Consider the following 71842-nt stretch of genomic DNA (forward strand, 5'->3'; position numbering starts at 1 on the left):
AGGTGTGGATACAACATCCACACATCTGCATATACTCATTATAAATGTTTGGCCTTTCTCTTCCTCTTTCTTGAAAGTCCTGGCTGGCTTGGCTGGTTTGTATCACCAGTGACATGATGTTTAACTACATTTAGCTGCTTCTCTGCTTAGATGAGATGTTAGGAAGAAATTCTTCCCTGTGAGGGTGGAGAGGCCCTGGCCCTGGTTGCCCAGAGAAGCTGTGGCTGCCCCATCCCTGGAAGTGTCCAAGGCCAGGTTAGACAGGGATTGGAGGCGTCCCTGCCCATGTCCTTCCAAGCCAAACCATTCTGTGATTCTGTAACTCTACAGTTCTTTCCCATTTGCCTGAGTGAGCCCAGGACTGGGCTGGCAGTCGATGAAGGATGAGCTGGCTGCTCTGTGCTCCCCTGGCATGACTTTGTTCCCAGAAAACAACCCCAGCAGCTTGGTTTGGCCACCCCGCAGCGCTCAGGGCCGTGCCCGTACCCGTGTGCTTCTGGAGTGGTTTTGCACTTGAGTGCCCCAAATCACCTCATGTGATCTGTACTTTGTACTTGCCAGCCCACAGGAGACCTGGAATAACAACCGTGATGCGCTGCCTTATTGCTTAAATACCCTCATGAATATACTCCAAGCTGATCTACAGTTCAAACAAATTCAATAAGGCAGAGCAGGATTTAAAGACGTTTTAAATAAATTAACTTCTGGATGGATGTTTATTAAGTTTTATGAAGACATTTACTGAAATGAAACATTTGTTTCGAAAGGTGCCTGAAATTTTCCCCCTGTGAACTATGGAAATTACTTTTATAATTGAAATGAGAAATAAGGGCCAAATGGAAAGCATTCCTCATCGCTGGAGGCACAGTCCTTGTGCCTTTCTCAAAGAAAAAAAAAAAAACCAAGAATTATCTGACTCTCCCCAGCTTTTGTTTTCCTTTGCACTGGTGGGGCCTGATGTGGTGCAGGTGTGGGGGTGGCTTGGGAGGAGTGAGGATCTCTGCCCAAACTTCCCAGGAGTTTGGCTTTTTCAAGGAAGTCAGCCCTGAGTTAGAGAAGTCATGAGCAGAAGGCAACATTGTTCATCCAGCTCAAACACGGTCTGGATTTCTGCATAAGCTGTGGAGGCTCCACTGGGAGCACCATGCCCAGCACAGAAATCTCCTGCAGCCAGAAAACAAGGACGCTGCCATGTGCTGGGGGTTTTCACTGCTGAAGACACGAGCTGCAGCTCCTTAGGCAGCTAACTGAAAAATAAACCTTTTAGCATAGCAGACCAAATAAAAGGATCCATAAAATAAATGATTAGATTTTTTTAGTACTTGATCATGTGGGGACAATAGAGGCTTCTGTTCTTCTCATCTGGATGCAGCACCAAAAAGCCTTCAGAGAGGCAGTGCATTTGAGCTAGGTTTTAGAAGATGAATTTTCCAGGCATGAACGATTCCAAATATTTAAATTTTATTTTGTTGCTGCTCTCCAAGAAAACTTTGCCTCCACCAGAAATCAAAACACAAGGGTTGAATGGCTAAAACCTATGAAGATTTTACAGCTCAGCTGAGCTATTTCTCAGCAGAACATTAACCAGGAGCTGCAGGGAGGATGGAGGTGACTGATTTTTGCTCATTTAGTGTAAGGGCACTTTAATATTGTGGGCAATACCCAAGTATTCTGTTCAGACAGAATTACTTCTGCGTCAGAAAAATAAGTGCCGAGGAGGAAGCAGATCATGCTAAAGATGGGAAGGTAGGAAGGGAAATTTTACTGTTAAGACAGAATAAACCTACTTCTTGTTGCTGTGCCCATCAGCTGAGCAGGGCAGAACAGATCCTTTGCTTTTTCCAGATCTCAGGAAGGATTTTTTCAGGGCAAACATCACCGATGGGATTCTCCTTCAAACCTAGCTATTTTCCCTCATTTGTTTGCCAGCCTGAAGACACTGATGTTTGGATGCTGTTTGGGCTGGATAGTCAGTGTGTGAAGGGGTAGGAGCACTCAAGGCCTTTCTGTAGTGGAGATGCAAAGTCCAATTCAAGGCCTGGGGGATTTCACCAGTTTAAACCCCAGCCAGGGTGCCTGTAGTGGCAAACAGGATGTATGATAAAGGCACATCTGTCCCTTTAAGTATAAGCAGTCCAAGCCTTAAATTTGGATATTTATTTCATAGGATCAATGAATAACAAAATAAAATAAAATACCATACAGTACAAAGGCTATATCAGGAATTAACCATTTCATTACACTTTGATCAGTAAATACAGTATCAACAACAGCATGTTACATTGAAAGAGTGTTTCCCATTGCTACACAAAAGGATTTCACACCCTCTTCCTTCCCTTTGTCACAGAAAACATTACAAAGGAGACACTGACACACTTTAACATTCATTTATTCTCCATTGAGCAACAGGCCACAGAAAATAAAGCATATCAACATTTTGTATCTCAGAAGAAAAAAAAAAAAGGTGCACTTTAAAAAATATTTGCCATAAATACAATATGTGCAGGACTATCAGGTGGCATGGCTGGGGGAGGACTCTGGATCACAAAGCCGGGACACAGCATCATGAAATTTTGGATTAGCAATTTCTGTTTTCATACTGAACGAATCCAGACCAAGAACAGAAGAACTGATTGAGCTGGAATGTGAAAAAAAAACCAGACAGAGCTCTAGCAGATACAGCTTTGGTTAAACAGCTACCAAACGACACAGCCAGGAGGACACCAGACTGACACTCATGGCATTGCACAGGGAAGCACCAGTGCTCCCACGCCCTGTGGGCAGGAGCGATGCAGCTGCACAGATGATGGGTTCAAATCTGCAACAGGAGCTGTCTGCAGCAGTAGCAGCACATCTTGGAGCTTATTTCACTGAATGCTGGATGCTACAAATGCAAAGACCCTGCTATTGTCACGTCTACAGCATGTGTCCTGCTAACCCTCCTCACCCATTTTCCATTCAGTTCTCTCCTGAAACACTCGCTGAAGTGAGGTCTCACACACTTTACAAGAAAAGACAAGCTCAGCAGAGCATTCCAACACTGATGTACTGGGCCTGTGGTGAGAAAGTCCTGTCTGGGGGAAATTTCTGAGTAGCAAAATGACTTTATAAACCTGATTTCACACTCTGCCAAATGGATGGCCCCGGCAAGAGCACTGTGAAGAGAAACAAAACCTCAAAATAACATCTGAAGAGGTCACTTGATAGACTCTCTTCGGAGGAGAATTTCTCAAGATCCATCTGGCAGCATTTCACATCTGTGGGTTCAACAGATTTTATTCTTTTTTTTTAGTCAAAAGAACCCAGTTCAAAACCCTTACAGGAAATTTGCATAGATGAACAGTGTGCCACCCCAATGCTCTCCTCTCTGCCCTGGTGAAGAGTTCAGCCCAGACAAGAACACAGTGGATGTGAGTTGGTGTTCTGACTAATGGCAAAAGCCACTCCCATCCCAGTAGGTTTAAAGCTAAACCTTGCTGGGTTAGTAGTTCAGTCACTGTTAAAAGGCATGTAAAGAACCATTTTTCTGGTACACATTGGGCAGTTTGTGCTGCTTTCTTCTCTACAATACCGTGCTTTCCTTTACAAGGAAATGGATGGGGCTCTGAGCAACCTGGTCTAGTGGAAGGTGTCCCTGCTCACGGCAGGGGGTTGGAACTGGATGGTCTTTAAGGTCCCTTCTAACCCAAACCACTCTGTGGTTCTGTGAAAACCATGGGGGTTTGCAGTGAGTTATCCTCACTTCTTTGAGCTCAAGGGAACCACAGCTCTAAGTAAGAGATACCAAAACTAGATGAGGAGGGGAGGGAGAATGAAATCAGCTGTGACTTACACTTCTCAGCTCAAGGTGGTCAGATTTGGCCAGTGGAAGAGGTAGCTTTGAGCTGCAATCTCAGATTAAGGCCTTGGACCCAGGTCTGCTTTCCTGTTAAACTGAGGGAACAGAGCTGTGGAAGTCAGCAAACCACTTGGATAAATCCCCTAAATTCCCCCAGATCTTCAACACTTGAGTGGCCCAACAACAGTTAAAGAGTTTATCATAAGCACATTTTTAATCCAGCTTTTTCCCACTGTCTTGTCAAACCAAAAATAAACTTACCAGTTTCTCTGAGCTGTGATCAAATATTCTGTAAGCTGCCAGTGTATCTTAGTAATGAAAATCTATGTGAAACAACAACTTTTGTACAGTGCTTTCTAAGATAATCAAGCACATCAGCAGGTTGGTGTTGAACAAGTCTAGTAAATAATATTTAACATTTCAAAAGCAACTGAGGCATGCAGGGTGTTAAACTGTAATGAAAGTCAAAGCAACACACAGTTCCAGCTTCTGTGGGAGGTTTCAGAAACCACCTCCCAGACGTTGACTCTATTTAGAGGTGAAGTTAAAAAATTTGGGTTCTGTCCAGAAACATTTGAAGTGTCTTGCCTGGAAGGCCAATGTTAAGGGTGTGACATTGACTCCTCTTCCTCTCAAGGAAGACTCCTCCCCTTTTTTAGTAATTTATTTATTTGTGTCCCACTACCTGTTCTCCTTGTCAAAGAGGAGTCAATAGTCCATAAGCAACAAAAGTGCTTTGTCATATATAATCTCTGCCCTCTGTTTGGTACAACCAGTGCAAGAAATCAACTGAAGGCATGACAAAACAGAGCTTGCAGTTTGATTGAATCAGAAGAAACTAAAGCCCCACTGATTTTTATTTTGAGCCCTTTCTTTTGGAGTGATTCTGTACTAGGCATTAAAATCATCTCCCATCCCTGGCTGGTGTGGTTGGAGGTCAGTTGACGGTCTACCATGGTAGCTCTGTACAACTGCCAGGTTATAAATGCCTCAGAAGTAGTCAGTCATCACCAATAACTCACAGCGAATGCCCCATGGGTGTTTTCTCCCTGTCCTGAGCCCAACAGGACCTAAACCACAGCTCCAGGGAGCTGGGCTCAATGGTCCTTGTGAGTCCCTTCCCACTTAGCAAGGTTTATGATTCTGTGATACGACATCTGTAGGAGAAGTCCCCAGCAGTGTTTGAACTGTACTGAACCAGTGGTTCAGTAACTGGTCTCCATCATTTTGTGGCAGTTCATGGGGCCAGATCCACAACTCCAACACTGAGATTTCTGTTAGGTACCAGAGGTGATAGTTAGCAGAAGAGTGAAATGGGATGGGCAAAGCCCAGAAAGCAGAATATGACTCTTCTACTTTGTCATCATAAAGAGACAAGCCCTGCTCTCCTAATGGAATGTGGTGTGAAAGGGGACATGGGGTCACCAACAGCAAAGGTTGCACAGGATGATTGGTTGGTTCTGGGTTTGTGCACATCTGGTGATGTGACAGCAGGGAAAGCCTTGTCCAGAGTCCCGTGATTTCTGGTACTAAAGACTCTGGAGCAATTTGCTGTATCACACAGTTAGAGGGCTGTTAGAGGTGGAAATATATGGGAGAAAAGCTCACGCCACCTATCCTGAACTGAGAAATTTCTTGTTCTTCAGGTTTGTTAAAAGAAAGTTGATTTAGAGCTAAGACTCCTCAGTTTAGACTGTCCTGTGTTTGCCATTTGCACTACCTGAAGATTTGGGGCACAGATCAGTGTACCAACAGGTCTGGCAGTAAAAAGAAAAAAACAGAAAAGGTAGAACAACAAGCCCTGCTGCCTACAGCTTCTACAACCTATGAGACATCAGTCTTTCAAAAATGGTGAGGAAACAGGCAAAACTGGAATAAGAATGGGAAAAATCTGAAGGTCTCAGAATTGGAGCAGATTACTCTTACCTCAGCAGCCCGGAGCCCTCATGAAGTTTTCTCATCTCTTAATGCAGACCAGCAAACTGTTCTCTATAGTAAAAAACAGGATTTAACTGTATGAAAAGAATAAGATTTTCCATTTCTATTCATTTTCAGCACTCCAGCTGGGCACAGGCTCTGCATTTTTGATCTTGCCAGAGACTCTGCTATTTATTGGTGTTGTGGTACCAAAACCAGCAAGAGAGGGGGTGTGCTGTGCCAGGCACTATGGATGCCCTAAAGTCAAAGGTGCCACCCATTCCCCCAGGCCACAGCCACCCTAGCCTAGGTAAGGCATCATCTGTTCTTATTTGATTTCAAGGAGCCAGAGTGGCTCTCCTGAGCACCTTAGTCATGTTACTCATAATGTAGATATATTTCTAAAATAACCACCTGGCTCCCTGAGCTTTCACTCCTTGTCCACTGAACATCCCATAGATGAGCATGTCCATTCTCCAAAAACATCCCTTTCTGTTCAAAACTGCTTTCTCCTCATCGGGTTCTCCGCTCGGTGCCACCAAGAGATGTGATCTCAAACCCTTGGCTGTGAACACGGCATCTCTGCACTGAGAAAAGGATGAAATGCAGTACGGTTTTGCCTAAGTTTAACATATTTTGGCTTCCCAGTTAACACCACATCTGGATTTATGCCAGACTGAAGTTACAATATGTGTAGACATCACTCACAAGAGGCAAGGCCAATGCTTTAAAATAACCTCAAAGTTACTGGCAGAACAAAGCCTATTTTTTCCAACAGAAATGACTTTGCTAAACACATTTGTGTTACGTGAATTTGGAGACCATGCACGAGAGTCACAGAGGCCTCTCTCCAGTTTTGACTCCACGATGAGTTGCATTTCCCTTCCTCCCCAGGCTTCAATATGTGGTCTCCCTTGTGACCTGGCTGGAAAATGTGTGGTTGCTGGAGATACTGTTGGATTTCCTGGTGAAGGCCAGTCGTTTCTTCTTCTTCCTCCATGGCAGGCACACAAGTGTGAGCGTAGAGAGGAAGATCTGACGGAAGTTTGCCGACACCAGGTTGTAGAGGATGGGGTTGATTGCTGAGCTGACGTAGAAGAGGACGTTTGTCAGCATGTAGAAGTAGTGGTAGAAGTTGAAAAGGAAACTGGAAGAACAGATGAAAGATAAATTCTGAGTGTGGAGAACTGAAAAAATTCAAAGGTACAAGGGTGAGAAAAACATAAGTTGCTTTTCAACCAACCTTTCTAGGCTGGGCACGTGAGCTTACCAGTGGTGCATAAGCCACCAAAAAGAATCTATATCTTGAACTGGAACTGGCCAAACATAGATCAAATGTCCCTATGAAGATATTACCCCAATCACTACTAGTTAGAAAATAACTGCCCTGGGGGGCAAAGATAACATTTACCTCAAGTGTTCATTTTGTCTTTGAAAATAGACATTCTGGAAACTGAGAAGCCAGATGGAAATTTGTTTCTGTGTCATACATATACATTAACTTGACTTTTTTGGCTGCAGTTCTGGTCTACAGAGCTTGTAGAAGAGCCAAACCCTGGTGACAGATGCAGCTCTCTCCTCCCCCTGGCAATGAAAGCAACATCAGCACATTCGGTGGGTCCCTGGGTTGGGATTTGTCTGTAATCTGGGATAGCATTCCCTGTTCTGGGGGCAAGTTGATGATAGCATCCTTTTGAAACACATCCTGACCACCACAGTTTGATGTTTTCAACTAGAACGGATTGAAAATGCTTTATTACCTTTTTTTTTTTGCTTTTGGAAATATCTTTCCTAGGAGATCTCACTTTCCAAGTGAGATCAACAGCCCTGAGCTGGCAAAGCATTTACAAACAGCGTGGGTCTCATTTTCAGGAAGATGTTCCTCAGAATCATTTATCTTGGTGGAAATTGCAGACCTTTGAGCTAGCCTGAGCAGTGTCTACCAGAAGATAAATAGACATGTGCTGGACTTCATCACCCATCCCTCCACACCCCCTTGGCACTGCCAAGGACCACATGGCTCATCCAGCTCTTACAAGCAGAGCTTCTCTATGTAGTTGTGAAGAATTAATATAGGAAAAATTCCTTTTTTTCAGGGGCAAGGCACATCCATTTATAAATGAATATGTCAAGCTGCTGCAAACTCTCAATTAGCCACCAGACTGATAGTTCACCGTTCATAACATGCCTGGAAATTCAACGTTTTCCTAAAATTGCCCTTGGCTTTTTAAAAAGAGAAAGAAAATAATATGGGGATGCAACCATGATGCATAAATTCACACTAACTGCAGACAGACTTCTCTACCCCTCTTGCTCAAAGCAAATGCAGTCATTACATAATTGAACGCTGCTTTAAGTGCTTTTCATATAGGAAAGCAAAGGAGAAACAACAGTTTGTCCCAGTAAGTGCCTAGAGCTCTGTTTTCATGACTGAAGATAGATTTTGGGTTTTACTACGGATGGATGTGCAGTTCCATTCAGTAGACTGTTGTATCCTCAACAAATATTTTTTGTAGTGGGAGTTTGTGAAATTTTGATATCTCATAGTTGCTCTGCTTTTAACATTGCAGATTATTTTTCCTTTTCCTGTTCATTGAAGGAAACAGACCCGGTCCCAGGGAGAATAGTGATGTAACATCATGGCAGGAGACACACGAGTGCATCCCATGGCACCTCAGCCTACCTGGGTGTGTGGCCTGAGACAGTATTAAAGTGCATATTTTAAAAGAATAACCAGTTTGGTGGTTGCTTTGCTGAGGAACTTGGCCTGGTGTTGCAGGAAGGGAGCTCCTGGGGTGCCCTTTGCACACGTGAGCAGCACACATGTGTTCAGCACAGGCGTGCAAATATCCCAGAATTCTCTGACAATCTGTGCATTTCCTAATCAGAGGCATCTGCTGGTATTTAATTCTGATCCACTCCCTGCAAAACGCAGTAAATAACCTGCCCCAGCCTCAGCAAGCAGCGCAGTTATTCCCCCACCTCTGTGATCTCTCCCGTCACTGAGGAAACGTGGCTTCATGGAGTTAAATCATGTGTTGATGGGAGATGATCCATCTTAGGGCCGGGGATCGATATCTCCAGCACGGAGACAGAAATCCACTCGGGATGTGCAAACCCCCCTGTCCAAATGCCATTTCATCAAGGGCTGTCAGGGGTGAACACCCCTCGCTGTGTCCAGCAGGGGTGAGCCTGTGGTTGCAGCCCACAGGAGGAGGAGGAGGGGCTGTTGATGCGTTTTGGTTCAAGCTAGTGATTCCTTCACCCATGTCTGGGGGGATTGACATGGTAAGACTAAGAGTCTTAATCTGGCTGGTAAACACTGAGAGATGCAAAATTAAAACAACAAAACAGCAGTGAGGGGTTTGAGGCTTCAACCCCTGGCACAGAGAACGCCTTTGCTCCCAGATCTCCTCCTCCACCTCCACGTCTGTGGGTGCCCCAAAAGCTCCAGCGTGACCCCCCTACCCCATCCTGGCGTGTGGGGACCTTGTCCCCCACATTGTCACTCACTCTGTCCAGTGGCTGGAGGGCACGTAGCAGAACATGAGGCGCCGTACGTGGTAAGGGAGCCAGCAGACCACGAAGGCGATCACCACAGCACCTGCAAGGCATGGAAAAAAAGGCCCTTATTTTGTGAGCAATTTATCATCAGGATGAAAAAGGGACCTGTCTGTGTGGGGTTTATTGCTGTAAACTGCTTTCCTAAAGCCCCGGTTGTTCTCCTGTTGCCGTTGTGCAAAGAATTTAATAACCCTGAGGGACAACCAGCCTGCAAAAACAAACATAACAGAAGTAATAGAAAACAGCAAAGGCACCAGGGCAGCGACGTTGTGAACAGTGGAAGGTGCAGATGAAGGACTGCCGATGCCTGGTTCAGACACCAGCTTAAATGAAACCATTCACATCTGTCCCCTGTGTTTCATGCCCTTGTGACACCGGGTATCTTGTCCAAAGTACTCTCAGAGACAGTTAGTGTGTGTTTTTCATCCAGGTAGACAGGGAGCCAGGGACATGATAATCCCATTAGCCTGTTTCATGGAGCCACTGGCTGCAGTCCCCACGGTGCTGAGGATCATTAAACAGCCTCTGGAGCTCTTTCTGGTGGCAGGGCTCGTCCTTTTGTTCTACGTTTGTGCAATACCTGAGATTACAACATGTTTTGGGTCTGGACTTTGCCATAATAAAAATGATTCATGAAAGGGTAAGCAGAGAAAGACACTGTGTTTTTTTAACTTTCCAGATTCTAGCTGAGGGATGTCAAAGAATGCAAACAAAATGCAACAAATCTGAAGGGTAGAAGTGCTGCTGATAGAGTGCATTTGTCAGTCTGAATTAAAAAGGAGATATATCAGGCAATCAAGAGAAAGATTTGTTTCTCTTTTTAATATACATTTCAACCTCTGTATGGAACAGCAGGATTCTGGCACAATCCTAGCAGGAAATAAAGAAATTTCAGTTAAAACATAACACAATAAAAGGCAAGAAGAAAATAAAATAATTAAGGCAATTTTTTGTCCCAAATTTGCTCTGCAGACAGCAAGGGCTGCATAACTCTTGTCCTCTTTGTGACCTGTAATGTCCTGGGAAGCAGCAAAGCTCTCCTAGAGAGTGAGGAACCAGAAGTGCAACGTAGATATGGAATGTGGAGCCAAAGGCTGCTTTTCATTCTACCTTGGGATTGAAAATATTTATGTGGATATGTCACCAATCCAGATGCTGTCATCCCCCAGGGACTGTGCCATAGTTCATGGAGGAGATGTGCAGAAACTGTGCTTCCCTCGAAGAGTGTGGTCCAGGAGGAACGAGTCTGGTTGTGGTCACATCTCCCCATCAGCCAAGAGATACAGGGAAGGCTTTAGCAGTGGAGTGAGGAGGGAAGAGTCTGTGCCCCATTTTTGTGGGTGTCATCATTAGTCGAGTCACTGCTTAATTTGTACAGAAATTAAATAATTCCTGGTGCCTGGCTCCATAATCACAGCCCTACTTCAATGCCATGTGCTCCCTCTCTTATTAAACACATAACTTACAATGGAGAGGGTTCTATTCCTTTAGCACCAGCCTGCAGGATGTGTGACAGCATCTTCCAGGAATGCTGCAAAAGCCATTTATTCAATAAAGATTTAGGCAAGTGAAGGGACGTGTTTTGGAAAGAAGGGTCTGTTTTTATTTCCTTGTCCAAGAGAATTAATTTTTTCAAACTGAGTGTTTTTGGCTGCTCTATGGTCACAGTGATCACAGATGTAATTCATCATTAGACAGCCTGCAGCTCCTCAGATGCCATCAAGTGAATGAATTTGACCTGTGTCTGATCCTTCCCTGAGGAGCCTTGATGGGACTGATGGGTGAGGCCCTACATGATGTGTGGCACAGGAGAGCTGAGGAGGTCCACTGGGAAGCTCGATTGGGAGCATGGATACTTGCCTTGCTCTTCCACACTTCTGAGCACCTGCTTTTGACCAGCTCCAGGAATTAATTTCTCTGTTGAATGGACCTTTGGTTTGCCCTGGATGGAGCAGTCCCCCCATGATTCTCCAGGAGGTCCCTCCCAGAGGCCACAGGAGAAGCAACACTCTCCAGCCTCTCCTCCTCCATCCATCAGCCTCGGGACAACAGGAATGAGCCAACATCACATCTCCAGCCCATCTGCTTTTCCAGCGCCTGCACGGGATTAGCTGCGTTCTCAGGCTGTGAAAGCAGCTTCCCAAATGGCTCCAAACACAGGTTCACTCAGGCACATCGTAATTTTTGCAGAAATCTCCATGCACTGGCACTTCTCAGCTGCTCACCCCTGCGTGCAGCTCTTTAGGAACGGCAGGATCCGGATTCTTTCTACAGCCAGTTTTAAGACTCTCACACATCTGCCTCTTAAATTTACCAACACGTTAAATGAAAGTTGTTTTCTCTCCTGGTTAACGATCTTTGCTTCTGTTGCTCAAATAATATGGAGGCAGAGATCTATAGCAGCAAAAACACATACTGAGAGAACTATCTGCTTAACCTCAGCAATTAAGTAATCTGTGGTAATTCTGTAATATCAAATCCAATCACTCCGCAATTAAAACTCTATTAAACATGTAGCAAAGTGCACTGGAGACACTTAAGGTCTGATTTGGAAGTTCCCAGCTGGGTAACACGCTGTGCAGGTCTGTGCCACGCAGATTAGGAGAACCTGACCTGTATTTGTTGCCCTTAATCCTCATGTTTCCATAGTATACAAGGGATCAAGCAGATTTAGGGTGGCAATCCTGCCCTCTTGGGTTCCCTCCCCAGGGAGCAATATGAAATGTGGAAATGTGTTAGCTTTAATCTAATATAGAATAAAGGTCTCCTTTTCTCCCACATACCTGGGGCCTTTTGCTGCTGTTCTGTTCCTCCCTGAGCACATACCTATCAAAATGGAAGAGCTGTAAAACAGATGCTGGGCAAAGTGGCTGCCAAAATGATTTTTTTATTGTTGTTATCAGCTCCTTGGATATGCTCTGCATCATCAAAAGCTTGACACAGGGTTTTTTAGATGGAATAAAATGGATCAGGTCAGCTTGCTGGAACTGAGCACTGTAGGGGAAGGATTCAACCCAGTGTGTGATGAGGTGACTGTCTAGGATGGTGTTTGTGAGGTCAGAGATTTCCTGCCTTTATTTTTTGAACTAAAAAAGGACCCAGACCCATCCCTCACTTCTAATTAATTCAATGAGGTTTTAATAGGAGCAGAGCTGCTCCATGAGCTTCTGATATTTCCCATATTTGAGCAAATGAGGTGCCAAACCTCAGGACTGGGAATCGGAGAGGGGGCCCCAGAAAGGAGACCCTGGTGTGCTGTGGGGGGGATCCTTCCACCAATATATGTCTTAATTTTCCTTCTGAATCAAACTACCAATTTAAATGTGTATTAAGCCCTGGATTATTGCATCCTGTGCCTTTCTATTTTGCCTTATAATTCTCTGCCTGTTTTAACTGCATCCCAAGGAAGAAGGGGAGAGGAAGGAAGAGCGGCAAGGGACAAGCTCTGGTTTATTTATCCTGCAGGAAGTCCCGCAGAAGGAAGCATCAGTTTTGAGTGACATCTTCTTCATTGCGCAAAAGAAAATTTTAACTGTGCCAGCCTCGATTTTCAGACTAAACTGGATGTGGAAGATAAATTGTGTTAGGTCACACTGAGTATTTTATTTTACCCTGTATGTATCCTGGGAGACAGCCCTTCTCCAGGACCAATGTCTCGGAACACCCACGCTGGGTCAGCACAGGCAGGGGGGCAACGTGTCATGTGTTAGAAAACCACAGCAAGTGCTCAGTGGCTGGTTTGACTGAGCACAGGAGGGATGCTCGGGAGGGGTTTTCATCCCCCTATCCCTTCTCTGGGGCCGTCTGGGGCTCAGAGTGACTCAGAGCACCGGGACACTGATGGGTACAGTGCCGCTGCTGCTGACTCACACGGGACCCCGGGGATCTGCTGCAGTACAAAAAATAAGCACTTGCCTGGTGTTTTCCTCCTCACTTCATCTCTTCTATCCCCTCTGGGGTTGTGCTGAGTCACAGCCCCGTGGCTGTGTGGTGGCCCTTGGTGAGGGTATCCCTCTGTCCCCTTCTCCGATCTCTCCAGGAGAGGCAGAAAAAAGTTGCTGCTCCTTCTCATAACCAGCTCTGGTGTTGCTAAGGCCTCCAGAGGAGTTCAGATCCATCTTTCTTTGATGGTTTTGTTCAGATTATTTCAGCCAATTTACTTCTTTTCCTCTGCATTTCATAGAGAGCTGAGACACAAAGAGATGGTGGAATCCTGGGCAAAGGCAGGAGTTGTTTTGGGATGTGCTGACCCACCTGAACAACAGCCCTCAGCCCTTCCTGTGTTTCACCCCATCAGGGCCACGTGCCTCCAACACTGCCCAGGGAACACACGCACCAGCTGGCGCTAATAATGTGTATGACAGGTTATGGGGCTCATGTCAGGGTAATCCTGATTTTTTGGAGAAACAATCCTTGCATACTCCAAGCTCCCATATAGCTTTTTATATACTTAAGTCAATGCCATTACAAGAGAACCTCTTTCAAAGTGCTGTTTGATACGAGAGGAGGTTAAAACTAGGCCAAGTGTAGACACAGCTGGCACTGCCAAGTTAAACCTCAAGGCACTGCTTATATTAACATGATGTTCTACCTGACAGGCCATAGGCAATATTTATATCAGTGGGCCCCAGAGTGGGGACTGCAGAGGCTGCAAGGATAGGTATGAACCCAGTAAAATTAAAACTAATTGTGTTGGTATTTGGGTCATAAGGCTCTGGAATAAAGGATTTCCATAAAAGTCGATAATACCAGAATGCACCATGAGTACTCAGGAGAGCAAAAAAAAAGAATCTGGGAATAGCAATGAGCCTGGAGAGCCCTCAGACCCTTTAGACACCACTGAAAACACACATCATTTGTTGGATACAACCCCCCAGTGCTCTTGATTATACTATTGGTAAGTGTAAACATTAGATTTGGCTCTTTAATTTCCATTTCCAGCATATTTCCTACTTTTTTTCCTTCTGTGGGAGGATTGTCTCTTGTTTGGATTGATGGGTAGACGATGCTACCTTGCTACCTTGCCACGTTCCCCTAATAATTCTTTACTAGTGAAAGCACAGCTAATGGAAAAAACTTTTGGCATGCAAAATCAACATTTTTCGCTCAGACTATATTCTCCAGCTCTGGTTTTCAATGGCTTCAGATGACAGATTTGAAAAAAATGTGAATTCCTGACCCAGCTCATGCTGCTGGTTAAATCGTGCCCTGGCACCAGTTTCATCCATAGGGAGCAAGGCAGAAAACACTGGTTAAAGCTGGCCCAAAAACAGGCTCCAGCAAGCAGCACATCTGCTGTCCCAGTGCAAACTGGGGTCTCTTCCCAAGTTTCCTTCAAAGACAATTACTTTTTGGGAAATCAAAGAAGAAGTTGCCTGATTTAACTTAAACTTCGTTCATGCCATTCCCCCTGGGGATGTCTGGATGTTTGGAGGAGAAGGAAGAAGGAAGAAAATTTACCCTTTGAAAGGTAGGTAAGGGCTCCCATCTTCTCCTCAGCAGGTTCAAACACTCACATTGTCGAGGTTTAACACCTGGAAAAATCTGCTTGCAGGGCATGACTAGTCTTGGAATTGTCTCTACAAGAGCCTAAATCCCAGCAGGAATGCTGTGACAGCCCAAGCTGTGGTGCCAGCAAAGGGAGAGGGGGAAAAGCCTCCCTGCCCCAAGAGGTGCACCCCTTTTTTTGCTCCTTGGATGGTGTTTACAGAGAGTTCCAATTCTGCTTCTCATGTCACTTGCCAGGCTGTAAAGAAAACCTACAAGTACAAACATCTCTGGGAAATATATACAACTCTTAAATAGGTAATTTATCCTCTCAAATTTCAGTGTGACACTTCAGCTGTTAAACTCGGCTTCCACTCATGCTTAATGCCACAGGGGTTTTGCTGAGCTCCACTTGGAGTTGCTCAGACCTTTTATTAGAGATACAAACTGCCATGAATTTTGTTCCTTTCTTGCATAAGAAATTATTCATGAACAAACAAATCTGTTTCCCTTAGAATATAGGAATTAGGAAACACATCTGTTTAAGGATTTCTAGACGGGTGCTCTTCTGTGTATTGTGGCTGCAAAGTATGAGCTGTTTACTATTCCTGTTTGTAGGATGTTTATACTAAATCTCATGGTAATGCTCTCCTCCTGAAATGGATAACTCAGACTTGCAGCATCAGTGAGGAGAAATGAATGAATTCTTCGAAGTATTTGTTCAGAAGGGGAATTATTAATGCACAAATTAATGAAATGCGCAGATACATCATTAATTCTTGGCCTTTGTCTCGTATTACTTGAAGAGATGCAGAGACCCCAAAATCATCATTTAAAAATTCCTAAGTGTTCAGGAAAAAAACATGGTTTGACTTCATCTGCTATAAAGCATTTAACTGAGGCATCACCCAGCCAGCTGTGGGAGTCTGAAGGATATCCTTTTAATTGGTTAAACCTCTAAGTGCTTTATAATTGCTTTCACTAAGCAGCTTCTGTAACAGAGCAAATGCTACCTGGAACTGATTACATTTTAATAGGCTTAGCCAACGTCCATCCAGGGACATGTAAAGCCTCCCCTTGATGTCCATCAATTTGTCTCCACGTCGTTATCAGAGCTCAGCTGTGCCACTCAGGAACTCCTTCCCTCCATCCACGTGGGAACTGATCTGACAGGCACCCGGGAGGTGCCGAGGGCTGCTCGGAGGAGAACGGGCTCCAGGCAGGTGTGTTGGTGGGGATATAAATCCATGCCACCAAACTGCCCCCTTTCAGGAAGACATGTTGGCTGAGCAGTGCTTCCATCCTGAGCCAACCTCAAATAGTGATTTTTGAGCAGCTGTTTGGAACGTGACGGGGTGGAGAAGGTTTCTGTTGCTCTCTCTGTCTGGATACAAAATGCAAAGGCCTGAGCAGAGTAAATGAGGTTTCACCCACTGAAGGCTGCTTGTTGGATGGAATTCCACTCCTGTGAGGAACAGCTATGAAAACTGGGGTTTTTCTGCCTGGAGAAGAGAAGGCTTCAGGAAGACCTTTTTGTAGCCTTCCAGTATCTGAAGGGACTCTGAGAAGGCTGGAGAAGAACTTTGAACAAGGGCATGGAGTGACAGGACACAGGAGAATGGCTTTAAATTGGAAGAGGGAAGAAATTCTTCCCTGTGAGGGTGGTGAGGCCCTGGCACAGGTCACCTGGCGAACCTGTGGATGCCCCATCCCTGGAAGCATTCAAGGCCAGGTTGGACGGGGCCCTGAGCAACCTGGTCTAGTGGAAGGTGTCCCTGCCCATGGCAGGGGGTGGGATTAGAAGAGCTCTAAGCCCTCTTCCAACCCCAAATCATTCTGTGATTCTATGATTGCTCTGTTGGGTCTGTGTGCATGTGAGTGTTTAAGAATTATTTAGAATTTTATCAAACGATTGGCATATCAGGCTATGCAAACAGAGAATATTCAACTTTCTGTGAAGCATCACACAGCTCTGAGACACTCAGCATCCCAGGATTCTAATACAGCCAATAAATAATAATACAAATTAGAGGTGGTTTATAGATGGAGAAATGAAAGGAATTGGATGGAGGAAGGAGAGTGTGAAATCTCTTGGTGTGAGGTATTTTTAACAACAGAACTGGCTGCCCTGTTATCTTCAGAAAAGAGCTGGGAAGCTGCCAGTGCTTGCAACTCTCTGAATTTGGATCCTCACACCTGGTGAACGCTGACAGCAGAGGGGGAATTATAGTCAGGAATCACATACTTACTGAATTAATGAGGTGACTCCCTGGCAACAGGGCTGACCACTCTCACTCTCACCCCGATCCCGATCACCCTCGTTATTTTATACATGATTATACTCAGACACAGCCAAGAAAATGCATCAATGCTACCAAAGAGGAGGAAAATGATGTTGTGGATGTTTTGAATGAAGCTGTTAGCCTGACCACTTTTATCTCCTGTTTCAATGTAAACAAATACTTAAATCTCAGTATATTTGGAGCAAGGAAGTTTTTTTTCTGCTGTGATCTGATCCAAAAGCTCTGCACACCACGAGCTGCAAAAATTTCTTTTCTAAGCACTAATTTTACAAGTTCAGACACATTTCCCCCTTAATCCAAAATCAGCCTCTTTGTTCTTCAGGCCAAAGTTCACTTTTGGAAATGGAAAATACTTTGACCCCCATGAAGCTCTGATTTTGTGCCAACAGTTTTATTAGTGGGGGCAAGTGTCATTTTTCTTTTCCCATCCTCTTCCATAAATGAGCCAAGACTTTGGCTGCCATGGATGCCTGGATAAATCATGGGCATCCTTGTGTATTTTTTGCTACTTTTCTGACAGCTCAGAAACCTGGTTTATTAAAAAAAACACGTCATGAGGAACGAATGACAAAAGTAAATGTGAATCAAGCACCACCAGTAATCAAGTGCATCTGAAAAATGAGATGCAGAAGGATTTCACTCACATTTGGATTAAAAAAAAAGCTTTTCTGCACAGTGGAAAATCACAGTGGAGTGAATCACAGACAAAACTGAGCAAGGGGTTTTTTTATCTGCTGGATCTTCCTCAGCACAGAAAAGCAACAAGCAGCCACCCTCTCATTGCCTTCCTAGCAGGGAGCAGAGCTCAGTCCTGCTGCCAGGCTGGCCCTGCAGAGATGCACAGGTGCATGGAATATCTGGGCATCACTGCCCAGGGGGCCTCATGGTACACCCTTTTGCACCATTTCAGCCTCCTCACTTTGGCCGCCTGTTCTCAGCTTTTGCAGTACACAACAAAAGCAAAAATTTTCTAGGAGAAGAAGAAGAGGGAAAAGAAAATTACACTCATTGATCAGAAAGAGAAGGGCTGTTTTTCAGTGCCTTGGAGGAGACGTGGACCTGTGGGAAAGGGGTGCACTTCCACCACTGCCAAGCAGCACCAGGTGTAAATTTAGATTTCTCTCTTATTATTCATGGAGATCTCTCTCTTCCTGATGATTAAAGAGGACGCTAAAAGGAGAAAGAGGTGTGAGGTGTGGTAACAAAGTGAGAAAAGGCAGCTTCTCACTTAATGGCAGCAGGCAGAAGTGTTAAGAAACAGAAAAGGATAGCAGGGAGCTGAGTCCTTGCAGGCTCTGAGCCAAAGCAAGGCTCCCTCCTCATCCCCCTGTGGATAACAGTTCACTGGGGTGCAGAGACAGTAAATAAACACGGTCCAACAAGATAATTATGGGGAATTTAGTTCTCCTTTTTCTCAGTAGGTGTTTCCCAGTGCAGGATTATAAGATGGGAGCCATGTGGTGGCTCACCTATGGCATGGGCAGAAAGTGCTGCATGGGCTGCATCCCTCGTGAAAAACTGCTGGAAAAATCTCATGGAGGTTCTTGGAGCCTTCTCTAGGGATTCCTCTCCTTGCTGGAAATATGGACCTGGGCAAAGCACTACCCAGATGCCCACACCCCTGGAAGTGTTCAAGGCCGGGTTGGAGGGTGCTCTGAGCAACCTGGGACAGTGGAAGGTGTCCCTGCCCATGGCAGGTGGTTTGGAACTTGGCGATTTTTATGGTCCCTTCCAAACCAAACCCTTCTAAATCCCAGTCAGAAAGCTTTCTGCTAACAAACTCTTACCATGTAATGGTTAAAACCAGTACAGGCATACTTAGCTATTTTGGGTAGTACTTTTGAACAGCTCTTGCTTTATCATCTCTAAGTTTAAGCTACCAGATTCTTTGGCCTTTTCCTCAGCTTATTTAATCAAGCTGTCCAGTATTTTGCAGAACAGCTCAATTCCTGAGTGCAAGGTCTTTTAGTTGAGCTCTGCCTGAACCAAAGCTCTGCAGAAAAACGAGAGGAGTGAAGTGATATATATGCAAGGCTTAAGTTGCTGTTGACCAGATCATTAAAATGCTGGGCTAGTTTTGCTTTTTCAGAGAGTCTCTGTACGCCAACAGCTCTGTCCTTTATCTTTGCGCGTCAACAAGCGAAAACAAAGGAAAAGGACGTTTTGAGTGAAAGCGTTTACCGATTCCAACTCGCTCCTGTTGGAGCCACGTTTACTCAGACACCTCTAGCCCAGCCCCACGCCCAAACAAGCCCATACTCACGCAGGACCCTCACGCCGTGCTTCAAGGCCTGCACGCGGCCGGGCTCCATGGACATGCTGAGCATCGTCTGCTGCCCGCCGATGGTGCACACCTGGTTCTCCTGGGCCGCCTGCTTGAACATGACGATGAGCTGGTTGGCGATGATGGTGTTGAGCACGGAGATGACGACCATGGGGAACACGAAGGAGATGAAGGTGTTGGCCTGCGGAGGAGAGAGAGGCGGCACCGTCAAGGGATGAGAAGGATCAGCGGGACGGGAGGTCCTATCAGTTCCCGGCCTGTGTCAGGAACAGCGTGGGCAGCAGGACTAGGGAAGTGATTCTTCCCCTGCACTCAGCACTGGTGAGGCTACACCTTGAGTGCTGTGTCCAGCTCTGGGCCCCTCAGGTCAGGAAGGACATGGAGGGGCTGGAGCAGGTCCAGAGAAGAGCAACAAGACTGGAGCAAAAGTGCTGTGAGGAGAGGCTGAGGGAGCTGGGGTTGTTTAGCCTGGAGAGGAGGCTCAGGGGAGACCTCATCACTCTCTACAACTCCCTGATAGGAGGGTGTAGCCAGGTGGGAGTCGGTCTCATCCCCCAGGCAACCAGCAAAAAAACAAGAGGGCTTGGTCTTAAGCTCTGCCAGGGGAGGTTTAGGTTGAATATTAGGAAGAAATTTTTTATAGAGAGATTAAGCAGACATTGGAATGGGCTGCCCAAGGAGAGGGTGGATTCACCATCCCTGGAGGTGTTTAAGGTGAGACTGGATGTGGCATCAGTGCCGTGGTCTGGTAACCACGTTGGGGATGAATCAATGACTGGACTTGCTGATCTCAGAAGTCTTTTCCAACCCGGTTGATTCTGTGATTCTATGATTCCAGTGTTTCAATTTCTCAAAGCAACAGAGGAACAGCCTGCAGTGGAAATCTTCCCCTTCCTCTTACTCAGCTGGTTTTGGCTTTTGAGGGTTTATTGCGCAGAGGGAAAACTCAAACATCGCTGACGCATGTTCATTCATGTGGGTCAACACTCAAAAAAGGAAAATTCATTCACATCCAATTACATTCTTTTCCCCTTTTCAGCGCAGTTCATTGCCTGAAATGTCTAGACTGAAACATGCCATTGATCTTCCCATCTCACAAACAGCAGGATGCTGCTTAGCTTTCATCATGCGTAGCATGACTTCTAAATAACAGTGTGTTATTGTCTTTTTTCCTGCGTTATGAGCGCTCCTTGTGATCTTCTTAACTTTCATTTTTTTGTGTATGTTCAGTCCTTTCCTTGTAGATTTAATGGCAGCATTTTGTTATCTCATAACTAAGTTATCCAATAAACCTTGTGCCTTAAAGGATTAAAATTGATCAGAATAAACAAGTGGAAGTTGTAATGTTTTTAGTACAAATTATTTGATTACTGCAGTTTTGATAAAATTAAATGGAGGATCAAATTAAGCAGTGATTGAATCAAGTAGAAGTCACTGCTCATGTCAAATGCAGGAAAGCTTTGTGAAGGCCTTTTGGGCTGTCTAGAAACCTCAGTTGAACTGAACTTGACAAATGGCAGCCCAGGGAAATAGAGGCATGTGCAAGGTTTGCCTGCATATCTGTGGCAAGGATGCATGGTGGGACGGTGAGCTGCTCTGCTGACCCCAGGGGCTCATCCTCTCTGCTATATGGCTCAGAAGGAGACCTAGCACATCACTCAGATGAGCGTGGGGCGAATCAAAAGCCCTTTAAATATTTAAAATTTCAAAATATTGGCAAGAATAAAACTGTGCTGCGAATTGCTGTCGAAGCAATTGTATTAAAAGTGGTAAAATGACAGAAAGATAAAACTACTAAACTCAAGAGGGAATTTGCCTGCTGGTAGGGCTCCAGGGCACGCTGACTTCTTCCCCAATCCACTTATCTTGCACCTCAGGGATCTAAACCACAGAAGCAACCCTGCACTCCAAGTCAACACCATGTCCCTCCTCAGACTGCAAAATCTCTTCTACAGACAGCTGCTCCACCTGCTCAGATGGAGACAACCCCTCTCCACCCACCCACCCCGGCTGGCCCATCTCGAGAGTGGACAAGATTCTCTGTATACTCAGTGTCTAGTGCAGATTTGTGGTCTCTTTGCTCTGGAGGCATTCAGAAATGCCAGAGGTGAACAGAAACAATCCACCCACACCCCCAAGATGCTACAGGGGATCAGTAAAACCAATAAGAAGCACATAAGCATGTAGGAGCAGGTGCACTGGCAATCAGAAGCATTTCAATTTCTTTGTCCATAAATTTGAAGATGCAACTCCTCATTTGGTGGACAGAGGTGGTATTGCTGTTGCCAGAGTTTTCTTTAGATGGAATGAAGTGCCCCTACAGCTTTCTGCTTCAGACCTCAATGTGTTAAGCAAAACCACCAGCTGGGCTTTGTCCCTGACAACCCACATGATGAGAACATCTTCTCTCCTTTATGCTGGTAATAAAAATAGAACTCCTCTGGACTGAGTGAATTCCTAGATACACCCCACTATTACAAGCTGTTAATGACCCCTTTTGCTAAATATAAAGCAGTTTTCTAAGCTTCTAAAAGATCTCACAGCCTCCTTTCGATAAAGAAGAGTTATCTTTTGGAGTCCTCTCCACAGCCTAAGACAGATCATTAAGTAAGGACCAACTTCTCAGCTGGTACTAAATAAGAGAGTAATTTGTGTCTGTAAAGAACCTTCTTGGTTTACTCAACCTTCATGATGCTGCTGGGCTGAGCTGGTGCACACAGGGGTGAAATAACTTGCTCAGACTTAGAAATGAGCCCTGCAATTCTCACTCCTATTTCTGTGTCTTTAGCTGCCAAATGTCTTTCTTTCCCACTGCTGAGCAATGTTTGCACACCAGCAAAATGCAGCACTTAACTCTGGGAATGCTTCCCTCTGTCACCTGAGATTCAGAGTTTATTGGTTTTCATTGAAAAAACGTCGCCTTAGCTATAAATTAGCCTTGCTTAATAGAATTTTGCAGAACTCAGAAAGTCTTTCCTGAGCTTTCTTAAAAACCTTGTTTCATTCCATAATTGCATTGAGAAGTCTTTAAGGAGCTTGGGAAATTGTCTAGAATAGCACTGACTTTCCCTCTTATGAATTGTTATGCTAAAAGTGTGAATATTGCATACTTTCTATCAAAGACTATATTTAAAGATTTTTACCCTGTCTCGATTGGTACCAAAACTCTCATAAAGTTAACAACAAACAAACAAACAAACAAACAAATCAATATATTCCCCAGTAGCAGAATGCTTTAATTTGTTGAAAGAATTATTTACAAACACAAATTCCTGAGGGCTAAAAAGACTAGAAAAGCCAATCCCACTCCTGCAAACCCCTTGTATTCCATGTTTTTCCACTGAGCTGCTTGCTGGGCTGCATGAGCCCAGACCCCAGCACACTGGGCACATCAATGCAGCAAAGTCATTTTTAGCTGACTTTGCATGCTGCTGGAGCTGGTGCCTCAAACAGCTCTTCAAAGCCAGTGGAAAATTTCCCACTTGCCCAAGAGGAGCTGGTCTGGGAATTCAGGACTACATTTTCAAAAGCTCAGGAGCAGGGAGACTTGTGGAGGTGTTTAATGGGATTTTTTACACTGTCTCCTAAGATCAGTGGGCTAAGGTGGCCACAGCTGTCAGTGAACACCCGTGGGAGCCTTTGGGTCCTCATGAATGTTTACAGATCACTCTGGCCCCAGGAAGGATTTAGGCAATGTGCAGGCTCATGTCTGACCTGAATGTCTCAGGCTTTAGGTTGGAAAGGACAGTTTGTGTGATGCTGGATCTACACTAATTCAGTGTTCAGGGTTGTTTGGATGCACAAGCAGAGGGGTCTGGTCTCATTTTTGCCCTATCCAAGCACAGCTCAGTCTGATTCTCCTCCCCATCAAAACTGATGTGTTTGCATCAGTGTGAACCCCCTAGACCCCTGATCTCTGCCCAGCACCACGACAGGCACAGCTGCACAGAATGAGCTCAGTGCAGAAGCCCAAAGCTGTGCATGCAAAGGCTTAGCACTGGCTGCTCTCTAGCCTAAAAAAAACCCAACACCACAACCCCCATGACTGTGTGCTAAATCCTCATTAAAAAAAAAAAAATCCGATACTACAATGTTTGCCACTGGCAGGACAGAATGAAACACTAACCCACTTCCATGCTGCTGTCACTCCTGTAATCAGTACAATCCTAAATGCCGTTCAAGCACCAGGCTGGCAGCATTTGTGGGATGGGATTAGTCCTCAGGACCAAATTGTGTTTTGTTTCATATAGAACAACAACCTTCCCTTCCAGCACTGCCTGAGCAGTGGCAGTCAGAGACCCGAATCGTTTTTCTGCATCTGCCCCACCGTGGTGGCCGTGGGAGTCCTGCCCCACCCAGGCATGGAGCCTTCCTGGCTCTCTAACGATGCACTATTAGTCCCAGCTTTCTCTTAGCCCTCTATTGCCAAAGGTGATTTTAAAATGAAATATGAATCATTAAAATTATGCAGGATTTTTGCAGGACACAGCAGACAGAGCAGAGCTGGGGATGGGGCCTCATAAGCTCATGGGAATGGGAAATTTATGGAAATTAGGTCCAACTCCTGGAAGGGAAAAAAATGCAGCTATCAGCCTCACAGTCAACTCAACAAAAATGAGACTTTGCATGATGCTAGAGAATTCAGCACAATGTGAGTTTTCATCTTCCTTTCAAATGGGAACGTGGGAGAGACATGGGGGAAGGGACCGGAAGAACAGAGGGACACAAAACCAGAACTCAGTTCTCGGGTTTGTGACCCTTCCCATTTCTTATGTACAGAAAACTGCTCCCTTGGCTCTGCCAAGCTTCATGCTGATGTGGTTCACTTTCGTCAAGTCGTCCCTCAAATTATTTGACTGTGTGGTTTCCCTGGGTTACCACTGAGAGCAGCCATCAGCTCACTCACAACCGTGATGGAGAAGATGAGCACAGAACTTCACACAGGGACTCCCCAGAGGGCTTAAGCAGGTCCAGTAAATCAGAAGTTTAGTGAAGATTTATTCTTTTGTGCTCCAAGGTGACTTTTGGAGAAACAGAGACTCAAAGACCACTTTGGAAGAAGAGGGGTTTTCCATCCCTCCTACAAGCCCAGACTTTTGTCCTAGTTGTATCTGAAGAGGAGGAGGGGAAAATTTACAATTACTACACCTGTTACAGGCACTTCTGGATCACCTTTGCTCCCAGTAAACCTGAGCCACCTACAACTGACTGTTCCCATGGTCCATCAGCACATGGTTTTGGAGAGGCTTATGAGTGAGTCTTTGGAGCACTTAAGTGGTTAAAAGTAAAAAATTAGGCTAAAGGCTCTTCTGGAGAGAGAGTAGCAGATTCAGCCCTGGACGTATTTATGATAAAAACAGCCAAGAAAGAGAACAACTCATAATATTTTAATTGAAAGAGTTTTGATGAGAAAATGCTCCATTACTGAGATTCACAAAAGATTTTTGAACATGTGTCTTGTGTTTTCCCTCGTGTCTTTTTCTGAAGTAAGTAAATAAAATCCCCCAGAGCCAATGCAGAGTTAAATACCAGTCACAGCAGCAGCACAGTGTGGTGCATCCCATGGAGCAGCAGCCTGGATGCCCTGCCAGCAGGAACAAGGCCTCTGGAGTGGACATCAGGGGCAGCTAAGATTTAGGGATCATTTTAACCCTGGGTTTTGTGGCAGAGATCAGAGATGTTCCCTTGTTCCTTGATAAATGAGGTGACAGCAGAGCCAAATCCTTGGTCTCTGTCAGTGCAACCTCTCTGGAGACAAGGCCCCTTCCAGCAGTGAGCTGGGATGCTCAGAGCAGTTTTTTTCTCCCTTCCTCCTCATGGTTGTGGGAAGGACAATTAAAATGGAGAGAAGTGTGGATGATGGAGAGCTGGTAGAACCTGGTCTGACTAAGCTTCTCTCATACTTCATTTCCCTGCGACACACCTGGGAATGTTGTGAGATGGTTGCAGCCTTTCCTTGCTTTGCTGGGGAGGATTCTCAATGCAGATGCTCTTGGGGAAATGCCTGGGGAAACGGGAAACTCCAAAGGAGCAGAAAACTATCTCAGGAGGAGATGTGTCCTTGCTGGTTTCCTGGAAGTGATGACGGAGATGACTGAGGGTGAAACTCAATGCTTGATTCGTGGTTTTGAGAAAATCTATTAAACCACAGAGCTGCATTTTCACAATCTACCACATTCTGTTTCACCTCATTTCCAATGGAAATGGAAAGTAAATGATCCCCCCCTGACTGTGGAGGCAGTATTGTTAGCATATGTCAATCAGGAAAGCACATTCTGCTACAACAACACTTGGCTGCCAAAAAATCTTATTTGACTAAATGTACTTTACAAAATTACTAGTTATCTCGCTCAGTATCCAGAATTAGCATTTTTTAACCACCCAGTGGATAATTTCAGTTGTTAATAAGCACAGTACTGCATTCCAGGATACGGCAATCTGTGGAAGACAAAGCAGGAAAGGGGAAGGTGCATGGGGAAGTGTTGGGATGCCGAAGGGGGCATTTGGCAAAGGCACTTGTGTTTGATGTCCACAGGATGTGTCTGATGAAAAATCCAAAGGCTTTCCCCCCACCCCCAGTAAGTAAATTACCATCTAATCAAACCCCATCTTTGCATAGCTCTCCAGATTTCTGTGCCAAGTATCTCGTGGTTATCAGGTAAATACCATTCCTTAGATCCAACGGGGTGGGAGAGGTTTGTGTTTCTGAGTGGTGGAAGAAAATAACCATTGATTTTGGAGCCAGTAACTGGTACAGGGGAAAATGTGGAAGCTGTAAAACTGCAGCCTACAAGGTCATTCAGCTCTTCTGGAATTTTTTGAGGTGACCTGTACTGGCAGGGTATCGGTGCCAGTCCTTACCTCAGTTAAGTGCATCTTGGTATGGGAGCACAAATCCTGGATAAATAGGAACAGGGCCAAGTGCCAAAGCCTGTGTGTGGATCTGGAGCTCTAACAGTGTGTTTGAGCAGGAGCTCGACCTTTACTTGTTGCCAGTTTTAACTCAGGCAGGTTTGCCTGTCACATTTTATTTCTGGTGGCTCCAACAGCCCTGACAGGGTGACACAGTGTGACACAGCTGTCACCCTTGAAGAGAGGCTGTCTGGTGACGTGGATGGGTGGCACTAGGTGCCCTCACTTGGCAGTTGAATGAGGTATGGCTGAATCCTGCCTCCCTGCAGGATCCCTCACAGCACCAGATGGTGTGACACAAACCCCACTGCCCTGACATACAGAAGGACTGTCATCAGCTGGGTGAAATGACCTCGTAACCAGGGACAGTATGCAAATATCTGTGTAGATCCAGGTGATGGGATATTATATCCCATTATTAGCTCAATGAATAATCAAAGACAGGATACCAAAACCCAAGGAATATTTTCCTCTTTAAAGCATCCTGAGAAATGGCTGCAAACCCCCCTGGTTGTTATCTCACGGTATACCCTGTACCTCTTCTACCCAGCTAGAGGTGAGTACACATTTCATTATCCAGGAGAACAGAGTCTGGTCGTGTGAATTGCTCCAGTCTCATCCCAAAGACCTCCCCTGTTCAGCTTCAGGAGCTGTGGGTGCTCAGAGAGATTGAGGAGCGCCTGCCTCGAGGAGACCTTTTCAAAAGTGTTGAATATCAAACCCAGACATTTCAAAGAAAGGTTATGATGATGTGAAATGTTGTTCTCAGTCACAGGTATTGATGTTGAAATGTGTGATCAGCTACGAATTACAGAGGCAAAGCCTGAAGCCAGGGCAGAGCTGTGAGGGGGCAGGGGGAGGGATGGCAGTCACAAGCAGCTCAGTCTCAGGGAGCTGGGGCAGTGATGTGTGTGCGAGCCTGATCTAAACACCAGCATGAAAAAGACACCAAATGGGTGTCATTCACAGGAGGAAAAAAAATAAAACAACAAAGTAAAGCCTGGAACCCAGCTGCATCCTGCCCAATCCATCGCTGATTAAATAACTCAGCAGGTTTTCCTGACCTCAGCCAAGGGAGCTGGAATCGGCCAAATCTCTGTATTTCAGAACCCTGCAGGAGTCCCAGTTTTATTCTGGTTTTGGATGAGGTCTGGGAATGGGAGGCTGCAGGTCCTGCTGCTTAGGAGAAGAAAGAGAGCAGACAAGTCTGAAGATAAATTATCAGATGGAGCTGATGGATGCTCTCAAGTCACTGGACTAGTTCCTGTCCCCATGATGCTGCTGCCCTGCAGCCAATAATCTCAACAAGACTGGAGCTCAATTAATTGCATGGCAAGGACATGTGAGCGTCTTGTTACTGACACATCCATTTACTGGCCTTACTCACTATGGAAAAACTCCTTAAAAGACAACTCAGAGGATAATGCAAAAGACTTGTACTTGAGCTCTGGCTGCTTGATGCTCTGAAGGTGTTTCAGGTTTTGTATTGGTAGATATTTATATCAGAAGAAAATGCATGTTACTACAAGGCTTAGGGTGACAGCATGCACTGTTTGCCAGTCTGTGCTGTACTTCGAAACCTACAAGGTGCAAGCACCTGCAACCTGGTGAAAAGCAGGACTTGCTCAATACAAAGTGGCAATGCAGAGTGCAGTGGTCCTCTCCTCTCCCCGTGCTGGCTGGAAGCCTCTGAATCTGCCTCCAGCTGGATAACACCAGCCATGAACTCCTCCAAAGGGCTTAATTTAGCTCTAGCATTGAGATCAGAATGAGGATCTGCTTAAAATCTCTTTTCATTAGCATTTTGTGCCTGCTGCATTCCTGGCTTCTCTCTTTAGATCCCTGGTCACCACAGAGAATAACCAGGCAGTGTGGATTAGGGCATTAAGAATAACCAAAGTGTCCATTTTCAAGCCTATGTGTGGTCCTACACTGATGAACTATAATGGGAATGCAGAGCAGCTAATGATCTCGAGAAGTTGAGTTAATCACACACCCCACAGGAGTTAATCAGATATAGAACAGATGGAAATAAATTGCACACAGACAAAAAAAAAATCCATCATATCTATGGCAAAAACATTCCACCACCTTTCTCATTCATAAACTTCCCTCTTTGGAGAAAACATTTGTACATAAAAAACAACATCTGATGCAGAACAACTTAAATGGGTGTCTTGCTCATGATGAGTTGGCAAAGATGTCAGAGCACTGAATAATTGTGTCATTCCTGAGTTTGACTGGATACCTGAAGGATCATTTAAGCTAATTTCTATGCATAGTTACAATCCTGTGGCCTAAAGTATTTTCAAATTTATCACAAGTCATAGCAAAAGGTATGACTCATCCGTAAGTGTTTGATATGAAGCTTATTATTCCTAACTGTACACAAGGGTAATATCCAAGCATCAAAGTCCCCAGGGACTGCTGAGCTCTTCATTGCCTCCCTAAATGCCAGAGAAACTACTTCATTAAAACTATCCTTAAGAGGAAAATTCCTCTTTTCCTGGTCTTTGGTCAGCAGTCTCAAACCTGAATGGTTCTGCTGATTCCAGACCCCAAGGAGAAAGAAAAGCTGTGAAATTCAGGAATCCTGGAAACAATAGGCTGGAGAATGGGTAAATGAGAAGGTTTTAAGATTTACTACTGTGCACTGCAAATGCCTTGTATATCATGGATATTCAGCTGTTTCACTGAAGGACAAATGTTTATTTAGAAAAATGGAAGAGTAAACCAGTAACCAAAAAAGCCCAACCCCAAACAAAAAAAATCAGAACAACCCCACTTCTATCTAGGATTACGTCTGACAAAGATGATGGGGTTGGGTCTTATACATCTCTCTTCACTTTATGTAGGGCCTCCTGCCTCTGATTTAAGAAGGATAAGTGGAATTTAAAATGGAAGGGTTTTGGCACAGGTTGGTTCCCGCCTTCCTGTACCTGGTGAGGGAGGATGGAAGAAGTGACTGAGCAACAGTGATGATACTCCATCTTGTCATCATTAACCTGAAAGCTTCAAATCTTCCCCCTTTCCTCCTTCAGGAAATCTTCCTTCTTCATTTCCTGTGATTGGTACATTGAGCTACAAGGTAAATTAATTCAATTTACCCAATTTTGTTTGCAAAAAAGAATAAAGTCAATTTGTATGCTGTCAGTTTGCTGGCCTCTGCCTTGCTCCTCAGATCTAGTTATCCACTGCACTATTTAGGGCAATATTTTTGGTTGAACAAAAACTCAGTGAATAATGTTCTTGATTTTCCCTTTGAACGTGCAGATCTTTGTTACTATTTCCCCCTCACCCTCCCCAGCAGCTATATTCTGCTGGAGGGGAAATAATACTTCAGCTTCAAATGACAGGTTGGAAATAAGCTTTACATAATTTACCAGTGCAGTTGGACTTGAGTTCTCACTATCTGCTGGTATTTTGGTTCCTACTTGTTCTCGCCGAAGGGATATTGCCCATCTCCTATCACAATATATTTGGGGTTCTCCAGTTCTGCTGCTTGTCAGCCCTCTAAATAATTTAATAACTGTTCATACAGTGCCTAATGGTCCTGACATCTGAGTAATCCTAATCCAGATTTTGCAGTTATTTTCTGTCTGTCCTCTTCTGTCTCTTCTTTCCCACCAGGAGTTGCAGAAGCCGTGGGGGCTCTTGGGGTGGACATTCACCCAAGAAAAGTGTCTCCATGGCTCGGTGCTTCCCATGGTGCAGGCTGATGCCTTCTGTTGAGTGTAGCTAATGACGTCCTTGTCCACCCAGAAAATCACCCTCTTAGCTGTGCTGTTGGGCACAACTGCAAGTGCTCAGCACATCTGACACTCCTGCTCCTGCTGTGTGGGTTTTGTAGCCTGGGCTGGGTGTAGGAGGGGCAGCCCCCACAGCATTAAGGAGAGACTGCACATGTGTCTGAGGGCTGTATCACCACGTAAACAAATCACAGCAGCTGATTTTGCGAGCTAACACCCAGATCCTTGGTTCTCTGACATCGCCTTGTTGATCCAGAATTGTTTGGTTCCTGCTTGGGATATTGTCATGAATGAGACTGTTATACTTGGATTCACCCACAGACCAAACCCAAAAAAAAAAGTCAAACCATGGTGACAGTCAGTTATCCCCCAACTTTTCTTGTTCTGGCAATACTGAGTCATTTCATCCCTGATAATCAAAATGGAAGGCTTTTGCCTACGTGAATATGAAATCACTTACTTTCAGGAGCCTAATTAAAGCAGTCTGTTTCATGAGTAAAATAAAGCCAAAGACACAAGCATGGGAGTAAAATAAGCAAAGATTAATGACTGTGAAGAGCAGTAAACAGTTAAATCAAGCGGTGCTTGCTTTCTTCCTTCCCACACTCTCTGGGTAGGTGGATCATGACAGAGGAAAATGTGGGTCTGTTTGGCTCACGTGGTGCCTGTCAGACTTCAGTTTTCCACTTGGACTGTGGCAACACAGCGTCTGAGCACCAGCATGGAGGAGTTGGGTTCTGAGTGCCCCTTTTGCTGCTGGTGCCTGAGCCAGGTCCCATCCTGGGGCCAGGGGGTGGATGGGCAAAGCTGCAGTGCCCCCCCGGCCTCTGGCTTTTTGTGGGAAAAAAATGGGGATGCAACCAGCAGCTGGGTGAGAGGCAAGCACACACTCCTTAGAGCGAGGGAACAAGGGTAATTAATAAACCAGCTCCATTCCCAGGACGATACTGAAGATTTAAGACAGAGACTTTGTTATAAAGCAGGCAGAAACTACAGCCTTCAGCCTGATGCATGAGGCACACACTGCACAAGGATTCAAAGGAGAGTTAATTTAAAAAGCAACCCCAAACAAATGGAAAGAACAAATCATTCTCCTATTGAAAAAACACGTTGGCTCCAATTCTTCTTTTGCATTTCTGCCAGGTGAGGTGGAGGTAGAAGAGGGTAATAGGTGTCTGAAAGACAACTAACATCATGACCAAAAAAAAAAAAAATAATTATCTGTTGAATTACATCTCAGGATCAAATTTTCCTAAGTTTTTTGTAATATTTCGCATATGCTGAAAAGTATCATTAATATAGCTGGTAAAATAACAGCTTGTCTACTTAAAGTAATTAGTAGTTGACAATTGGGTTGAATTTTAAATCCATGAGGAGCTTTGGTTAGCATTAATAAATGTTGATTAAGGTAGCAATTAAAATCTAACAATCTCTCTGGGGGTCTGAACTTTAAAGCTGAAGTGTGGAACATTCCTCAGTTTACACAGAAAATGCTACCGTTCCTCCCCAAGTTGCTTTATTAAGCTGTCACAGGGTGGATTTTCTGTCTTTTTCCTTTCTTTGGGGTTGTTGTTTTGTGTTGTTTTTTTTTTTTTTTTCCAGTTTATACAAAGTAATTCCAGCCTAAAATAGTGCCCCAAGGCCGAGACATCAGCCAGTACCTCTCTATTCTCACATCTGAGCGACATAAAGACGTTGGTACAGTGGTGACATTCAGCAGTGTGAGGTTTTAGCTTTCTCTCGAGTAAGTTAATGCTGCAGGACCCTCTTGACATCCCTATTTCCATGGCAGTCCTTCCCAGGAGGCAGCACCTGTCGCTCTGCTCATCAGGCTTTGAAGTGGGCTGGAGAGATCTGCATCTCTCCTTCAAGATGTTCTGCTTTGGAAATGTAGTTGACCTCTCGAAAACAAGCGATGTCAAGCAGCGCCGAGTGTGGGCTCCTCTCTCCTGATTCCCTCTCCTACCGCTCTGAGAGACCCGACTATGCACCTCTTAATCAGGATGATTGGACGAGCTCCCAAGAAAACATGTAGGTAGTGTCTTGAGAAAGGACTAAAATTACCTCCCTTTGTTGCACTCGAGCAGTGTGACCGAGGCAAATCAAGAAGCACACTTTGTTTATAGGCTTCTTTTAGTGATTTATCATCAAGGGACTATTCATGAAGGTCTCAGGTTCTTTATGGTCTTCCTAAACTTGAAAAATCTCACTCACTTCCCTGCATTTTTCTATCTTTGAAGTCAGAAGGAGTATTTGTATTTCGTGGAGCACCTCCTTCATGCTGGCTGAATCCTCTTGCGTTTTTTCCACTCTTGCATTGGTCAAGACACAAATGGAACACAAAAGCAGAATTGTCTTTATCACACACTAGCTGTGTGTCACTCACTAATTACATTTCAACCCCCAGATTGTAAGCTGAGTGCCAGTGGGGAAAAAAATAGAAATACAACGTGAAATGACAGCAACTTGGTCCTCTTGTGCTCCCAGGAGAAGGGGAGCCTGTCTGTAGTTTTGCTTTTTTCATGCCACTTAAATCACCAGATGTGTCATTATATTGTTTTTCAAGTCTGTTCCTGCTGACTTTGGGAGCAGATGAAATGAGGTCCTTTACCTGCAGGGTACTTGCCATGGCTGTTAATTTAAAAACAGACCAGCAGAAAATTAGTGCACATCGTAGTAACTCAAACCCAGGGACTGTTCCTTGGGGAGGGGCAGGAAGGTCAGAAGGAAACTGTGTCCCCTTGACCTCCCGGGGCTCCTCCTCAAGGTGGTGGCTGCTGCTTGGTCCTGCTTCAGGCTACAGCATCTCTGGCATCCTCAGCAGCTCTTGGCTGTGAAACAGCCTCCATCCCGAACAGCTCATCATTCTGGGAAGGACCTTTAATAATCTGCATCATTTTTTAGGTGCTTTATTAGCCCAGCCAATGTGATCTGAATGTGCCTGTTGGTTTGTCCACACCTCTGCGTGCTCCTCAGCACATTTTCTGAGCCCATCCATTGTAAAGGATATTTACAGCAAGAGAGAGATGGAGAACAGAGGATGTGAAGAGCTGGAGGAGGAAAGTAAAGATTATCGGTCCAGAGGGTGGGGAAAAAAAAATCCATTCACTCTCAGCTGATGTGTCTGTCACTTTTTTTCCCTTTTTTTCTTTTTTCTCCTGTGTGGTAAGGAAAAAATACAAATGGCTCAGATGAATGTGGAAAGGGACACAAAGGAAAGCTTGATAGCCAGAGATGCTCAGAGCTATTTTTTTCAAAGAAGGCTTAAGAACTGGATGAAACTGTGCAGTTACATTTGAGGGAGCAATTTCCCTGCCTGAAGCTTTGGGACAAGTAGTTCTCCATACAAGATGGACACAAGGGATGAACAAGCCAGGAACTGGAACTACAGTGGGACATGAGGATGAACATTGGTCTGGAGAGCTTGGCAGTACAATTGGGCTTCCAGGGAAAACAGCAGCTGCTGTGAGAGGTTCCCAGGAAGACATAAGTCATCCTGGACATCTCCATCCACAGCCAACACCACCTTCCACATGGATCTACCTGTGCTGCAATGGGCACTCAGTGCTGCTTTGGAGACATCACCTGGGAGTTTGAAACATTATGGTAATGGAAAGCCATGAACTCCTGAGGAGAAACCAGGGGGATTATTCATGCACAGGCTTTCAGACTACTTAAGAAGGCCTATTTAATATTTTTACAGTAATACTGTGCACTCTGCTGCTCTTACTGTAGAATTACAGGTGTCATCCTGGGGGGAGGAATATATTTTTGGAGAAAAGCCATTTTGCCAGGGAGATGAGACAGAGGGGCTGCAGGGGGACCTGGCATCTCCGAGGAGCTCAGAGGATCTACTGGTTTCAGGCTGCTGACCTGCCACCTCAAAGAGCCAGGAAGGTAAATCAGCAGGTAAATACACAGATAGTGGGGACATTATGGAAGTAAATGTTGGCTCAAGTGACCAGCAGAGAGAGAAATCTTAAATCTAGCATAAGCAGAGAGGAAAGCAGATATGAACCATCCATGCGTAGTGGCAGTGTCTCTGTGGGCTAATTAAAACCCACTGCACTGAACAGGTCAGGTCCTAATGAGCTTTAGGTCCAAAGCCTAACTGGACAGCTGGAAGGCACCATAACCCCAAATCCACATGGTCTTTCAGAAAATGAACTCGAGGCAAAATACACAGAGAAGGTCGTGGCTTTCTACTGCAAACCATGGCACAGACAACTCCTCAGTGCTTTCCCATTTCTCAGAATTGATTTTCTTTTTTTTCGATTAAAGTGCAAAATGAACATGTGAGACCAAATGCTATCGGATCAGACTGCAAATGAGGCTAATAGGCCAAATGTCAGATTTGTTTCTGATGAGGAGTCATTGCTGAATGCAGACTTTATATAACCTGCTTTGCTCTAAGGCATAATCCAGCCAGCAGATGACTGGTGTGAGGAGGATGTTTTGCCTATGGAATGGCTTCTTTCCTGTTAGAAATTTCTTTGGACCTTTGTATAAAGAGTAGGGGTACACATCTGTCTGTAGGCAGCACCTGAGATCAGCTAAAAATGTGATGGATAAGGGAAGTTTGAGGATTAAATAACTCCTTGGATTCTGTATGAAGCTGCCTGCAAAGATATAAAATTGCTTTTCCTGAAATCAAAATTCTGATTGCAGGTTTAGAAGAATCTCTAACTATTTCCCCGTGGCAGTTCAAACTCCTGGAGCGCAATTTGCAGGCTTTTAACAGTAGGGTCGGTTTTCAGATTTGCCTTTCTCAAAACCACAAAGATCCATGGAGGAATGGCTGAGAATGTTGACCTGGGGAGGTATCCAATGTCCTGACTTCTGCAATGCAGGGGATCAGGAGCTAAATCTCTGCAGGCACCTCATGGTCCCATTGAAGGATCTGAGTGTGGCTGCTGATAACACCACCCTCTGCTCACAGAGAAGTTGCAGCTGCTGTTACTGGCACTTACTTACACTGGCCTTTGCCATGCATTAGCTGAAATAATTTCCTTTTTGAAGCACAAGAATTTCAGTGAAAAAATTGCTGCTTTTATCCCTGGGGCAGGCTGCCCAGACACAAGACTGCCTCAGGTTAAAACCATCCCTCTCCAAACAGTTGTGGAGGCAGATTCCTTACAGGAGAGGAAGTGATTTAGCAAGATGAAGTGATGGCAGTGTCATGAATGCAACCAGGATTTCCCTGTTAATTACCTCACCGTTAATTAAGGGGCTATTTTTTTTATTAAAATTAATTCTCATCTTTTTAAAATATATGACTTAAAAAGGGGATGTACAGAAGTGTTTCTCACTGATACCATGAGATGCTAATTTCCCAATGTTATGGCTTGTAATCAAGTTTAATTTTCCAACTTATCCTCCAAAGGAAAGACTTTACACCAGTTTTGACATTTAAATTACCTTTGATTTGCAAGTCCAATATTGCCATAAATATTCATAGCCAAGAATTGAGCATTTAGTCTTTAAATTTTTTAAAAAAACTTTTAATTCATTCCTAAAAACTGGCTTCAGAGCAAGCTGAAGAAATGAAATGAAGCACCTTTCATTCGAAGCACCGGGAGCATCTGGCTTTGCTACATAACAGTGAACCGACACATCACGCTTCTGTTTGATGCCGCTGAGCAAAATTTGACAGCGGAATCATCCTTTGATCTTCTTCGCTACATCTGTTTGCAAAAAGCTACTCTAATGTGGAAGCTGTTGCTTTGGCAGGTGCCACGTCCATCTCTGCAGGCAGTGAGGGCAGGGCACTCCAAGCCACAGGGGCAGCTCTGCGGGTGGCCCCTGGCACGATCCGCTGCCACGTGCCGTGAGTTGGCACTGCCGTGCCCTGGTCTCTGCTCTCAGGCAGGCAGGGCATTTAGGCTTTCACAGTTACACAAACAGAACATGCTTGGCTTGCCCTGGACGCTGTCCCTGTGGGCACAAACCCCAGCCTGGCACGGGCGAGATGCCTGCTGAAAAGATGCCCAGGGACTGGGGGAAAAGAGCCTTTTTGGTGCTTCCTGGCTTTCGCCCTGTGAGCTCACTGCCCCTCCCCTGACAGCATGTCAGCCTATGCCTGGTGCCCACAACTATCCCAGCTAAATCCCAGCCCCTGCCATTCCTGGTGTGAGTCTCTCTGGTGGCTGATTTCTGTCTCAAAATGTTTTAAAGATACCCCATTTTTCTCCAAGATACTGTGAGAATGTGGGTCAGTGTGGGATGGGCAGAGGGACGGAATCAGTCCATATGTCAAGCAGAGGGCTCAGAGCCTCGCAGCCCAAGGCAAGCACCTGCACACATCAGTCTCAGTAAAGGGCACATTGGCTTCAAAATGAAACATTCTCCTCATTTCAGTGACTGATGACTTCTTCAATTTTTATTTTTATTTTTTATATCTGATATCTTTCAAATGTAATTAGTTTCTCCAGTCTTTTTTCTCCCTTCAACAATAAGGCGGGGATGGAGAACCGGCACTATCACTATTTCTGTCTCAAAATCATTTCTACTTGCAAAAGGCTAATAAAAAATCAAGACAGACAGTGACCCTTGCTACCCTTAAACCAAGGAATGTATTTTAGGCATAGACACCTACTTCTGAGACAAGCCAGTGCCAATGCTTTAACTAACACAAGATGGAATACAACACATACTGCTTTTATGGCTCACACCCACCCCAGGGACTGTACATATCTCATATGTACCACTCCTGCTGCCATGAATGTCCTTGCCTTCTTGTTTTGGCATCTCTGCACTGCTGTTACATCAATACATTGATTTTCTGATATGTAACCGAGGTGTCTGAAATGAAACTAAGATCAAAGAAGGACCTGCTTTCCCAGGAACTCACAAGGATCATTAGTTTGCTTGCTTCCTTTGCATTAAAGTTCATTATTTTAATAAAAGATATTTTCTCTGCCTACAAAGTCATTCTTCGCAATGGATGACAGACTAAGCTCTAATATTACTTACCTCTTCCATTTGAAAAGAAACTGCTTGCAGTGAAGCCCCAAAGCAAAACCCACTGAGCTGGGATCTGAGTCTGAGTTTGGAAGACACGAGAAGACCATAAAAGACAGGGATGCCAAGTTCAGGTCTATCTCTGCCAAAAACCTGAAAAATATAATTACTCTGTGGGGTGATGTTCCCTCTGCTCAACACCTAGGACTAAATTTAATGCCAGGACAACAAACTGAAGTCCTTCCAGATTCACTTTCCACGAAGGACCAGTCGCGAGAGGGATGAGCATCAAAACTGGGGGAGATGAAGCTGTTCAGCTCTGAATTGTTTTGAGAGACTCCACTTGAACCACAGTGGTTAGAGAAGACTTGTAAGAAAACCTTGTCTCTGTTCTCCCACATAACTCACTGCAATATAAAAGAGATACTCCTGCGTCACTCTGACAGAAAAAAAAAGATATGACAACAGCTGAAACTTCTTAATTTTTGATTCAGTAAAAACTGAGACTCTTTTAAGTGACAACTTCTCACAAATAATTTCATCTAATGGAAGACAGTTTGGTAATTGCGGAATTTTAATTTCAGCCCTTTAAGAGCAGTGAATTCTCATTAGCCCTCAGCATTCAAGTATAGCAATGAATTTTCATGGAGAGAGAATAGTATACACAGCGCTGAAATGGTGGAAGTATGATGCATTTATCCATCATTTTATGGACAAAGACATTAAGTGATTCATTAAGCAAAACTGTCCATTCCCTTCCGGGTCCAAGAAAGTTTTTATTATTCCTGTTTTTCAGGTAAATAAATGGAGGCAGCAAATGACTAGATCTAGTCTAAACCTCTTCATAACCAAGCATTTTCACAGTGACTTTCTCTGTTTTCTAGCAAGGTTTATTTTTAAATGAAGCCTTCAAGTGACCCTGGGGAGCCTGACTCTCCATACCTCAATCTAACTCCTGTGTAATATTGCCTTGACTAAAGGTAATAAAAACATCCACAGGGGACCTGAAAAGCCAGGCTGGCAGACTGAGTGCATGAATATTATAAATGAATAAAGCAACATTTAGATTTCAGGACAAAACCTGCCTTTTCACAGATACAGAGATAATTTAGCCTGGTCACGGTTGTTTAAAGGAATTTGTGGCACCTTGGAGAAGTGATTCCTCCAGTTGCTGTGTGTTGCCAACTCAGAAATTGAGTCAGGGAAATTAAAACATCCATGTTCTCAATTATTCCACTGGCAATGAAAGCGGTGAAGGAGGAGGAGAGATATTAAAGCAGAGTGTGAAAGAACAGAAGTGCTTATTTTACAAGGAACTCTGAGCCCTCTTGTGTAGCAATGGGTCATAGTGGTACAGGACAGAGGTATATATATACCTTGCTTTGATATGCATGAGTTATAGACAAATAATATTCTTATGAGAATGGTGAATTTCACGAAAAATTAATTTTTGGAAGGAAACCAAAAGCTGCTTGTCATAATTCAATATACAGTATTGACAAAAAAAGGGGGAAATGTTGAAGTATTTCAGTGTTTTCAAGTAAACACTCGTTTTCTCCCTGGAAACACTAACACATTTCATTTCAAAATATTAAATAAGAAAATATGTTGAACTTCTGCTTTATTTCAGAATTGTCCTAAGCTAAAAAATAAGGAAGAAAAAGATGTGTTATAAGCCCAAAATGAAGCAAAGTGACCCACCTCAGCTCAAACTAGAAATCTTATTTGCACACAAAGTGCTGTAGGTCAACCCCAAATTAACTGCTTTGTTCATCTCATTCTTCTTGGCTATACACCAACATTTTTTTTCCTTTGAAAATGAATTATTTCACCACGAAACCGCAAACCCCATCATTCTTCCCAGTGCAGAAGGAGCATCTCCAGTGGAAAGGAAGGATGAAGGAGAAATAGTGGCTCCAGCCCATGAGCACTGGAAGCTCAGGAATGCAGCTCTTGCATGAGCAAGAATCTGCATCTTGCACCTCCGCAGTCCTGGATCCCAGTTTTCCTGTGAGAAGCACTCATGAATGAATAAGCCCAACAGGGAGGACCAGCTTCTCCTGCTCCTGCAGCCTGGAGAGACCACACCAGCATCTGGAGAAAGCCAGGGCAGAGATTATCACCCTTCTCTGAGCCCCAGGACTCTCTGTATTCTGTAGCAATGCTCTGGTGGGCAATTTCTTCAGAATTAGGCAGAAAAATCTCCAGTATCACATCTATGCAAATGACAGAGGACTCCTCAGTAGTGACAGCTCTAGAAACACTTATTGACAGGCAATGGGTTAATAAGAACTGGAATTTTTCATTAAAATAATTATATTGATGATGCACAAGGACATTTTAGCTTAGAGCCTCTGGCTTTTCAGCCAAGCCCATCTTAATGGTTGAGAGTCCTAACTACTGAACCCTCTGAACCATCCACACTCATGGCAAGCATCGTTTGATGCAACATCAAACTCTTGTCAATGAAATCAAGCCAGAATCCCCGTAAACACAAATACAGGCAGAAACCCCAGCACCAGATTTCAGAACTTCCTTGGACATTGCAGATGAATGTCACAGGTCTGTCTGGCCCTGTACATTCACCCCCCTCCAGGTTTTTGTGCCTCCTTTCTAAGCAACGTGCCCTTGAGGGTCATCCACCCGCTCTGATCTCACCTGGAACCGGCTTATCCAACACCTCTCCAGGCTCCTAACATCACACAGAAGGTTAAGATTTCTCCCAAAGCACCAGTGCTCTTGTGAGGCTCAGCATTTGGGGGCAGGAGTTGTGACAAGAAGACGACATTGTTTTCAAGTGTGAATCAACAGTGCCTTCAGAATATTTTTCCTCCCTCCTCAACAAAAAAAACCACCAAACCAAACCAAATCAAACAAGAAGAATAAGAATCTAGTATTGGAGAGAAGGAAGTTCATCTGGACTGAAACAAATGAGGAGGAAACAGCCTGTCTTGTCATTTTGATGGATCTTTGCAGGGAGCATTGAATATCTTTGTTTTCCAGGTGTTGTTTGGTCTCAGATTAGTCATTCTTGACACGGGCATTTTCCAGCTAACAGATTAGGCTTCTCCTAGTGGGTGCAAACTATTTGGATGTTGTCTTGCAAAATAAGCAATTTCCTCCCCCACCTTTTGGTCAGAGCAGTGATTACTGTTTGCTGGTTTAGACAGTGAAAGAATGGGCTCTTTTGGAAAGAATGAAAAAAATAAAATAAAATCTGGGAACATTTCCATTTCCCTCAAATCTTGCTTAACTCGTTTTAAGGTTTTATTAAGGGCACAGAGTGGCTGGCAATAAAATTATTTCTCTGTGCTGGGAGAGGTAAAGCAGATTGTTACACACAGGGAGAAGGGAGCTGACTGCTCTCATAAATAAGTCAATGTGTTACTCCTGCAAGACTGGAAGCGGAATGACAGCTCTTCCAGATGCTGATGCTCTACTTCTCTGTGACCCTCAGTAAACTGAAGTTGGCTAAAAATACCCTACAAATGCACACGTGCTCCAGGCCTGCAGAAACACTTGGAGCAGGGCAGGTTTTAAATGATCAGATTCCAGCTCCCCCACCCCAAACCCCAGCTCTGCTGGGGATCACAACTCTGCTCCCACCTGATGTGCCCAAATCTGCATCGAGCAGCTCCCCTGTGGCTGATGGGCTTTGGTGTCCGGGGAGTGGGAAAGGCTGATGGAGCCTGAGCTGCTGAGCCTCCCAGGGGTGGTGGGGATGGTGCCTGCTGCCTGCTGGATGATTCGGGAGCAAATCCAGGCTCTGAGGGGCTGCTGAGCTGCGCCACGTCATTTATGGTGAAGATTATTCCAAGTTATGTTTCTAATAGGGATGTTTGTGTGCATGCCCAGTTTTGCTCTCTTCCCCGCCTTCCCTTGACACGGTGAAGAGGCAGGTGATAAAACATAACAAAAATTAAAGGCAACAGGAGGTGGAAGCCCATTAAATTCTAAAGCAGGCAGTGGGCAAGGGCATGTCCCTCCCTGAGACCCAACAGATGAAGCCAACCAGGTGTCATCAAGACCCTTTTTTTTTTTTTGCAATTTGATATCCGAGATGCATAAGGAAAAGGAAAGCACAACAGGGTGATTAATTACCTTTACTCACACAGAGAATAAGGTACCAATCAGCCACTCTGATTGTGGCTATCTCCTGTCCCTATCTCCTTATTTAAAATGCAAACTAACAAGAATGAAACAATAACATTTTAATTAGATGGAAATAGAAAAGCTACAGCAAAATGATATTGTTGCAGCAGTATGAGGTTCCTGAGCCAGGTGTAATTACTTTGATAGATAACACACCAAAGGGAGAGTTAAACAGCACAGTTTCCACAACATTTTTTGCACCATTCTGTCTCTTCTCACTTACAGTGATAGAAGCCAGGGACAGCTAGGGTGGGAAATTATATTTCTTCCAGTGCAGCAAGGACAGCCTTCTGGAGAGCAGACCCAGCCCACAGTCCAACCCTGCCTGCTATGTTACCTGTCTTGCTTTAAAAAAAAGAAGAATAAAAGCCCCACAGATCCAAACCAGAGGATGCCCAGAAAGCATTAAAAATGGGAGAGATGGTCACACTCATCACTGTCCAGGGCTAAGCAGAAAAGAGAGGAAAAGCCGGAAATAAAGTGACCCATGAAACTTTTCACATGAATGACTCTAACAAGTAAGACTGCCACAGACAGCTCTGATGCCAGCTTGCACTCTGGTGTAGTTCAGGGATAAACCTGGTAGCCCCAGAGCCACTGGAAGTAAAAGCCCAAAGTTTGGAGAGGCACAGCCAGACCACACGGTGTATTGAGGCTTTTGAGATGAGGCCTGTTGCCAACACAAAATGTGTCACTGTGAATCATCCACACACCAGCTTCAGAGTACAAAACTGTTCCCTGAATCACGGAGAAAAGCACAAATGTTCTGCTCTGAAGCAGAAAACTCACTGACTCCTTCTTGAGCCAAAAATAGGGAAAAAGGTTATGTAATCCATTTACTTTGAAAAATAAGCATTTCAAAGTTATCTAAACAGCACTAATAACAGGGAAATCTCTGTTTATTTAATCAGTCCGGCTTTGCTGGGATTGACGCTGGTGCTCCAGGCAAGTTTGAAACATTCACCTTAAAACAATTTAAACACAAAACTTTACCCAGCAGCTGGGAGAGGCTGGCAGGGCAGCAGCTCTGCTTCACATCTATGTTACCACCATAGCCACGTGCTCCTAAACAAACATCCCATTTTTTGCTGCACGCCACATTGTGAGCAGGAGGAGAAGCTGGAAGCATTTTGTGAGTAAGTCTTGGCACAGCTGTTTTCTTAGGGGTGACCAGTGCACATTTCATCACTGATTTGCCCCATTTCCAGACCAATCAGCTTGGGTGGAGGCAGATTTCTGACAAGTTGCAGCTAGAATTATAAATGAAAAAACCATGATTATTTTCAGCTGAGTCTCTTGTCTCCCTGGATAACTATTCTACTTCCTGCAGCGGTCTTTGCAATTCATTCTTTGTGACCAGACACAAAAGCCCTGTTTTCTATGAGATCGCTTTGCTCCAGCAAAGCTTCAATGTAATACTGAATGAAGGCATCAAAAATCTGCCAAAACAATCACTGTCACAGCCTGGAAAGTAATTTTTCAAGGCTTCTTCCTTGATGTTTGCTGGTTATAATTTTCATGAAGTTCATTCCCAGAAAGGGTTGAGAGATCTTCTCCCCATCAGCCTCTCGGGACAGTGTGCACAGCCAGTGTTCAAGGCCAGGTTGGCCCAGACCTGGAGCAAGCTGGTCTAGTGGAAGATGTCTCTACCCATGGAAGGGTGTGGAATCAGATGGTCTTTAAGGTCCCTTCCAACCCAAACCATTCTGTGATTCTATGACTCGCCACTGGAGAAGAGGTCTTTGATTGCCTAACGCATTCCTGGTTGATCCCTAAGAATATCCTGTCAGTTCACCATGTGCCCATGATTTATGAAAATCTTGGTGTGACACAGGTGCACACTAAAAGCAGCTTGACAAGGTGATACAGGGTTGATGCTGGAAGCACTGGGATCACCCAGCCCTGAGGAAGGACACCAACCTCGCCCCGCTGCAACACCAACCCTGTGTTTGGGGCCGGTGTGTTTATAAGTGGAGGCAGCCAGGCAGAAACACTCTTTCTCCACCTGAGTGCTTTCCCACTGCTGATATGCTGACCTGAAAGGACCCAGTCACGGGCTAGGTCTTGACAGGAGAGCAGCACCGCTCCTAAAGGGATGCTGGGTCTGAAGAGGAGGATCCAGCCAGTCCACGCAGCACAAGCAGGTTTTGCAAGTGTGCTTGTGTGAAAATTGTAGGACAGAAATTGAGAGAAATCTGCTATCGATTAAGGTTTTCACAGAATCAGGAATGTTTAGCCACTCTTTTGGTGCAGAAATTTTTCCTGATATCCAACCTGAACTTCCCCTGGTGCAATTTGAGACCATTTCCCCTTGTCCTATCACTAGTTGCCCAGGGGAGGAGTCAGACCCCCAAAAGTGTAGGGAATAGGGGTGTAGACCAGCCTCGCAAAGAGGAGAGAAGCCCGTTGCTGAAAAGGAATTAATGCCCAGAAGATTTGCAGCTGCATTTCAATCTTGTATCAACTGTACCCACAGGTCACGAGTCGAAATAATCTCTACAGCTGGATCGATACACACGGCCTTTTAACCAAGCTTCTCTGTGCTGTGAAGAGGCTGGCTCAGCACAGGTGTTAGTGCAAATCCACATGGAAAATCAGGGATTGCACCGTGACAGACACAGCCCCAGCCAAAGGCACCTGGCACAGCCACACTGGCGCAGCCCTGTAAAACTGGAAAATAGGAAAAGTCTTGCAGATCACCTGAACCAACTCCTTCTCCTGAACAAAATCACCTGGAATTTTTTTTTTTTTGTTTGTTGTTGTTGTTGTTGTTGTTTTGGTTTGGGTTGGGTTTTTTTGTGTGTGTGTTTTTGTTGTGGTTTTTTGGGTTTTTTTTTGTGTGTGGGTTTTTTTTTTTTTTGGTGGTTGTTGTTGTTGTTGTTGTTGTTGTTGTTTTCTCCTGAGTTTGAAGGCACAGCTCTGATTTACAGCAAGCACCAAGGGAAAGCCTTCCCTGGCTTTTCTGAATTCAGCTGGCAGGCAGGGGCACAGGGTGAGCAGATGTGAGGAAATCGGTCTGTTCGCAGGCGGCCGGCTTCTGTGCAGAGCTCCAGCTGCAGTTGTAGAGCTCCAGTCAATAGTTGCTTTACAAAAAAACAGTTTTGTTTTGCAGGCACAAAGGCTTCTTCTATCTCTACCCAGCAGGAGGTTTATAAAACTGTCATTTCTTGCCCTGTTTCTGCCCTTGACTCTTTGCTTCTACTTCTTACAGACTGCTAGTGGGTTTTTTATTGCTTTTAGGTTTTTGTTTTAATTGAAACTGAGTAAATTGCATTTTTTCCCTAAATAGCTGATGGGTCTAACAAAGTTTTTCATTATTTCACGGGGAAGAAACGAGAAACCTTCAGAGCAGAAAAGAGAAACCTTATTTGAACTTGGTTTATGCAAGAGCACAAAGGCATAACCTTGCAATGAGGGGGCAGCTCCTGAGGGCCCTTAAAAGCAGCTTTTGCTTGGGCCATTTTTAAGGGATAGTGTATAGCACAGGATATGAGAAAACCTCTGGAGTATGCCCAGCAATTTTCCCTTTCACAAACACACTTGTTTCAAAGGAGTGAAAACACCAGCCAGCTTTATTTCTGGCTGTAACATCACTATATGTGTAACAGCCTTTCATGAAGTATCTCCATTGATAACGGGGGAAAGAGGGAGGAAAAAAAGCATTCATGAAAGCAGAAAACCTTCTGTCTCATCTCCCTCTGATATAGCCATTCTCTGCAGATCACATTTTTAGCCCTTTTTAGAGGAACTCAGGCTAGGCAGGGAGTGACAGGAGTGAGTGGGATACTCATTTTGTGGAAGAGACAAGAGCTGGAAAGCAATAATGCACCTGGCATCTCATTCTCAAAAGAAATAGCTCCTGCCACGCTTCATCTTCTGTCTTTTTTTCCTAGAGGACCCCTAACATTGATATCATTAGTGAACAAGATGCTGGTCTTTCTTACAAAGGAGCAGAGCAGCTGCCTCGGGCACCGCTCAGCGACGCTACTTTAAAGCCCCATATCCATGTCTGTAACCCAAAACATTCCTCTTGCTTCCAAGCTCTTCTAGAGCTCCCAGCCTGCCCCTAATGCAGTGAGAGCCACCTTAGAGAGGGGGAATTTAAAGAGCAGGTTGACAAGGGACTGCACCAAGCTGAAACCTTGTTGAAACAGGGCAAGACCGTGGAAAGCACCAACGGGAACCGATGGGATCTGGGAGGAGCAGGGAGGATTTGTGTTTGGGAGCTGAACTGGGACAGCTGGATGCTGGGAGCCACAGCCTCTGTGTGTTTTGCTGTTCTTATCCCCTCTCTACCCTGGCTTCTTTTAGAAGTCCAGTCTCTGCCCTGAGAGTCGCTGTCAGTGAGACCCTTGTGCTCTGGCTTGTGATGAACTGAGGGAAAATGCATCTGTAATGGAGCTCAGTTGGAAACTCTCTGAGGTTTTTGCTGCTCCCGAGCAGAGTGTATTCAGCACTGAGACAGAAGGTCTAATAGGCTTCTGCCATTTCCTTTGACTCAGAAAAATGGCTATTGTAGCTACTAGTGCTCTACCTTTACATGAAACCCCTTTCTTTGTAGATACTAAAGAATAAATCATATTTGTTTGGCTCCAGGATGCCTTTGGAAAAGAACCAGCAGATCAGGCAGTGCTTCTAGCCATGCTGCCACTGCATTGACCTGTCTCTAGTTAAAGCTGGGCTGGTTATTCCCTTCTGATACCCAAATGCTTCCCTCGAAGCATTTTTTAAATCCCTGTGTGCACCATCCTTTACTGCTGTTTGTGCAAGGCCAAGTGTACAGGGGCCAGGGGCAACTAATGGTTTGGGCTGCATTCCACAGCGTCACGTTGGTCACATCTCTCCTCCATGAAAGGTGAACAGTGACCTGAGCAGGGTGTTCTGTTCTGTGTAGAGTGGGAGAGATGGAGAAGGACCAAAACAGATACAAACCTACGCCTAAATTCCACCAGCAGATATTGCCTTTTGAGATTCTCACCTACCTGGATGCCAGCATTTCCCAGAGATTTTTATGCTTCCAGCCCTTTCCTTTGGCTGTGGAGTCACAAGCAGGCTCTCAGGCACTGATTTTTTGCAAAACAGCAAGCTTAGATATAAATTTCTGGATTCAGATATTGTTAACACTTGCCTATAAAGCGCAGGGCACAAATCAACACTGTATAAAGCAGAGTAATAGAAAATCCAGGCTGTTAATCTTCATAATGTGCCTCTCAGTAGGGATTTCACTTGAATGTTATTTGCATTGGACATGATACTGAGTGCTGGATATGCAGTTATACATAAATTAAAGGCCGTATTTAAGTCAAACACCATCCCCCTGTCGAGTGCAGAGCCAAGCATGAGAGCTGTTAACAGTGGATTGCACAGGTCTGTTTATCTGCCTGACTTGCTGGTAGTGGCATGTTCCATCATTGGTGCCCTGAGAAACTCATTTAGGGGGGAAATTAACATCTTTAATGAGGTTTGTGGTGTCAGCCTGAGCTCTAGGAGTGCTGGCTATTTTATGGACACTTTTTTCTTTCCTCTCCCCCTCCCCACGTTCTACTTACGGATTTTCTCCACAACAACAGTGCAGGCAGGAGGTTGTGACTGAGCCTCCTCTCGTGCTGCTGAGGATGGGAGCAAAGAAAATTCAATTAGACTTTCAGGGGAAAAAGAAAAGGCTTAACCCAAAGGGGCAGTGAACTTCTTAGTTACTTTATTGATGCTTTTCCTCAGTGTTTTTCTCTGCTGCAGCTCCTCTTGGCCTCATGGAGTCTCAGGTATAACAGGTGTTTTTTTTTTTTTCCCCCCGCATGAGTTGATCTCCAGGCAAGCCTCAGACTGCCAGGCTGGCCACGTGCCCTGCTCCTCTGGACTGCTGCTCTCTGATATGCTTTCTGACCAAATTCCTGCTGGGTTTTTTTTTGGCCCTTTCAAGGGATTTTCCTTTCCACGTCTCTCCTGTGCTGGCCAGGAAACACCTCTGAGCTGCCAAAAGGCTGGGGTAGAGTTTGCTCCTGCAGTCTGTTAAGTGTTTGGGGCATACACAACTCCCCACTGCTGTATCTTGAGGTCAAATATCTATTTATTAGTCTGAATCTATATTTCTCTTTCTGCCTGTGCTCTATCAAACTTGAAACACTTGAATCTCAGGAACAAGTAGGACATTGTCAAAGCCTATGACTGACAGTGATATAAAAATGAAACATGGGCTTTGGTGAGGGGAATTCAATCCTTTGAGTTTCTTTTTTTGAATGAAATGTATAAATTATCCCTGTGAGGATAAAATGTAAAGTCTTTACAGGAGTAATCAATAGTGATGTGAGCAATGAACTAAATGTTCCCAGCAGATGAGTTGCATATTTATAAGATGGTTTTGCAAAAATCATAGAGTAGGTAGGAAAAGAGGGTTAATTTCTTATTGAACGTATTCAAATAGTTATGGACTTATTAAACAAATTCTCCAAGGGAACAAGGTGGTACAACAGTCCTACCACATATTAAGACCACATTTACTCAATTCAGCACTGCAGATCTGCTTTGTTCTTGATTAAGTAAAAATTAATAGGATGTGGCATTGCAATGACTATATTAATTAGCTCCTTGGAGTCCTGATCAAAAATAGGGGCCTGCTGAGCTAAATGCCACCCTGCATCAAAGTGCTCACAGCTGATCTGCAGCAGGTCTCTGCTCTGCAGGTCTGGGTGAAGCTGGTAGGTTGGTAGACCACTTTTTTCAAGGTTAAAGGAGGAAGAAAAAGAAATAATTAATGGATGGGATTGCTCCTTCATCTGTTAGACACCTCACAAAGCCAGGGCAGTGGTGAGCATCCATCAGGCTGAGCCTGCAGGGGCAGGAAAGGACCCATCAACACCACTCAACCCAGGACAAGTCCTCCAGCTTAGCTGTCCCTCCAATACCTCCCTGGTTTACTGATACTGAATATACTTTTAGCTCTCTGCATGGCTTTCCACTTCAGAGGGATTCCCAGCTTTTTCATGAGCATTTTGCATAAGAGATGCTTTTTCTTCCCTTTCAGATGCTAAAGACTTGGTGAAAGTTTACATTTTTTCCTTGTTATTTTTTTTTCCCATTTATACCAGGAAAATCTCTTCTCTTTGATTTCTGTCTGCAACTGCCAATTGTCTTCAGTTCCTGAGAACTCAAAAGCTTCAAAGAAACCTCACTGAACTTTTTCTCAAAAGGAAAGGTTGCGCAAAAAAGACCTTGTTCATTCTATTTTTTTTTTTCCTGGGACAGGAAAAGCCCCCATGAAACTGTGCCCATCATTGCAATCTGCTTTGAGAATTACTGAAGTGAAAAAGCCACTGGAGACGAGGAGCAAATCTCACACCCTGAAAACCACTTGCAGCTGGCCAGATCCTTGAGCCCTCCAGGTCCATCATCTCTAAAGGCCAGGGATGAGAGTTTCACTCTCTGTCAAGGTACAGGCCTGTCCCACAGCATCCTCTATCCTGCCAGGAGCAGAGGAGGTGGTGACAGGCTTCTGGTACCCCAGGGAGGGAAGAGGAGGATGGACCTCCACACACAGATGCATCAGGAAGGCCCTTGAGTATAGGCATACAAATTTGTCCCGCTATTATTTCCCTCCCACCCAGGCAAAACTTAACAACTGGTACTCTGAATGCAGGGAAATACTGGGAAAGAGCTGTCAGCTCAGAAATTTGCTACCCTGTTAGGATTAGTACTTGTTTCCTCAATAACTCATCAGCTCGGCTGATTTATCATCAGCTTTTTTTTTTTTTTTTTCTTTTTTAATCCCACACCCAGGAGACTTTGAAATTGGATAGAAGAGATGGTATCTATGGGAGGCAAGACACGGGGGTGATGTTATTGGAGCACGACGAGTTAGCTGGGCATTGGAAGCGTCTCCAGCTTCACATGGTGCGAGTGGCTTGTACTGGAGGGCAAAGAGCAACCAGACAGATTGGGAATGTAATAACCCAGCTTCATCTGCTTAATGCGAGGGAAAGGAGGGATATCAGCACTGGGACTGATGGGTTTGGCATCTAAGTTCTCTGCTCTAGGGGTTATATGGTTGTAACACTCAGACTTCCCCCCCCTCACCAGCCCAGCCCCTCCGGACACCTTTGCTCACCCGTCGTCCTGTGCCACTCAGAACGGGGCAATTCCACAGCAGGGAAAAGGCAGTGGGGACACCATGGAAGCCCAAATTCCCCTCTGTCCCCCACCCAGGTACCGCCATGTCCCACAAAAGGATGCTGCCCGTTGTCCACACCTCGAGCAGGACACAGAAGCATTTCTAAACGTCATGAAGAGAAAGTGCCATCTGTGAGTCTCGAGCAGATGCTGCACAGAGATGATAGTGAAAGCCTGTAAGGGGAAGGAGGGGGGAAGTAGGGAGATGACAATTAAATAGCTCTTTTAAATGATCTGGAAGAAGATTAATGGCAGCTGCAGGTTTGGGCTTTTTTTCTGGGAAAAGCAACTATGAGATTACCTTCGTCTCTTCTGCCTTTGCAAACCGCTGTTAAGGGGAAAACCTAAGAGCTAAATTGATCAGCCACATTTCCCTGTTCTTTTATTATCCCTCCAGCTGACATCTCGGGAAGGGGGAGGGGAAAAAGGAAATCAAGTGAATTAAAACCAATTGGGGGAAAAAAAGAGAAGAAATTATGTAAGAACTGGCAAAACACAGCAGGCCAAGTGGTTATGTAAAGCAATGAACACAAGAGCTTATTTAAATTAGATCTAGCTGCGAGACAGACCAGAGTGTAAACGGGCTGGGATTAGGCAGGCTGGGCTGCCGTGCATATGCTGAGTTAAAGCCCTGAGTTCCCTGAATAGTCCACGGAAAAAAAGGCAGCTTTTTAGGGATGCTCCCACCACCACAGACAGGCATTGATGCTGGGGCAGGGGTCTCTCTCCATCAGTGTGGGGATGGATCCAGACACATTTATACACCAATATTGTCATTTTCTTGTCTACCTGAGGGTGTGGCAGCACCATGACCTGATGGGACACAGTCCTGCCGCAAAAGTGCTGGCTTGTGGTGCTGTCAGAGGGCTGAGTGGCACCCAAGGGTGGATTTCTCTGGCATAGTGAGTGATTTAGAAGAGCTCTGTTATTAAAAGCCATAGTAGGAATTTGGCTGTGACTTCAGGAGAAGAAATCAACTTCAATTCCTCTAGTCAATACCAGTATAAACACAGGATTCCTGAACTGAAGCCACTGACTAATCCTGGATAGGATTTGCCAGCAAACCTGGAGAGAATTCATCCATTTGGTTTTATGGGTTGCTATTTTTGTGTACTGTGGAGAGATGCTTGTCATATTTATTTACCTGGCACCACGGATCTGACCGTGGGCAGAGCCCTGCCATCCACAGCTCCAGAGCAGTGAGCACATCACGTCACCCCACCAAGGTGCTCCTCACCAGAGGAAGGTGTAAGGGAGTGTCTGCAGCATCATGTGTGGAATTAATAACTTTGTAAGCCTCTCAGACTAATGGGAATTGAATACATGACCTTGGAAAAGTGTGGAGAGAGCAAGGTAATGGATGCCAAGAGGTCAGGCTGCACCTTGTGTCTCCCAGCTCCAGCACCTGGTCCTTCCTTCCCTTTCCCTTCAGACCTGAGGCTCTTTTGCATCATCCTTCAAAGGCATTACAAGAAGAAACGTGGGCAGGAATAAAGCAGAGGAGCCCCTTTGGGCAAGCAGAGTTTCATGTGCACAGTTATTTATTACACAAATCATCCAAACTATGAGCAGGCTTCATAAAACATAATAAACAAGGGAACTGGAGGGATGGATGAGCTGCAGCCACGCGGGGTGGGATGATGCAGAGCAGAACCTCAGTGGAACAGCAGCCTTTCCAAAGGGCTGAGGAGGTCCAGAGCAGTCCCCCTGTGTGCTGCCCTGGCAAATGAGCAACGTGGAGCTGCTGGAGCTGTGGCAGTTTCTGGAGGCGCAGGGCCGGCTGCCATGTGTTTTAATAAATGGGTTCACACCAGCTGTCCGTGCAAATAAAACATTAGCATGTGTCAGACACTCTACCCAGGCACTTGCTGTAACTTAGGGGACATTTTTCAGCAGGGCCACTCGAGTGCAGGCTGTGCCACGACAGTGGGAAAACACCTCCCTCTCTCCCCTGCGAATTCTGGCGTGCCAGAGAGCTGCCCACACCCAGGCTCCCCTCACAGAACCAAACCCACAGATACTGACCCACAAGTGAACAGGGGAAGCATCTCATCCTGCCTCAGAACTCTCTTATCTGTTGCTGCCACAACGAGGAGTTTTTAAAACCTCTCCAGCTGAAATGGAGGAGGTTTCAAGTGCAACCATGAAAGCATGAATTTACTTGTATGGCTTTAAGAGGTGTTTAATTTATGTGGAAAAAGAACCTAAAATTGTCTGCAGTGTGTTTCAGAGGGCGTCTGCCAGCTAAAGCATTGACTAGACCTGAATAATGTGGCTATAATGGACTTACTCCTGTTATCAGATCTCGTGTGGATGCCAATATCCAAACCAGACGTCCCTGACTGGCAGAAGCAACAGGCAAGCTTGGCAATGAAGAATATATAATAAATCAGATTCACAGGCTGATTTAAGCAGCAGCAGGGACAGTGACAAACCAAACTGGGAAATAGTACTGTCATAAAGAATTCCGTGTCAAGGGACACTCAGAGAGTCTCGATGGCATGAGGAGAGATGTGCTCGCAGTACAGAGCACGGTGACACACAGTGTCACCCTGCAGATCATCTCACTTACTGCTTTTCCTGATTAGCAGTATGTGCTGCCCTGAACAATTTGTAATTGGTGGAGGAATACCAGTAATTACTTCTTACAGTTGTTGTGGAGTTTAAGTGGCACAAGTTAATATGTGCAAGAATAAAATATAACGAGTGTTGTTCGAATAATTACTTTTTTTTTTCTTATTACAAGAATCATAGTTGTTCACTCAGTCTAGTTTTACTCAGGAATGCCCATTAAAACTTAAATACTCAAAGCAAATACAGAGGAACTTTTTGAAAATCAGAAATGTTAATTTGCTATTAACAAATAGGCCCTTCCAACTCAGAATATTCTGTGATTCTGTGAAATATTCATTCTTGGAAGCTCATTCCAGTCCAGGGAGAAGCATTCTCCTGCAATGATCCCAGCAGAACCAAAGCTCACGGTGGCTTCTGAGGATATAAATGGTTACAGTTGCCCTGTTCTGGGACTGACTTTCAATCAGTCAACAAATAAAACCACTTGGAGAACTAATGGCTCCCCCCCCAAAAAAAAAAAAAAAAAAAAAATCCCAATTTACTTTAGACTGTTTGCCAAACAGGAAGAGGAGTGAAAAATGTTGAGTGATTTATTACAAGTGATTTGCCAGCTCAAGCAAGTGCATCACTGCTCTGCTTAATTTAAAGACGGAAAATGAACGCAAAGAGATGCAGGGACGGCTGTAAAGCAGCATGAACCCACCACGAAAGACCAGGGCTCCAGACTGCCAACCAGCAAGACATCTGCACGTCACTCTCCACATCACTACTGCCCTTTCAGTCACAGATCTTCCATCATTTGTCTTTTTTTAAACCTCTGCACAGCTTACGACGTGACAATGCCGGCTCACACGCTGTGCGATGGTTTCCATTAACGCACTTCCAACCTGACTTGCAGCTGCTTTGCTTATTCACTCTGGAGCCTTCCCCGGTCCAGGGCCCTGCATCACATTGTGAGCTGCTTCCCTCTGCTTGGGGGAATGGAATGGAACCATTAAACAACCTTCCTATCTCAGCAAATCTCCTTTTGCAGACAGATCCCCCAAGGAAGTACAGATTTGCATGGTTTGGGGTTTTGCTCCTCCTCACCCCCCCAACAGCTGCCTCTTTCCTTTTAAATTAATTCACTAATTAAATAAAAATTATAAACAAACAAACAAACAAACAAATAAATATATGAGGAAATGCCCACAGGTGAACTTCACAAACTGTGCATTCATGTCTGCCCATTCCTTACTTGGCTAATGGGATAAGGTATAGCCTGAATTGCAAGACTGTAAAATACATTGAGAATTGTTTAAACTGTAATCTCCAAAGATATGGATAGGAAATAATCCTCTGTTTTTAGCCCTACCATGGTAACAATGAGCATCAGTTTAATCCTAAAAGGAAGATGAGTGGAAATAATGCGTTTCAGTCCCATTGTTCTCAAATCAGATGGCTCTGGTCTCCTCAGAGAGTAGAGAATTTGGGTTAAGTACACTGGGCTGCTGCTGAGAAAACCTTCAAAGCATCTACAGGAGAAATGCAGCCCCATCACCTCAGATGAAAGTTAGGGACCACGACAAAATGCAGAAGGAATCCAGGGCTTCTGCGGGGGATGGATTTTGGTTTCCTGGAATAGTACGGAGGGAAACTGGGAGAGACACGTCTAAACATTTACTGGCTCTGGGCTTAAATCTAAAGGCATGCACCCTCGCCTGCTTTTAGTGGGAGAAAACGTTATGATTCCTTTCCCTTTAAGTTCCCTCTGAGTCTGGGAACATCTCAACCGCTCCAGTACACATGCAGCTTTAAATTCCAGCTGCCCGCTGATTAACCCCACCTGAAATTCATGTTCCAAATAAAAGATTGAGCAGCTATCACATGCGAGCCCGGCAGCAAAGGGACTATGGAGATTGGTGTCTTGCTCTCTCTGTCCCTCCTTCCGTGTCTCTTACATTTTTCAAGCCCAACGCTTCAGTAAACAAATGCCTCAACCCGTCAGAGCACTGGAGCACAGCAAGTGTTGATGCTGAAATCCATTCCACGCATGGACGTGTTGGATTTAGCAGTGTGTGGAGATCAGCAAAGCCTTGCCGAAGTCAGGAGGGGCTGCTAGTTAAACCAGCTATGGATTTCCCCAAACCAGCAAAAATAGCAGCCTCTGGCTTTGACGATGCAGTTCCTTTTCAGATGCCTGTGCTACACCCTGTGTCCAAAACTTTCTGAAATTAGGAGCTGTCACTACACTGAGGAAACGGGCTCTGGATCAACACAAGGAACTTGGAGAGGGGGAGAGATGGTTTTATTCCCCTGTTATTTCTGGTCGCTTTCCAGAAGAAGGGAAGGAGATGCAGAGGATACAAGGGGTGGAGATCTGGGGTTTTCTGGCGATGAACTGCCACCTTTGGGTGAACGTCCCCGGGGCGGCACGGCAGAGCGGAGCCGGATGCCCTGGGCTCAGGGGGCCACGGGAGAGTTGCCCCGGCCCTGGGAAGGATTAATCGCGGAGCAGGATTTACCCCGGCTCAAGGTCTGAACCCGGCGCGGTGGGGCAGGAGGGGGTGCGGGGTGGGGCGCAGCAGGAGGAGCCCAAGCTCCCTCAAATCCCTCCTGCCCGTACCCTGGGCCAGTCCGTCCCGTCAGGGCTGCCCGGACCATCCCGATTCCTGAGCCAGTCCCTCGCACCAGCCTCCCCCTCCTGCCCCGCCCGTCTCCGTGAAGTTTGGCCAACCCGGGAAGGAGGAGGCGGCTGCTCGGCCCCGGCCGCCAGGACCCTCCCGGCCCCTCACCTGGATGACCGTCTTCAGCGAGGAGGTGGTCACGATGGCGGTGCAGATGAGCGAGTCGGGATCCTGGTCCTTGGCGTAGATCTGCCCCATGGTGAAGATCATGGGGATGGCGAGGAGGAAGGAGGCGATCCAGATGCAGCTGATGAACTTCTTGGTGCGGCTGCGGGACATGATGCTCTTGGCTTTGAAGGGGTGGCAGATGGCCATGTAGCGCTCCACGCTGAGGCTGGCGATGTTGAGCGCCGTGGCATAGGTGCAGGCGTCCCGGAGGAAGTAGTAGCCCTTGCAAACGGCCCCCCCGAAAGCCCAGGGGTGATGGACCCAGATGAAGTTGTAGAGCTCGATGGGCATGCAGAGCAGGAAGATGAGGAGGTCGGAGAAGGCGAGGCTGGCCAGGTGGTAGTGCACGGTGCTCTGCAGGTTCTGCAGCGACTTCTTGCGCACCAGCGTGTACGCCGTGATGGAGTTGCCCACGGTGCCCACCAAGAAAAGAGCCAAGTAGATGACGGTCACCATCACTTTGGAGTAGATGTCGGTGTTGACGTCCAGGTCCTCCTCGTCGGGCACTTTGGGGAGCAGGTCGGAGCGGTTGGAGGCGTTGGCATAACCGCTGGGGTGCGGCTGCAGGGGCACGGCCGGGGCCGTGGCGTTCGGGTGCATCCCCGGGGCCGGGCAGCACCGCCCGGACCCGCCGCACCGCCTGAACCCGCCGCTGCCCCCGGCGGGGAACTTGGCTCGTTTTAATGCGGCGGGAGGAGCCGCCGGTCCCGGGGCTGCCGCGCGTGTGCGTGTGCGAGACGCGCCCCCCGCCCTGCGAGCCGCCCGCAGCCCCCGCTGCCTCCTCCCCGCGGCTCCCCCGGCGCCCAGATGTGCCCTGGCAGCGCGGGAGCCGCCCCGCACACACACACAAACACACACACACAAACACAAACACACAAACAAACCCGCACACACACGCACCCCGCACACTCGCCCGCACAGCAGCGCCGGCAGCCGCCGCCCCCCCGGTCACCGCGCACCCCCCGCCAGCCCCGCCGCTGCCTCCCCCGGACCCGGGGGCTTTGCAACCCCAGCTGCGTCCCCAAACTGTGGCCCAGGGAGGAAGGGAGGGAGATTAGAAGGGAGGGAGCAGGTTCCGGGCTGGGCTGCAGAGCCCCTCACCACTGGGACCCCCCCTCTAGTCCATCCCTCACGAAGTCAGTCACAGAGGAACGGCTGAAAGCTGAGGGCTTGTAAGGGGCTGGTGGTGGGTCCAACTTCCCTGTTCCTCTCCCACAGGGAGAGGAGAAGCACCAGAGGTGCTCCAACACACTTGTACATCTGTATGTTCTACTGGTCCCCAAATACCCACTCACCTGCTGCTGCTGCTTAGAGAAATGCATTTAAAAGAAGAGAAAGCCCACCTAAAAATACCTACCTATGCCCTGACCTGCCTGGGGCACCCTCAGCACCACGACACTGCAGCGACAGCTTTGCTTTGGTCCCTATCAGTGACTTCACTTTATCCCATATCCTCAGATTTAGGGATGTGGGGTCCTGTCTGAGCTGATGTGTTGCAGGGGCAGAGGCTGTGGGGGTGCCACGGTGATGCTGAAGGTGACAGGGGGATCCCCCACAGGGAAGGGCCCCCCAAGGCTGAAGAGTCTGTGTTTGGGTTACCCTTTCAGCCACACTGTAGAACCCCAGTGAGCTGTTGGTCCACTCAGTTCTCTTCATGATAAAATTTTAACAATGCAGAGTATCAAGGAAAATATCTTTCAGGGCATCAGAGGTTTATCCAAAAACAGCTGTAATGTGTCCCATTCATCAGAGTTTCCAACAGCCACTGGACTCTGTGTTCACCCAGACTCCTTACCTAGCTGATGCAAGAAGATGTCTAATCCTTCAGTCAATCAAATCATCTCTTGTATACAAATACCAAACTTTCCACACCTATTGGCCAAGAGCCAATATTACCCCCAACTTTGCTCCTCTTATGTTCATCCAGTAGGATCACCATGAAAGAATAACCAAAATCAGACTTATTTATTCATATTATTCATACAAATTTGGAGAGAAATATTTTCCAGCACTCATCCCACACTAGTTTAGAGAATGACTAATAATCTCTTAACACCAATGTTCCTTTCATTTGAGCTCTTCTGTTATGAAATGTCTATTAGTTGAGAGGAGTTTGTCAGAGTTGGTTTTCCCAGCTCCTCTCACCCATTGTTCCTGGCCCTTGGACAAGTTCTTGGGATGAATCAAGAGTATTTATCCTGAAGAAGGAAAGTGGAACACGAAATAAGTCGGTGGGGTGTACTGATGTGAGAAGGGCAGCTGCAGCTGGGATACAAACCTTCTCCTGGCTGCCCACTGCCCCTATCCCTCAACCCTCAGTTTGGGGGGGCAGCTTATAGCCCCATGATCCAAGCACAAACCCACACTTCTGGACTAAGCACCCTTCTCACAGACACAGTGAGTGAGTGAGTTCCTTTGGGATCTTTGTCTGTAACGAAGACATATTGTCCCTTCTGGTGCTGTAACTTCATTTTGGCCTTGTGAAAAGCAATTGCTATCCCCACAAACAAGATACCCATCTGCTGGTCTAATTTTGCAGTGTGGATGAGCACGTTTATACCAATAACTGTCTGGAGAATGCTCTGGTTTGGATTTTGTTGCCTCGTTTGCTGCACACAGGCGATGTGCAGGCACGGCTGCTAACAAGGAGAGAGTATTGCCTCTCTGTTCTGCCCCAGCAGCTGTTCCTGAGTGCTCCATGTGCTGCCTCCTCCACTTTCCCTCCATGCCAAGTACTGGCAGGGAATATCAGGAGACATAGTTTAAAAATAATTCTAATTACACACTGAAATAGCAGGTACCCGGAAATAACGGGCTTGTTGATTTACAATCAACACTTCCAACAGGCTGGTGCAGTTTGTACCAGCCAAATCTCTCTTTTCCTAAAAGTGCACCACTAGGGTACTACCCCAAAAATTGAGAGGGATTACCCCAAAAAAGGAAAGGCCTCAGCAGCATATTTCCATGAACTAATTAATAAATTTAATAAACTCCATTAATTCCTTGGCAAATCTGTCTCAGCCACGTGTGAAGCATTCACACTCTCACAGGCAGACAGCTCTGTTCTGTTCCTCACAGACAGGGTGCTGAGCAAAGACCTCATCTCCTGGGATTCAGCCTTGCATTCCCCATGCAGGCATCAACTCTCCACCTTTTCAGAAAGGTTTTGTCCAGGCAGGTTCTACCTTCTGTCCTCACATCACTTTTACAGAGCTGGACACCTCTGGCTGTCCCACACCTGAGCCCCTGCCAGCTCTGGTCTCCAAGGAGGCAGAGGCTTAGCCTGCCAAAGAAAGACACCCTAGGCATCCATCCCCTTCCTGCCTCTCTTTTCCCCTCTTTTCCCTCCCTCTCTTTTCCCTCCCCACTGCTAGTGCTTGGCCTGGGCAATCTGTGAAGTCTCTTTCCAGCTGTGGGTTAACAAAAAGAATGACAAAAGTATCTCTTCTCACCTTGACTTCTGCTCCCTGCAAGGTTTTAATCAATATTCCCCTTCCAGCCAAAGTAGAGCTGGAATCAAACCACTCTCTTCTTGTGCCCCAAAGCCTCCACCACAAATCCCTGCTGTTTGTTTCAGAACTCGCCGACCTTTTAGCTAATCTGGGCTCGTTTTAATATATTTTGTATGTGTGTGCCTGTGGCTTAAAAAGGAAAAGAATCATGGAAACCAAGAGATGCCTGATCTCAAATGTTACAGCAAGGCATTTACTTAAAATCTTGCAGGAAAATGTCACCCGAAGGCCTCATCTATTAAAACTGCCTGGACTTTGAGCTGAGGGTCCCACAGTGCCTGAGATGCGAGGCCCACAGGATGCCTCCCTCCCTGTTATGTTGACCCAAGTGTTTTTCATCTTTGCTTTTTCCAGGTGCAATTGGGAGTCACTAGGAATTTTTCACGTTAATCCTTTTCCTGTCTGATTTCACTGGGTGGGATTTTTCTGAAGGGCAAGGAAAGCAGCGGAGAGAAAGCTCTGCAAGAGGTTGGCGCTAAGAGACAGCATCAACCTTTCTCCCAGTCGAGCACCCTGCCCCAAATACCTGTTAGAGCAGGTTCCTGGGTCAGGTAATGCTGGATTGATTCAAGCCTTTAAAATCAGTTCCCAGGTGGGTTAGGAAGGTAAAATCCTGGGTCGTGCAGGGCTTTTAAAAATCATGCTGTGCTTGAACAGCAAGGAAATAAGGGAGAAAAGCATAACAAAAAAAAGGGGCAGTGATCAGTTTTGCTGATGACAATATTGACTGTATCATTACTTACAGGCATGGAAGTGCATCCCCTCCTTCCCTCAATTTGTTGCAAAATAAATTTTTAGTTTGGCTGAGCAATAAAAGATAGTTACTGCCTTTGGCTGAACTCATTTCAGGAGAGTATTTTAAACCAAAACTGTTGATACATGGGATATTTATTACCTCTGATTTTCATAGCAGAGGCACTCGCTGAGACTCTGCAGTGTGAGCATGTTGGTGTGTGGGACAGACATACCCAGAGCAAGGCAGTGATTACACACCCCAGCATGTGTGTCCCTGGGCAACTTAAAAAAAAAAAAAAAAGATGACTCAAAAATCAGAACACACCGGGATGTGTGTGGTTCTATTGGTAAGAGAATTACCCCAAAGTCTTTGGGATGGGACAACTGGGAAATGAGGTGTCTAGCCATCTTCTGTGAGATGCATGGACAAATTCAGTCCTCTGACAAAACTCCTTAAAAGAAAATAGAGGCACTGGTTGACATACCCTGTAATATTTGTCTCAGACATCAAAGACTGATGCTTTAACTGGACACACACAGGAGATATCAACAGCTTTAACTTAGAGATAAAGGAGTTTTGGGTCCCTTAAGTTGTTACTGCAACAAGCCCAAATCTGATTCCTCTGGCAATAAATGCATTTTATCTTCATATATGCAGTATAAGTGCTCAACACACAGACAGTCATGCTCACACACTGCAGGCGGGATTTTCCTTTAGAAATCCTCTGTTTTTATTCCAGGAACAACATAAAGAGAAGGGACAGAGGAGTGCAAAGGGAGAGTCTGCACTTGCTGTGGCTGGGACCCTCCACCATAGCCTCATGCACGGCCCATGCAGATGGGCTGTTACTCTATTCCTAAGGGATTTAATCTGCTTTTGCAGCCCTGCCAGCAGCTCTGCCAGCCGTGCTTCCAACAGCTCCGCGCAGCGGTACCGGCTCAGAGCACAGCCCTCGCTGCCAGGAATGCTCCAGCTCCAGCTCCATCCCTTCTCCTCACACACCACACCAACATTGTGCAGGAAATCTCAGGAGTCACACATTAACTTCGTTTTCTCACCCCTCCTCCCAATAATTTATACCACTTTCCAAATTTTCAATGTGCCTGGAAATTGTAAAATGCAAATGGAAAAGCAGCATAGGAAAAATCCCTGGCAGCCAAACCCTCTTTACTCTCTTTTACCAGTAACCTTCCCATAGGTTTGAAATGCTCCCAAGTCCTTATTAAATGCCTTGGATTTCAGGAAATGGACAAAGAACTGAGTATGCTTTGTTCTCTTTCCTGGTGTGAACCTTTTTATTAAATGCTGGAAATGCCATGGGCTGGTAGGGCTTTTTCCTTGGCTGTATATCACCAAAAACATGACATTCATTCATACACCCCTTTGCCTTGGTCCCTTACACAGAGAAAGTCCCTTCCCTTTTCCAGGGAGACCAGGGCTACAGGATGCAGCAGTGGCAGCACCAGAAATGTTCCCAGTAGAAATTTTCCTGGGACACCCTACACTGGCTTCGAGTCACTCTGTGCCACTTCAACAGACTCAAAAACTTGGCACTTCATGTCTTCCAAAGCACACTGTGACCTGCTGGAAATTATTTGTACTCTGCAATCTGGCTCATTCCTCTTCTTCTTCCCTTTAAGAGCCCATATCCTCCTATTTTTTGCATCACTGACACCCTGGATTTGCTTGAGCCTGGACTGTTCCTGAGCCCACGCTGGAATCCCTCTCCCTGTGCAATGCTAACGCTGTTCTGCAGCTTCTGAGGGGGATGAGAAGGTCCCTCCTGATTATCACCAGGAGGAAGAACAAAAGGCTGCTGAGGCTCCTGAGCTCCATCCCTGCCCTGGCCACAGCCTGACCTTAGCCCAGAGAAGTCTGATTTCTGCCCTGCTGCTTCCTCACTAATGTTACTGCAGGACCTGCTGCTCTGATGGTGAATGTGAGACTCAGAGGAAGGGTTTATTCGCACTTTTGGGGCCAGGAAACTTTCGGGAACACTTGTCCATGGGCTCATCTGATGGCACTTGCTGAGCTGTCCCACTGACCCCAGCAGACCTGTAGAGGCAGCAACTCACAGCCCAGTGCCCACCCCAACACCCCCCAGCCAAATCTCACACCTCAGGCTTTGCTGATTTCCTTCCTCTTCTTGGCCAGACTTACCTGGATGGTTTATCAGTTTAGAGCATCTTGGCCCAGAGATGACGAAAACAGTTTGAACTCTGTTAGAGTGGGCAGAGAGTCCTTGAAGAGTGATTTTTCTTTTCTTCTCCATTTTCTTTTCCTTCCATAATGACTTATGGCTCAGTGGGTGTTGCAGCCAACCCAAGGGGAAGGGCTCTCATTCTCAGGTAAGAGCCCAGCCCCAGGGGCTCTAAAATGTGGAGCAGCCCTGGCACTGCTCAAAGTTAAACAGCAAGAAAACAAAGAAAACAGGAGATAAAGAAAAAAAAACCCTACAAAAAAATGACCAGGGAGTTTCATTCATTTCAACCTGCTTTAGAGAGAAAGAGCTCATTCAGTGCCTGTCAGTGTGATGCTGAGGCTTGATTGTAGCTGCATTCAGTGCCTGAGAATTTTTTTTTGGAAGTCTTATCAGAGCTGTTTGGGCAACTGCAGGTGCTGAAGAAATGTGAGGAAAAAAAATGCCCAGCTTGTGTGAAATAAATCTTTTGTGGATTTAGTGGAAAGATTCTCATAAATCATAAACTGTTCTGACTCCAAGGACAAATATTCCCAACTGTTTTTTAATAAAAAAAAACCAAATTATTTGTTTGCATCTTGCAGAAAACAACATCTGCTTTTGCAGCATCTTCTCCTTTCTGCTTCTAGAGACTTCCCTGCTCTGCTTCTTGTCCTGTTTAAACTGTGAATATCTTTCCAAAGCCTAATGCCAAAGCAAGGGGGTGATCCTGTGGTATCTTTGCTAGAATTGATAATTTGCTGCTGTGCCCTCTTTCAGTTTGAATCTGTTCCCCCTTGTCCTGTCACTACCTGCTCTTAAAAAAAGTCTCACTCCTTTTTTTCTTGTTGGCTCCCTTCATGTACTGGAAGGACACAGTTTAGGTCACCCCAAAGCCTTCTCTTTTCCAGGCTCACCCTGCAGTTTTTCTCTTTTGTTTACAAAAGCCCATGTACATATGTTGAAACCAAAACAGCTTCTCTTTTAGTGCAGTTCATGATTTCACAGCAAAACAGAAAAAACTGCCCACCCAGCCTTGAATCCAGGTCTGAACGCTGGAGGAAAAACTGTCCAGAGAATGATTTGGGTAGAAGGGTGCATTCATACAAGAAATTGCTAAACATCAGCAAAGCCACATTGGTGACAAGGATGTGAAATAGGTTAGAAAAATTAGATGGAGTCCTTCTTCCTCAGAAACAATCATGTCATCAAGAAAACCGTACTTCACTGGGTGGCAAGCAGAGGTAATGATGACAGTAACTGCCACAAAAGTAGCTGAGCTGGCAGACAGCTGAACAGAAGTCAATTAACAAAAGATTTCTTTAAGTGACTTAATTCTCCAGAATTTGCTCTAATCCTTCAGCAAATTTTTTCAGCCACGGGGCAGCTCGGCACAGATATGGTGTAAGGTGGAGGTGCAGAAAGATGCGTAAAGCCTTTGCCTTTCTGGAGCTACGCTGACGAGATGAGCAGGTTGACCTCAGTGCAAGGATAAATGTTCCTCTGCCTCACAGGGAGAGACAGACCTGTGAAATTCAAGAATTAAAAGCCAGAAGTCAAGCTGAAGTCTGCCCTCATTTTTTTTATTATTTTTTTTTCAAAAGTAATACTTGCAGAGGGCAGAAACCCAACACTTTCTGTCACCTCTACAGTTTAATTTGCACAGCAAGGCAAACACTTGGAACTGTTTGTCCAATATTTGGGACATACAGTAATATGTGACATATCCCAAAAATGAGAGGTTTTGACCACAAATACCAAGAGTTGTTTTAAAATATTTTTAGGAGTTCTTCATCTGTTGTACCCAAATAGCTTGTTTAGAAGGATGTCCCAAGTGAGTGTCTCACTAGAGGAACAGAGGAACCTGAGATGCCTCAGTGTTGGATCATAACTGGGAGAATAACAAACTAACAGCATTGATGAGCCTCTGAAACCACTGGCAAATGAGCTGAGCAAGCAGCAAGTTCTAAATTCGTCTTTGTGAGGACTAACCTTTGGATGCATTAGGAAGATTTGTAGTTCCCACTTGCTTGTATCTGTATCTTAATGGAGATCTTCACTTTGCAGAAGCCCCTCCAAGGAGCTTAGAAATATCCCCTGCCCTCTACAAGGCTCTCTGCTTTCCTTGATAAGAATGCAAACACATTTTATTACCAATCTTATACACCAAATAGAAAAATAAATCGATAGTTTGCTGTATAAAGAGGTCTGAGATATGCCTGGAAAAGGGCAGACTTGTGAGAAATAAAATACATCTCCTGTTACAATATGAGGCGATCACATTATCTGTTCATCTTTTATTGGAATAAAAGGGCATGTGTGGGTATTGAGTTAACTGTGTGACATGTCACAGGCTGAGCTCTGAGTAGTATAAAAAGAAACATTTTGATCAAATGCACACTCACTTCAAGATGCAAAAGGAATTGTGTTAAGGAGCAATTTTGCAAATTCAAGCAAAATCGGTTTAGAACAGCTTTTGACAGCAGATAGAGACAGCAAACGTGCAAATCCCACCCTCACCAACCAACCAACCCAATCCAAGCACAAGGTCTTGTCACAGCTGGCCCCTTCCCTCCTGCAGCCCAGGATGAGAACTGACCCAGGGCATTCAGCTCATGACTCTGCTTTAGCAGTGGCAGCTCACAGCTCCAGCTCAGCCGGCTCCAGCCTCGAAGAGTGGAAGAAGAAGAGAGGTGGCAACAGGGAGTCTGAGTGGGCACTTTCGCTCAAGGGATGAATCCTAATCCTGCTTGGCTTCTGAATTTAATCACAAAGGATCTGGGAGAAAGTGATGCTCCTAATCCGGGAGAGGTGCAATAGTCTCATGTTCAGTTCCTGACAGTTTGAGTTTCTTCTTACAGCGCCGAAAGTCAGCAAGAGAAGTTGAAGGAATATTTCTCTATAGATTCTTAGTTTGCCTAATTGCAGACTTCCTCACAGGAGCGGTGCCCACAGAGGACTCAGAAGACATGAAGCTATTTTTACTCCTCATTTAACTCTTCTCAGCCATTAGCAACTGAGAAGTTGTGATTAGTGCTGCGAGTTCTCCTGTAAAACAGTTATCCAGTGAATCACTCTTCACTGACAGGGCTCTGCCCACCTTCCCACCTGCCTCACCATGTGATAGCCTACTATTATAACTCCTCCAGGAACCATTTATTTCATGGAGACAATTCTTTTCTTCCTCTCCTGCCTGGCAGGGAGCTGCTCTGCTCAGCTTCACGGCAAACAGCAGCTGCTGCTGGAGGTGACCCTTCCAGCCAGGGTATCCTCACGTGTGGAGCTTCAACTGCTCACACACCAGAGAGCCATAGGAGCTGATAAAGCTGTATACAAATAAATGTACTCCCAAATTCCTGGAACTCCACTGTCCAGGAAGTGGTGGTTCTGAGTTATGGATTTTTTTCCCATGAACAGAAGTGCCCTTGCCTTAATCATATCCAGCTAGATTGAGGGAGTATTCCCCCCAAAATGAGGACTTCCCTCCAGTGTCTGGTGAATAAAGCACTCCTGTCCTCTGTGCTCTGCCAAAACCAATGCACAACAATGCAAAATCAAAGCACAGCAACCTGCAGTGTCTCACCCACGTTGTGTCTCATCAGCAGGAGGAAGATGGAGCAGATCCAGACCTGCTGCAACACCTTGCCCTGCTGTCCCAGAGCGTGGGCTGGCCTGAGCTCAGCAGGAGCACAGCTGTACAGAAACACTGGTATTGATCATGGCCAGACTGTGTTCGAGAGGAGCTGCAAATGACATCAGTAATCATCATCATTCTTGTTGCTTTATTTGATCGCACAGACAGAGACCAAAATGTGCTGATAATAACAGGAACCCCCTGTAAGAATCTTTGATTTCCTCTTCATGAAATCACAAGTTTTGGTGCTTTTTTTCTGAAAAAACATTAGGTGGAACTCATTACAAGGCAAATTAGATTTGAATGTTGCCAGAGAGAGGATGGAGACAGTCTCACTGAGCACCTTGTCTTTGCTGTATCCGGGATCAGTGGCAGAGCTCCACATCTGAGTCCCATCCTGCCTTCCTGACTGCCCAGACCCGCTCAAGAAATCAGGAATTTATGATTTTTGCCACATTCCAGCTGACTGGGAGCTAAGTAACAGAGTGGGTTCAGACATCACCACCAACGCGTTTTAATCTTTCCATTGAGATTGGACTTGATGATCTTGGAGGCCTTTTCCAACCTTAATGATTCTATGCCACCACCTAAATCAAAATGAGTGGAGAAATAGCAGGGCCAAAATCCATCCCCTTCCTCTAAGTCAGTGGACTTGTATCTTACTATCTCAAGCTAATTATTACAGCCTGTGTTTATATGGGATTTTTTGCCAATCCTCATGCTTGGTTTTGATGTTGAGCAAACACCTCAAACAGAGCTCCCTTGGAACTGTCAGGCTCCTGCAGCCCAGGGCATCATGGCAGTGGGGTTTGGTCCTGTATGGCTCAAATGACATTACTGATTTTATGATGGCTTTTCCACAGCCCCAACAGCAACCCCCATTCTAGAGGGTAATTTCTACCCTGGCACAGGTGAGTGAAATTAAATTTGTGTGATGATACACAGAGAAATGCTGTTGCTTTGGAATAAAGCAAGGAGATGTCTGGAGGCACAGGTTGCAGTAAAGCTGCAGAAAACCTGCTATTACTGCTCAGAGTGTCAGGCTCAGCAATGCAATAAGGCATCACATTGTGGATGGGATTCATACTGTATGTAGATACTATACTTAACATGGTTTGGCCAGCACATGTGAATTTGGCTCCATGAGCACAGCAGTAGACTTTACTTTCCTTCCCTTCCCCATTTCTGCCCACTGAAGATTTTCTTTCACAAAAAGAAGACATAAATCCCTTACGTTTATAATAAATCCTAAGCGTGGGGTGAGAGGATGTTAAATGTTTAAATTAAACACAGCAACTTCTGCTATTCAGACAGAAACCCACTCCCTGGAGATGCTTTTTCGTGGGTGTTTTTAATGGGACCAGCTTTGTAGCAGCCAAAATCAACGCTGAGGCTGCTACGACACGACCACGGGGATGAAGCTGGAGCTTGGTGGGCTCACGGGTTTTGTTGTGGGGTCCCAGTTCAGCCTGTGGTGAGGTGATGTGCAGCAATACCCAGAAACTCCAGGGCAGCTTCTTAGTTAGGGATTAAAATTTTCTGAAGTGCTTTGCTATAATTACCTGCTTCTTTTTAAATTAAATGCTTGAATAATTCTAGAAACTGACTTGAACAAGAAAGTGCTTCAGCTATAACTATAACTTGCTAGGAAACAGGTAAAAAAGGAGGAGCTCAAGCAAGAACAACTCATGTGAGTATAAAGAGGTTTGAATATGTGTCACCAATAACTTAACTATCACAGAAAGGAGAACCCTGCCAATAAATCCATGAACAAACTAGGATAAATATTAAACTAGCATTTGTGTTCACTTTCACTTCAATGGTGCAAATACATTAAAAAAAGATTTAGATTTTCTAGATACTCAATGGTTTTGTAGGTACTGCCAGATTTGGTTGAAGTGGATGAAGTCTGAATACTGTGTATACATATACAGCTTAGTAAACCTTGTGTCCAGCCTAAAAAGCAAGACATTTTTAAGCAGCAGACTAAAGTGGGATCCATACAGTCTTCTCTGCAGTATTCCTGTGCAAGGCCAGGAGCTGGACTCGATGACCCCCATGGATAGTCTGTGATTCCATGGTTTGTGCTCTGATTTCAGTGGCTCAGGGTCTCCACCCCTGGGCTGTGGTGGCAGCGCTGTCACCCAGCCTGGGGACCTGGTCTTTCCTGAACACTTGTCCTGTGCATAAGATGTGCAGATCAACTAAACCCAGTGCAGGGCAGCAAGGGCTGCTGGGACCCCCTGGGCTGCTTCTCATTTCAAAATTAGATGAATTTAACCCATACAGGACTTTGCAGCATAAAAGGGGACCTGGGGTGTCTGTGGGGTGCTGAGTGCTTGGGCAGATGCAGCACAGGGAAAGACACACGTCCACTGAGGGTTTGTCCACTGATTCTAGAGATGGGAAGAATGTGACAACATCAGGATTGAACAGGATGTTGATTGACCATGGATGGTGATATTATTTAATTTTCAGACTTGCAAAAGTGGTTTCAAACTTGAAACTTCGTTTGACTCATGACTAAAAGGAACATATGATTACTACAACATTTGGACCAAAGTATCAGTAAAAAAGAAAAGCAGCATATGAGACAACATATGGTAAATATGTATTTAGAAGCACAGAAAGTAGACAAACTCATCTGGGTCAAGATTTAATCAGATAATGTTTGGTTTAGACTCGGCACTAATGCCGCTTTGGAAGCATATTACATTTGGAATCAGTATTTAAAACTCTGTTAAAGGCAAATGAAAATAAAAACTAAGGAAAAAAAAAAAGAGTGGCAACAAAATTATAACTTGGCATGGCAAATTTATATTTCTTTGGCAACCAGAAGATCGAGTCTAATTAATCTGTACCCACCCAATTTCTCCATATGTCTAGCATAAGGGGCTAGCCTGCATATGTAATGCAGTTAATAACTAATTCCTTTTTGGTTTCTTTGCCATTATTTATTAGTTTCTAAATTCCAAGTAGGCCTACAAATAGAATCTTAGACTTTGAAGAAGCTCCTGAAATGGAGAAAAAGGAAAGCTGGAATCCCTTCATGTTTTAATGAAAGTCCTTGTGATTCAAGAGGTCCTGCAGGTTTTTAGGTATAACATTTTCCCACAAAGCCGATGAATCACAAAGCACAGATGTGCAAAACATACTGGTCACATTCAGATGTCTTTTACTCATGTGGAGACAATGGAGTAACACCATTATCTGCAGGGTGTGAGCCAATTCAGGACCCATCCACAGTGCTTTCCTCAGCCAAATATCTGTAGCTTCAAGCCACAAATAACACAAGATGTGTGGGGAAAAACACAAGCACGCATGAGACTCGTGGTACACAGAACTGCCTCGGCATCCTGATGGATGGAGTGGTCCAGCTTTTCTCCACCACCTTTTCCCCCCCCTAGACCAATGCATCACAATTGGCCCATCATGGAATCCTTTGTGCCAACCCAAGTCCAGCCACCAGCAGAACCTCTCACACCTGCTTTTCATCACCTGGCAACAGCGTATGTTTTGTGACTTTTCATTATCCTTCCATTTGAACATTCACAAAATATATCCCTAAATATTCACAAAATCTCGGCTCCATTTGGTATAGGGTTCCTTACAGGGTTCCTTACCCAATTTGCACTAACAGGCATGAATTCATTTATATAGTGAGAACTCAAGTCAGAACACAGTAAAGATCAGGGAAGAGAGCAGGGACTGTATAATAGTTAAGGTCTAGGACAAGTGATTTCTGAGCAGACATGCCTTTCTTTGAGGGTCAGGTTTCAGTGAGGATTGGGCATTTGACGCGGTCCATGATTTTCCTACATATTTATGACTCTACACACGAGAAAAGTTGTCAAGTTGTACCCTTAGAAATGAAATGAGAACAGTTTGACGTTCACTCCCCTTTGAACAAAGGCACCAGGTGGCTGGCAGAGATGCTGTATTACTTCATTAGCAGCAAGCAGAGCAGAAGGCTGGCTGTGAACAAGCAGCGGAGCTCTCGCTGAAGGAAGCCAAGCAGATGAAGCTGCGGGATGGAGCCCCTCCAAGTGCTGATAGGAGAAAGGAAGATGGGCCAAGCCAGTGAGAAAAAACCCTGGCACCTCTTCCAGGCACTCACAGAGCCCTCAAACACTCCTTGCTTACATCTGTGAAACCATCTCCTGTCAGGGCACATGCTTTGCCTCGGCCTCGCTGTTATCCTTCCGAACGAGGGCTGCTGTCCACAGGACAGTGATTGCAGCAATCCCCCCCGGGAGCCACAAGCCAGCAAAACATATGGCTCTGCTCCTCCACATCTGCTCTGACACGGCAGCATCAGTTCTCACACAAGATGCTCAGCAAAGACGGAGATGTTCTGTAGCAGTTCATGGGTACCTATGGCTTTGGAGGGAATAATTCCACTCTCCTGGTTTTTGGACCATCTCTCCTAATTCCATCAGATTATGGCGTTAGGGAGGGTAGGTGAGGTAATAAGCTAATGCATCAGCCTTTCAGGCTTGGGAGGTTCTACTACTCTCCTTTTCCTTGTTTCACAGGGATGTGAAACAAGGATGTGATCCTGTTTCACAGGATCCTGGGGGGACTTGGAAATTCTGCTATCAAGATTACCAACAGGTATTAAAAAGTATATGGCTTTGCTGTCTGCCCAGAACATGAGGCAAAGGAGAAAAGAATGTCTCCAACTTTAACTGGAGAGGACTTGGATAAAGGATCACAAAGTGCTCTGACAGGGCATGCTGCCTCTCAGGGTGCTGGGAACAGCCACAAGCCAGTGATGGCCATTACTAGAAAACTTTCCTTCCCTTCTTGGTGGGGATTCAGGTGAGTCCTGGCAGCGCTGGTGACATCTTCCATTGGCATTAATAGCACAGGAAGTTTGAACACAGTTCTCAGGGCCTCACTTTTGCTGAACACAAGACAAGCTTTTCTCAAGCACTTGCAACCCCTCTGAGCTCCAGGGGAAATCCAGAAGTTGAGTTTATTCCATGATTTCTCCTAGTTTTGCTTGAGTTAGGGTTGCTGTAGGCAAGGTCTGGCTGCAAAGCTTTCCCTTGGTGGGCAGGTTGGGTTGTTTCCCTCCCTGCAGACCCCTCAGTGCTCTCTGCCCCCAACTTAGCAGACATCTTCTGCTTATCCCCCTGCTGTGCTCACCCTTCAGAGCTGGCAGTGCAGACAGAGTAATCCTCTTTGGAGCCTTTAATTAAAAGGTCACCTTCCAAAAGCAACTGAGAGGAGCCCAGTGGTCCTTTCTGCTGTTCTCACAAACCAAATTAGTCATCAAGTCACAGCTTGGAAATTCAGCACCTCTCAGCCACGATGGTAATTAATCACCATTTCACTTTAAAGGACTCTCTGTTCACCCATGACAGCTGAAGAGGGAGAAAAAAAACACCTGAAGAGCTGAGGATGGTGATCTTAATACAAAGCTATTGTCAAGTCAATGAAGCCTTGAGAACAGGCTAACAGGCTTGAGACACAGAATAAGATGGAAAAAGAGGAAAGCTACGTCTTCTTGATGGCAGTCAGGTTCTGCTGCCAGTTTGAACTGGCATAACAAAAAGGAGGAAGGACTATGAATATTCTTGCATTATAATTCATTCTTGCATTATAACCCATGTAATGGTGGTTTTGAGCAGGTCATTTTGAAAGTCACTCTCTTTTTAAATATTCAAGGACCAGGTGAGATGGCTTTGAACGTGAACTCAGTGTAGTCCATACATCCTTCATCAAAAGGTCTCCGTTACCCTTCTCCTGCCCATGAGCCACCACCCACAAGGTCTCATCCACCAGGCCCTGTCAGGAGGCACAGCAGGTCACCAAGGACCCTTTCTGGCTGCAGTGGGGGGATGATGGAGAGGAGCAATGCCTACAGCCTCTCCTTAGCAGGAGTAAAACAGGAAGAGCAGGAGTGCTAACTCATATGGCAAGATGAGCAGCTAAAGCCACAGGGACCATTTTCTAATCCCTCTGGAACTGTGTAGCAGCTCGCTAGTTTTCCCTCACTGCTATTTATTTGACAATGCTGGCTGATTAGATTTTGCTGTCTGGTATTGAGTCTAAATAATAATGAATAACTTATGAGGTGCTCTTCTAATGAAGCACACACTGTTCCTGAGTTTTCACTCAGTGCAAAGCAGTGGAATTATTACTCACCAGACCCAGGGGAGTCAGCCAGGTCTCCTGCCCATTTTCAATAAATCTGGATACCAGTCGGTGAGCGTCTGTAGCTCCCACATCTCTGGGCTTCCACATCTCTGGGCTTCATGACCAGCTCAGGAGTTCAGGTGACCAGTGAAATACCCAGAGGGAATACAAAACCAAAATCCCACCAGTCACCCTGGAGGCATTCAGCCTGCCCCACCACCTATTTCTTCTTATCCAGCTGCTGTTAGGTTTTTGTTTTCTTCTGAAGGCAAGTCTCCACTAGAATGAAGTGCTGGGAAAACAATTTGAAATATTTTGAGTCCTACAGCAGGCCTTAGCTTTCTCAATGCCCATGGCAGCAACTCTACCCAAAATTGTTCAAAAATGTCCACTGGCTTTACTCTGTTGGGGCAGCAGGAACTCCATCGACCCTTGCTCTGCTCACAGCCCAGGCAGGGGTGATGCTTAAACCAATTTGCTTCAACACAAACCTAGTAGCCGGTTCACAAAGGCAGCTCTGAATTCCTCAGGCTGAAATGCACTTAAGTAGCTTTTGTGCAACTTTAGCTCTGATGCTCCACGATCAGACAGGTAATGCAAAGTGCCTGTCTCTCCTCCAGACTGGGAGGCAGTGATTTCTCAGCTGAAGTGCTGTGTGTGCATCTGATATGCATGAAGAGCTGTTTAAGTACCAGTTGCCAGAGCCTGCCAAACAAGAAATAGATTTGCCTTCTACACTCAAGTGAATTTTTATTTTTGTCAATCTTGCCTCTCTTCTAACATGTCCCCCTGTGAAATGTGTTGAACTGAGATAACCAGGCATAATGCATCCGTAGGGATCTGCAGTGGCAAGAAAACAATCTTGATATTCACAATGAAAAATGTCTGGTAGTTTTATGC

General features: G+C 45.4%; 1 protein-coding gene across 1 annotated transcript; it reads right to left on the reverse strand.

Moving 5' to 3' along the window:
- Positions 1-4497: 4497 nt before the first annotated feature.
- On the reverse strand, positions 4498-55522 carry NTSR1 (neurotensin receptor 1). Its single transcript, XM_027881649.1, has 4 exons — positions 54678-55522; positions 19373-19574; positions 9269-9359; positions 4498-6902 (listed from the first exon to the last, which is right to left on the reverse strand). Exons 1-4 carry the CDS (start codon positions 55335-55337, stop codon positions 6653-6655), a joined length of 1203 nt encoding a protein of 400 aa, XP_027737450.1. The 5' UTR covers positions 55338-55522; the 3' UTR covers positions 4498-6652.
- Between the last annotated feature and the right edge of the window lie 16320 nt (positions 55523-71842).

The sequence above is a fragment of the Empidonax traillii genome, unplaced genomic scaffold (assembly GCF_003031625.1).
Source record: "Empidonax traillii isolate 1590-97213 ecotype Southwest subspecies unplaced genomic scaffold, ASM303162v1 scaffold91:size2966241, whole genome shotgun sequence".
Taxonomy (NCBI): Eukaryota; Metazoa; Chordata; class Aves; order Passeriformes; family Tyrannidae; genus Empidonax; species Empidonax traillii.

What these genes read in the sequence shown, in the direction of transcription:
- NTSR1 (XM_027881649.1), bottom strand. Translation starts at nt 55,337, where the DNA reads ATGCACCCGAACGCCACGGCCCCGGCCGTGCCCCTGCAGCCGCACCCC. An exon ending in CGCTGAAGACGGTCATCCAG is followed by an intron (nt 19,575 to 54,677) that starts GTGAGGGGCCGG and finishes TCTCCTCCGCAG; the next exon opens with GCCAACACCTTCATCTCCTT. An exon ending in CCCTCCAGCCACTGGACAGA is followed by an intron (nt 6,903 to 9,268) that starts GTGAGTGACAAT and finishes CTGTTCTTCCAG; the next exon opens with TTTCCTTTTCAACTTCTACC.